Source organism: Bos mutus, chromosome 10 (assembly GCF_027580195.1).
Source record: "Bos mutus isolate GX-2022 chromosome 10, NWIPB_WYAK_1.1, whole genome shotgun sequence".
In the NCBI taxonomy this organism is placed as follows: Eukaryota; Metazoa; Chordata; class Mammalia; order Artiodactyla; family Bovidae; genus Bos; species Bos mutus.
Window position 1 is genome coordinate 80,115,039 of NC_091626.1, and position 72,089 is coordinate 80,187,127.

General features: G+C 38.5%; 3 protein-coding genes across 3 annotated transcripts; 1 reads left to right on the forward strand and 2 right to left on the reverse strand.

The window, feature by feature from the left end:
* Positions 1–16,786: 16,786 nt before the first annotated feature.
* LOC102285588 (olfactory receptor 4F3/4F16/4F29) lies at positions 16,787–17,728 on the forward strand. Its single transcript, XM_005908767.1, has one exon. The coding sequence runs from the start codon at positions 16,787–16,789 to the stop codon at positions 17,726–17,728; it is 942 nt and encodes a 313-aa protein (XP_005908829.1).
* Positions 17,729–33,949: 16,221 nt separating this feature from the next.
* On the reverse strand, positions 33,950–34,906 carry LOC102285308 (olfactory receptor 4F3/4F16/4F29). Its single transcript, XM_005908766.2, has one exon. The coding sequence runs from the start codon at positions 34,904–34,906 to the stop codon at positions 33,950–33,952; it is 957 nt and encodes a 318-aa protein (XP_005908828.2).
* Positions 34,907–53,787: 18,881 nt separating this feature from the next.
* On the reverse strand, positions 53,788–58,103 carry LOC102282691 (olfactory receptor 4F3/4F16/4F29). Its single transcript, XM_005908757.3, has 2 exons — positions 58,039–58,103; positions 53,788–54,757 (listed from the first exon to the last, which is right to left on the reverse strand). Exons 1-2 carry the CDS (start codon positions 58,101–58,103, stop codon positions 53,788–53,790), a joined length of 1,035 nt encoding a protein of 344 aa, XP_005908819.2.
* Positions 58,104–72,089: the final 13,986 nt, after the last annotated feature.

The window sequence follows — 72,089 nt, forward strand, 5'->3', positions numbered from 1 at the left end:
CACCCTTATGGCAGAAAGTGAAGAGGAACTAAAAAGCCTCTTGATGAAAGTGAAAGTGGAGAGTGAAAAAGTTGGCTTAAAGCTCAACATTCAGAAAACGAAGATCATGGCATCCGATCCCATCACTTCATGGGAAATAGATGGGGAAACAGTGGAAACCTTGTCAGACTTTATTTTTCTGGGCTCCAAAATCACTACAGATGGTGACTGCAGCCATGAAATTAAAAGACGCTTACTCCTTGGAAGGAAAGTTATGACCAACCTAGATAGCATACTCAAAAGCAGAGACATTACTTTGCCAACAAAGGTCTGTCTAGTCAAGGCTATGGTTTTTCTTGTGGTCATGTATGGATGTCAGAGTTGGACTGTGAAGAAGGCTGAGTGCCAAAGAATTGATGCTTTTGAACTGTGGTGTTGGAGAAGACTCTTGAGAGTCCCTTGGACTGCAAGGAGATCCAACCACTCCATTCTGAAGGAGGTCAGCCCTGGGTTTTCTTTGGAGGGAATGATGCTGAAGCTGAAACTCCAGTACTTTGGCCACCTCCTGGGAAGAGTTGACTCATTGGAAAAGACTCTGATGCTGGGAGGGATTGGGGGCGGGAGGAGAAGGGGATGACAGAGGATGAGATGGCTGGATGGCATCACTGACTCGGTGGATGTGAGTCTGGGTGAACTCCGGGAGTTGGTGATGGACAGGGAGGACTGGCATGCTGCGATTCATGGAGTCACAAAGAGTCGGACTCAACTGAGTGACTGAACTGAAATGAACTGAACTGAAGCAAGTAATAGAATGTGGACTTGCTTACCAAGGGGTTAAAGAAAGGACATTATTCTTAAAATATTACTCTTTAAAAAAATCACTGAAGTATAGTTAATTTACAGTGTTTCTGGTGTACGGCAAAGTGGTTCAGTTCTATCTACATATCATCTATCTATCTATTCTTTTTCAGATTCTTTTCCACTATAGGCTATTATAGGATATCGAATATAGTTACAGTTCTACTCTGCAGGTTCTTGTTGGTTATCTATTTTATTTTTAGTAGTGTGTATCTGTTAGTCCAAAATATTGCTAAGGAAGGAATGCTCACAAATCCATTCAATGAGGCCAAGGTCACCCTGACACCAAAACCAGACAAAAATAACACACACACACACAAAAGAAAATTAAAGCCAATGTCACTGTTGAGTGTAGATGTCTAATTTATCCCCCAACCCCCAGTTACATACTTCTTTCTCAAGACTGTCTTGGCTATTCAGGGTCATTTTTGTTTCTATACAAATTTAAAATGTTTTTTTTCCAGTTCTGTGAAAAATGCCATTTGTAACTTGATAAGATTACATTGACTCTGTAGATTGCCTTGGGTAGTATGGTCATTTTAACACTGCCAATTCCAGTGTAAGAGCACTGTATATATTTCCATCTGTTTGTGTCATCTTTGATTTCTTTCATCAGTTTCTTTCTTTTTTTTTTTAAATTTTATTTTATTTTTAAACTTTACATAATTGTATTAGTTTTGCCAAATATCAAAATGAATCCGCCACAGGTATACATGTGTTCCCCATCCTGAACCCTCCTCCCTCCTCCCTCCCCATACCATCCCTCTGGGTCGTCCCAGTGCACTAGCCCCAAGCATCCAGTATCGTGCATTGAACCTGGACTGGCAACTCGTATCTTACATGATATTTTACATGTTTCAATGTCATTCTCCCAAATCTTCCCACCCTCTCCCTCTCCCACAGAGTCCATAAGACTGTTCTATACATCAGTGTCTCTTTTGCTGTCTCGTACACTGGGTTATTGTTACCATCTTTCTAAATTCCATATATATGCGTTAGTAAACTGTATTTATGTTTTTCCTTCTGGCTTACTTCACTCTGTATAATAGGCTCCAGTTTCATCCACCTCATTAGAACTGATTCAAATGTATTCTTTTTAATGGCTGAGTAATACTCCATTGTGTATATGCACCACTGCTTTCTTATCCATTCATCTGCTGATGGACATCTAGGTTGCTTCCACGTCCTGGCTATTATAAACAGTGCTGCGATGAACATTGGGGTACACGTGTCTCTTTCCCTTCTGGTTTCCTTAGTGTGAATGCCCAGCAGTGGGATTGCTGGATCATAAGGCAGTTCTATTTCCAGTTTTTTAAGGAATCTCCACACTGTTCTCCATAGTGGCTGTACTAGTTTGCATTCCCACCAACAGTGTAAGAGGGTTCCCTTTTCTCCACACCCTCTCCAGCATTTATTATTTGTAGACTTTTGGATCGCAGCCATTCTGACTGGTGTGAAATGGTACCTCATAGTGGTTTCGATTTGCATTTCTTGTTTTTGTTTTTGTTTTTAACTTCAGAGTCCTCGTCTCCTCAGTGAAGCCTGCATGCCTAATCAGTCTCTTCAGTCTTGTCCAACTCTTTGCAACCGCATGGACCCTAGCCCACCAGACTCCTCTGTCCATGGGATTCTCCAGGCAAGAATCCTGGGGTGGGTTGCCATGTCCTCCTCCAAGGGATCTTTCCAACCCAGGGGTCGAACCCATGACTCCTGTGTCTCTGGCATTGACAGGCAGATTCTCTACCGCTGAGCCATGGGGGAAGCCCCTAGTGAAGGTTGCTGCTGCTGTTGCTAAGTCGCTTCAATCACGTCCGACTCGGTGCGACCCCATAGACGGCAGTCCACCAGGCTCCCCAGTCCCTGAGATTCTCCAGGCAAGAACACTGGAGTGGGTTGCCGTTTCCTTCTCCCTTTCATCAGTTTATAGTTTCTGGAGAACAGGTCTTTTGTCTTCTTGGGTAGGTTTATCCTAGGTATTTTATTCCCTTTGATGTGATAGTAAGTGGAATTGTTTCCTTAATTTTGTTTTCTGGTAGTTCAGTTTTAGTGCATAGAAATGTAACAGATTTCTGTATATTAATTTTGTATCTTGAAACTTTATCAAATTCATTGATGAGCTCCTGTAGTTTTCTGGTGATATCTTTGGGATTTTCTATGTATGGTATCATGTCATCTGCAAACAATGACTATTTTACTTCTTCTTTTCTGATTTTTATTCCTTTTATCTCTTTTTCTTCGATTGCTGTGGCTAGGACTTCCAAAACTATGTTGCATAACAGTGGCAAGAGTGGGCATCCTTGACTTGCTCCTGTTCTTAGGAAGAATGCTTTCAGTTTTCCACTGTTGACTATGATGTTAACTGTGGATTTGTCAATATACGGCCTTTATTGTATTGAGGCACACTTTCTGGAGAGGTTTTTTTTTTTTTTTTTTTTTTTAATCTTAGATGTTGACTTTGATCAAAATTTTTTCCTGAATCTATTGAGATGATTGTATGGTTTTTATTCATTAATTTGTTAATATGGTATATCACACTGATTTTCAAATATTGAACCATCCTTCCATCCCTCGGATAAATTTCACCTGGTTATGGCATGTGATACTTATAATGTACTATTGGATTGGGTTTGCTAGTATTTTGTTGAGGACTTTTTGCATCTACACTCAACAGTGACATTGGCTTTAATTTTCTTTTTTTTGTGTGTGTGTTATTTTTGTCTGGTTTTGGTGTCAAGGTGACCTTGGCCTCATTGAATGGATTTGTGAGCATTCCTTCCTTAGCAATATTTTGAAGTAGTTTGGAAAGAGTAAGTGTTAACTCTTTGCTAAATGTTTGGTAGAATTCACCTGTGAACCCTTTTGGTCCTGAACTTTTTTGTTCGGATTTTTAAAAATACTGATTCAGTTTCCTATTTTCTCTTCCTGATCCAGCCTTGAGAGATTGTACCACTCTAAGAATTTGTCTATTTCTTCTAGGTTGTCCATTTTATTGGCAAATAGTAATCTCTTATGATCCTTCATATTTTGGTGGTGTTAGTTATAACTTCTTGTTCATTTCTGATTTTACTGATTTTGGCCCTTTCCTTTTTTTTTTCTTGATAAATCTGGCTAAAAGTTTATCACTTGTTTATCATTTCAAAGAATGAACTTTTAGTTTCATTGATCTTTCTAGTAGTTTTTTTTTAGTTTCTATTTATTTCTGATCTTTATGATTTCTATCTTTCTACTAACTTGGATTTTGTTTGTTACTCTAATATTAAACTTATTTTTTGAGGTAGGCTTGTATGGCCATGAAATTTCCTTTGAGAACTAGTTTTGCTCATCAACATTTGATGATAGCCACTCTGACAGGTGTTGTTAGGTGATATCTCATTGTAGTTTTAACTTTCATTTCTCTGACAATTAAAGATGTTGAGCATCTTTTCATGTGCTCTTTGGCCATCTGTATGTCTTCTTTGCAAAAATGTCTGTTCAGGTTTTATACCCATTTTTAAGTCAGATTGTTTGTTTTTATTGATGTCTTGAATGAGATATATATATATATATATATATATATATATATATATATATATATAGTATTAACCTCTTATTGGTCATATCATTTGCAAATATTTTCTCCCCTACAGTAGGTTGTCTTCTTGTTTTATTGATGGTTTCCTTTTTTTTTTTTTAAAGCTTTTAAGATTAATTAGGTCCCATTTTTTTATTTTTGCTTTAATTTCCTTTTCCTTAGGGGTCAGATTCAAGACAGTATTGCTATGACTTATGGCAAATAGTGTTGCACACTTTTTTCCAGCACTTTAAATATATCCCTCCACTCCTGGTCGTGTAAAGCTTCTGCTGAGCTTATATTCTTATGGGGCTTCCTTTTATGTGATTAGTTGTTCCTCTCTTGCTCCCTTTAAAATTCTCTTTATTTTTAATTTTGTCATTTTAATTATAATATGTCATGATGTGGTTCTCTTTGGGTTTGTCTTGTTTGGGACCCTCTCTGCTTCCCGCATCTTGATGTCTATTTCTTTTCCCAGAGTAGGAAAGTTTTTATTCATTATCTTTTCAGAGAAATTCTCTGTCTCCTCTCTCTTCTCCTTCTCAGATCCCTATACTATGAATATTACTCACTTGATGTTGTCCCAGAGTTCCTTTAAACTCTTATTAAAAAATTGTTCTGATTGGGTGCCTTTCACTCTTCCATCTCACAGATTGCTTATCTGTTCTGTACTATCTGGTGTCCTGTTGATTCCCTCTCATTACGTTTTGTTTCAGTTACTGAATTCCTCAGTTGTGATTAGTTTTCTTATGAAAACTAATGATGAAATTCTAATGATGACATCCTAATGATGACATCTAACTACTGATGAGAATGATGACATTCTCACTGAGTTCTTCCTTGGTTTTTTTGAGATTGATAAACATGCTTATAACTATTTTTAAAAAACTCTTTTTTTTCAGATGAGTTACTTACCTCCATTTCATTAGGGGTTTTTATATTCTTTCATTTCATTCTTTTGTTTGGAACATATCCCCCTGGTCTTCTCATTTGGTTTCACCAATGATTCTTGCTTCTGTGATAGGTGAAATAGCTACCTCTCCCTGGTGGCTAAGATAGTAAAGAATTTGCCTGCAGTGCAGGAGACACGGGTTTGATTCCTGGGTTGGGAAGATCCCCTGGAGAAGGAAAGGCAACCCACTCTGGTATTCTTGCCTGGAGAATCCCATGGACAGAGAGACCTGGTGGGCTATGGTATATGGGGTTGCAAAAAGTCAGACACAACTGAGTGACTAACACTAACACTAAGCCTGGTCTTTAGAGTGACCTTTTGTAGGAGGATACTTTGAGTTGACAGTGTGTGTCTTGGGGCTTTGGCCATTAGGCTGGAGTGTGAGCCTTATACTGGGAATAGTCTTATGGACTCTGTGGGAGAGGGAGAGGGTGGGAAGATTTGGGAGAATGGCATTGAAACATGTAAAATATCATGTATGAAACGAGATGCCAGTCCAGGTTCAATGCATGATACTGGATGCTTGGGGCTGGTGCACTGGGACGACCCGGAGGGATGGTATGGGGAGGGAGGAGGGAGGAGGGTTCAGGAGGGGGAGCACATGTATACCTGTGATGGATTCATTTTGATGTTTGGCAAAACTAATACAATTACGTAAAGTTTAAAAATAAAATAAAATTAAAAAAAAATAAGAATTTATTCAGAAAAAAAAAAAAGTGTGGCCATAGAAACATAGTTGAAGTCTCTACATAGACACAACAACACGAGTTTCCCCTTACTACGGGTGATCTGGCTACCATCATGACTGACTGTGCAAGTTTGTAATGCAGAAGTAAAGCCTGAGCACAATGGATGGTGCCACACCTCACCATGTTCTCAGTATACTCGCCATCCACCTGTTCTGGAAGGATTAAGGACTTGTCTACATAGGGATATAAATTTGCTCTAGGTACTGATTTTTCTTCCCCAACCATAGTGCTTCTGCTAGTACTACCATTATGGGCTAACAGAGCATTTTTGGCCTTATCTATTCCTATGCAACTTTGGCTCTGGAGACGTTTTTATAAAAAGTGAAGTGTCACAACAGGCTTATGCCCCTAGAATTCATTAGACTTACTCGCACTCAATAACCAAGAAACATCTCATGGATATAGTGGAGGAATGGCATGATGGATGGTCAGATTTTTTTGTCAACTGGGAGGTGAACAACTTGAAAGTTTACAAGGCTGCCTATTTGATGCAGAAAATAACTTAAACCAGTGGCTGCTATATTGTCCTCTGCCTGATAGGTAGTGTATATGAATCCCAGGGGTAAAAAGTCACTTTAACAATAGGACCGAACTATTTATTATGGGAATTTATGTTTTTTATTGGAGAAGGAAATGGCAACCCACTCTAGTATTCTTGCCTGGGAAATCCCATGGACAGAGGAGCCTGGTAGACTAAGTCCATGGGGTCGCAAAGAGTCAGACACAACTGAGCAACCGAAGATGAAGATGCTTTTTATTATTGTGAACTTTGGTTTGGTAGGTTCAGAGGTCCTAGTGCCCCAGGGAAGAATATTCCAAAGGGAACATAGCTAAGACTGGCCTCTGACAACTTTGAGCTCTTCATATCGCTGAATCAGCAAATGGAAAAGGGCTTGCCTCTGACAGTTGTGGGAACTAGGGAAACACTAAAAATGAAAGCTCATAAGCTATTTATTGTAACATTTGAAGATTACAAATCAAAGAAACACAATCTTGAGTGCAGTGTGTTCTATCCTTCAGCATTGATAAACGTAAATATGTTGTTTCCTCTTTGTCTCTAGTGTCTTTTTTTGGCTGCACTGCATGGCTTGTGGGATCTTAGTTCCCTGACCAGGGACTGAACCTGTGGCCACAGCAATGAAAATGCCGACACGACTGAGTGACTGAACTGAATGCCAATTCCCTGGACCACCAGGGAATTTCCTCTAGTGTCTTATTATGAGTCTTTAGGACCTTTGTTCTGGTCCAACCAAATAGGTCCCTTAGGGGTAAGGTCCCTTGATCCATGAACTCCTTCTAAATTCTGATCTTTGCAGTATCACTTGGTTATTGTCCCCTAGAGCTGTTAATAGCCTTCGTTTACCACATGTGGCAAGATTGTATGGAATTTTTTGTTAGCACAAGAAAATCTAAGACTCTATGAGGACTCTCTTTTCTTTGTACAGGTAAAATAGAAGACTGAGAATAAATTTAACATTAAGGCAAGTAGCTATAATGTTATACATGATATTGTTTTGGAACTGCTATGGACATGAGCCACATCTTTAGGTTCCTGAGTGGTATCATAAAGCAGGATAGCTAGTGTCTGGGGGTAACAAATTGACCATTCAGTTCAGTTGAGTTGCTCCATCATGTCCGATTCTCTGCGACCCCATGAACTGCAGCATGCCAGGCTTTCCTGTCCATCACCAAGCCCCGGAGCTGGCTCAAACTCTTATCTATCAAGTCGGTGATGCCATCCAACCATCTCATCCTCAGTCATCCCCTTCTCCTTCTGCCTTCAATCTTTCCCAGCTGCTGTGGCTAAGTCGCTTCAGTCATGTCCGACTCTTAGCGACCCCGTGGACTGCAGCCTACCAGGCTCCTCCATCCATGGGATTTTCTAGGCAAGAGTACTGGAGTGGGGTGCCATTGCCTTCTCTGAGTCTTTCTCAGCATCAGGGTCTTTTCCAGTGAATCAGTTCTTTGCATCAGGTGGCCAAAGTATTGGAGCTTCAGCTTTAGCATCAGTCCTAATTGACCATTAGTGAAGCATAATTGTGAAAAGGGTATTGGCATATTGAATAAGGTAAACTGACCTTGAATTATCACACAGTGCTAGAGTACAGTGAAAGACATTAGGAAAAGTGAAATGACTTTATAATGTTGGGGGTCAGGATTCTGTTGTTAGTGATAATTACATGATTGATTCTCAACCTCTGCAATTTGATAAACAGGTAAGGAAAACTGGTGACACATGAAACTAAGAAACCAAGGGTTCTTATTATCTCCATTCATTTTTCAAAAGAGATAAAGTATAAACTGATTCTCTTCTGTGAAAAGAGGAACAAATTCATTTAGTACATGCAAAATTTTCAAGCTGGAAAAGAGTATAACTGATACATGAATATAAGAGAAACCCAAAGCCCCAAAGCTGAATACACTATTTCCAACTATGTCACTTTAAGTTATGGTGTGGAAAATATACAAGTGATGTGAAAACTACCAAGAGAGCAAATTGGTTCTCCTGCTCTCATATGTGCTTTAATATTTTATAATTTTTTAGTGTTGTCTCTAAACTATAGATAGAAAGCAGAAAATTTTAGAGAAAGCTGACTAGAGTGATTTTTTTGGGGGAAGTGAAAGATAGGGGGTAAAGTGATCCTAAGAGGAAATATAAAAGGGATTGAGTTTTTGAGTCTTAGAAATATAAGTGGTGATATAGTTTGCTGGATTTATGTATGGAGAACGTTAATTCAAAAGGATACAAAAATTATTTATATGGCATGTAGTCATAAAAAGTAAAAGAAGTCTTAAATTAGGGAAGGTAGATTTTTATTTGGATGTGGAGAATTTATGGCAGTTTGAAAGATAAATTTCTGGACATTTTAGCTGATGGAAGTTACAATGTCTCAATATTTTTAGATTGAGAAGGAAGTTTATAGAGATGACAGTTTAGATTTTCAAAACCAAGATGTGTCTATAGGCCTCATTCAGATGAATAATTCTATTGCTTGGAACCCCAGATACCAATATTTTTCTCATCTATAAAGTTAAATGTCTGGGAATCTGTTTCTGGAAGATTGATCAGTTCTATATGGGCCAAGACAATGAATTAATTACCATAAAAGGCAAAGAGCTAGACCTCTTCTTTCATATCATGAACACTTAATTAACAAATGATTATAATTAAGTGTTGAGCAAAAATAGCCTAACAGCTTATTCTTTTGCATGAAACCAACTTGTAAGAGAATGTGGTTTCAGAATCAATCAGGAGATTGATTGTAGGTATTTGATGACTTCTAGGTGAATAGACATCATATCCTGGTGTCTCCATCTAGAATCCCTGAGCTCAAGGCTGGGTTGGGAAGATTCCCCTGGAGAAGGGAAAGGCCACCCACTCCAGCATTCTGGCCTGGAGAATTCCAGGGGAATCTTCCCAACCCAGCGGTCAAACCCAGGTCTCCCACATTGCAGGCAGATTCTTTACCAACTGAGCCATGAGGGAAGCCCGTACACCTAATATAGATTATGGAGAAAGTCTTCCAAGAGACTGAGTGGTTAAAAGACACCTGAAGACGTAGTATTATTTATAAGTTGTTTGTGATTATAAAATTTCTAAAGAGTGGATCCAGAAAGTAATGAAAATCACATCCCATAAATTACCTCTCACTTAATTTAAAGTAGGCCTTGTTTTTCTTCTCTTTTTCATTATACACATACTTTCCTTAGCTCCTCTTCCTTATTAGTTTTCATTTTGACACAATTTACTTGTTTTCCCTTAATTATTTTTCATTTTTATAATATCTATTTAATGGGCTTTTTTTTTTTTTTTGGTCTCTTTAGAACTTTCTCAGTCTTTTATTTTTTTTAATCCATCTTCTTAGTTATATTATCATCCATATTTTCTTGTTTTTCAATCACTCAGTTAGATCCTTTTATATCTTTGTTGAATTGTTAAATTATAAATATATAATTTGCTGAATCTATTACTATATGAATTGCAATCTGATTTTCCCATGTTGAAGGTTACCTTTGTTATATTTAGATCATAATTTCTACCTCACTGAAACCTTTAGCCTGTATTTCATGGAGGCAATGTTTTTAGTGTCTTCCAACTTCCTTTCTATTCTAAGCATGTGTTAACAGTTAAGATTACAAAAAAGGATAAGCACAATTTCTCCCCTAATCCACGTATGTTTATAAGTATTAATATAATGTATTAATAACATGGTAAGTGATACTTTGGGGCATGGATAAAGTGCTATGAATAGGAACAAAAAAGGCATGAATCTGCTTAGACTGTGAAGAGGAGATGGAAATAGGATAGTATGTGTCCTTGTCAGATAAACAAGTGATGTTGGATCATGAGGTTCAAGAAAGGATGTAAGAAAAGTGAGATATGAAATAGGGTTGAAAAGTACCAGATTCAAGCAGGGTTTGCTTGATCTGTTAGGAGTTTGGGGTTCATCTGGAAGCAAAAAAGGACTCATTAAACCATTAACACTATGATTCAGTCTGTTTTGAAAGTTGCTGGATTTCTGTTGGAATTGCAAAAACAGTTGAAGGAGAGGATCCTGATGAGGTTTCACAGTACTAGTGAGAACTGATGAAAGGTAGGGGCAGAGGGAAGAGAAAGGCACAGATTTATGTCAGATGCATTCAATTAAGAAGGAAATTGTGACATATTTCACTCATTTAATAAGTGCTAAAAACTGTATGTTTGGCATTATTCAATGCAGAATTAACAAGGGACATTTGTTATTTCACTATCAGACTTTTTTGATAGTGAATTATTACAAATAAAATTGAATTCACTCATCCTGTAAAATTCCTATTTTTCCATCCCCAGAAAAAACATTATTCTGAAGTTGTTGATAGGCTTTTTGTTCAAGCTTTTACGCTTCTAATATAAATATATATACATACATAAAAATATTTCTTGTATATATTTAATATTTTAATAATTACTGAGTGTTTTTGAAGTCACAAAATTATATAATTTTGAATGTATTATTTTATAATTTGATGTTTTTAATACTTTTGAGATAAAAAATGATAACAATTATAAATCTGATTAATTCAGTTTCCTTTCCAAATAACTCATTTCTTGTATTAATTTATAATAATTTACTTATATGTGACTTCATTGTGGACCTCATTATTTCCATTACCAGGGGCATTAAAGAGAAGGACTTAACTGGATATGATGACAAATATTCTCTCACAGTAGTTTTGTTGTTGTTGTTGTTGTTAGTCACTCAGTTGTGTTCGACTCTTTGTGACCCCATGGACGGTAGCCTGGCAGGTTCCTCTGTCCATGGGATTCTCCAGGCAAGAATACTGGAGTGGGTTGCCATTTCCTTCTCCAGGCTCTCACAGTATAACATCTCTTAAACACTAGTTTTTACATTCCACAGATGGGAAAAGTTTTCAGAGATAAAATGTATATTATCCAAGATCATCAAGTTATTAGGTAACAATACAAATATATATTTTTTCAGATACTGAAGCCTATACTTATTTTATTATCCCATGCAGCTTCTTAAAAAATAATAGAAAATAATTGCTATGATGTATTCTAAGAACTAAAATAGAGACAAATTCAAAGAATGATGCAACTATGCACAGTGGCTATCTTTAATATTGTGTCAGATGGAGTCTAAAGTCCACGTATAACATGATATTGATGAGCAACCTTAATACACTTTGACCTGAATTGGGAGCTCAAGGTTTTTACTGAAGACCTGTTATGTCCTCTATCACTCTTTAGGGCACTGTGGAGTTTATAAAGAAGTATGATGGGTAGAATTGTCTTATAATCCAGTTAGAGATTGCAGTGAAACACTTGAAATCAGAAAATGACTCAGGTTGAAGGAATCAAGAATGATTTCATGAAGAAGGTAGAACTTGAATACAGGAAAGGGATCCTCAGGAAATCATGAATAAAGGAAAAAATGAGCAGAAAATCGGGGAGGAGACAGGTTTTAGTAGATTTGGGTTTTAGTACAAGCTCTAACACTAAGTAGACTTGGTCAAGTCATTTAACATATTTGGGTATTTATTTCCTGCTCTATAATAACAAGTGATTTTTCTAAATAGAGATTGAATTTAACAATAGATCCCAAAGTTGACCTCATTGATTTCAATCTCTTTGACTAGATTGAAGATTTCTTTTTAGTCTTGTTCCTACCTTTATTTCCCACCAGGCAAAATTTTCACTTTCCTGAATTCCCCAGACCCTTGATCTTTCCTTCTTTACTCACACGATCAATGTCTAACACAAGCAAATGAATTTGATCTTTTAAAAAACTTGGCGGTAGGGCTACCAACATCCTGGACAGTGGAAAATATATGTATAATTTTTATTTCCCCCTGAACTTAAGTACTAATAGCCTATTATTCACAGGAAGGCTTACCAAAAATATAAACAATGGATGAACACATACTATATTCTTACAATAAAGTAAGCTCTAAGAAAGAAAATATTTTTAAGAAAATCATAAGGAAAAGAAAGTATGTCTACAGTGCTATAACTTTGTGTCATCTGTTTATAAGATAAATCATCTGTCAGCGACTACATCTGCATGTCTTCAGATCAGATCAGATCAGTCGCTCAGTCGTGTCCGACTCTTTGAGACCCCATGAATCTCAGCACGCCAGGCCTCCCTGTCCATCACCAACTCCTGAAGTTCACTCAGACTCACATCCATAGAGTCAGTTATGCCATCCAGCCATCTCATCCTCTGTCGTCCCCTTCTCCTCTTGCCCTCAATCCCTCCCAGCATCAGAGTCTTTTCCAATGAGTCAGCTCTTCGCATGAGGTGCCCAAAGTACTGGAGTTTCAGCTTTAGCATCATTCCCTCCAAAGAAATCCCAGGGCTGATCTCCTTCAGAATGGACTGGTTGGATCTCCTTGCAGTTCAAGGGACTCTCAAGAGTCTTCTCCAACACCACAGTTCAAAAGCATCAATTCTTCGGCGCTCAGCCTTCTTCACAGTCCAACTCTCACATCCATACATGACCACAGGAAAAACCATAGCCTCGACTAGATGAACCTTTGTTGGCAAAGTAATGTCTCTGCTTTTGAATATGCTATCTAGGTTGGTCATAATTTTCCTTCCAAGGAGCAAGCGTCTTTTAATTTCATGGCTGCAGTCACCATCTGCAGTGATTTTGGAGCCCAGAAAAATAAAGTCTGACACTGTTTCCACTGTTTCCCCATCTATTTCCCATAAAGTGATGGGACGGGATGCCATGATCTTCGTTTTCTGAATGTTGAGCTTTAAGCCAACTTTTTCACTCTCCACTTTCACCTTCATCAAAAGGCTTTTTAGTTCCTCTTCACTTTCTGCCATAAGGGTGGTGTCATCTGCATATCTGAGGTTATTGATATTTCTCCTGGCAATCTTGATTCCAGCTTGTGTTTCTTCCAGTTCAGCGTTTCTCATGATGTACTCTGCATATAAGTTAAATAAGCAGGGTGACAATATACAGCCTTGACGTACTCCTTTTCCTATTTGGAACCAGTCTGTTGTTCCATGTCCAGTTCTAACTGTTGCTTCCTGACCTGCATACAGATTTCTCAAGTGACAGATCAGGTGGTTTGGTATTCCCATCTCTTGAAGAATTTTCCACAGTTTATTGTGATCCACACTGTCAAAGGCTTTGGCATAGTCAATAAAGCAGAAATAGATGTTTTCCTGGAGCTCTCTTGCTTTTTCCATGATCCAGCGGATGTTGGCGATTTGATCTCTGGTTCCTCTGCCTTTTCTAAAACCAGCTTGAACCTCAGGAAGTTCATGGTTCACATATTGCTGAAGCCTGGCTTAGAGAATTTTAAGCATTACTTTACTAGTGTGTGAGATGAGTGCAATTGTGCAGTGGTTTAAGCATTCTTTGGCATTGCTTTCCTTTGGATTGGAATGAAATCTGACCTTTTCCAGTCCTGTGGCCATTGCTGGGTTTTCCAAATTTGCTGGCATATTGAGTGCAGCACTTTCACAGCATCATCTTTCAGGATTTGGAATAGCTCTACTGGAATCCCATCACCTCCACTAGCTTTGTTTGTAGTGATGCTTTCTAAGGTGCACTTGACTTCACATCCAGGATATCTGGCTCTAGGTGAGTGATCACACCATCGTGATTATCTGGGTCGTGAAGATATTTTTTTGTACAGTTCTTCTGTGTATTCTTGCCATCTCTTCTTAACATCTTCTGCTTCTGTTAGGTCCATACCATTTCTGTCCTTTATGGAGTCCATCTTTGCATGAAATGTTCCTTTGGTATCTCTGATTTTCTTGAAGAGATCCCTAGTCTTTCCCATTCTGTTGTTTTCCTCTATTTCTTTGCATTGATCGCTGAAGAAGGCTTTCTTATCTCTTCTTGCTATTCTTTGGAACTCTGCATTCAGATGTTTATATCTTTCCTTTTCTCCTTTGCTTTTCGCTTCTCTTCACAGCTATTTGTAAGGCCTTCCCAGACAGCCATTTTGCTTTTTTGCATTTCTTTTCCATGGGGATGGTCTTAATCCCTGTCTCCTGTACAATGTCACGAACCTCATTCCATAGTACGTCAGGCACTCTATGTATCAGATCTAGGCCCTTAAGTCTATTTCTCATTTCCACTGTATAATCATAAGGGATTTGATTTAGGTCATACCTGAATGGTCTAGTGGTTTTTCCTACTTTCTTCAATTTAATTCTGAATTTGGCATACCATATATTGTAAATTTTATATATATTACTAATTCTAGACATCAAAAATGAAAAGATAATGGGAAAAGAAATTCATATTTAATTACAGTCATAACAATTTATGTACTGTTAACAAAGAAGCAGCAATATAATTGCTTTATGGTAGCTTTGGGTAGTTGATGCAATTTCTTCATGGCAGCCCTGCCTATATAATAGTGAATAAATCATTATAAAATTTTCATGGCATATATTATTGCAGTCATATTCATAACAGTGTTGGAAACATTGCTGTATTTTTAAAAAGCCGACTTACCAGTGACTATAGGCAGTTTGCAGTTTCTCCAGTTGAGACAGATAGAGAGGGATACTGTATGGTAAAGTAATTTTTTGGAAGCACTTATAAAAGAGTAATAAAACTAACAAATGATTAATTTTATATTAAATATTACTCACATAATATCTATATAAAGATAAGTTATCCACTTCAAGACAAGCCATTCTATTAATACATGTTCTACATGTAAATTTTTGCATCTTCCTATATCTATGCAAAAATCACATCTATGGAGACTTTAACTGTTCAAAAACAGGTTGTATGAATGTCAACTGTATATATTATTTACCCTTTCAACAAAAATTTTTTGTGATTTTAATTTTTAATACATTGGGTTGAGGGAGAAGTTTTGGCACTTAACTTTATGGGGCTTGCAATCCAGATGGAATGGAGAAATTGAGTAAATAACAAATTAGGAAAGGAGAAATTGTATAGATAATAAATTCCATTTGTGACCCAAAAGACTGTAATGCACCAGGCTCCTCTGTCCATGGGATTTGCCAGGCAAGAACAGTGGAGTGGGTGCCATTTTCATCTCCAGGGAATCTTACCAACCCAGGGATCAAACCTGCTTCTCCTGCTTGGCAGGTGGATTCTTTACCATCGTGGCTTCAAAAAGCCTGTGGCTCAGTGGTAAGGAATCCACATGCAATGCAGAAGCTGCAGAAGATGGGAGTTCAATCCCTGGTTTGGAAAGATCCCGTGGAGGAGAGCATGACTACCCACTCCAGTATTCTTGCCTGTAGAATGCCATGGACAGAGGAGCCCAGCAGCTACAGTCCATAGAGTCACAAAGCGTTGGACATGACTGAAGTGACTTCACACCAGGGAAGACCTTTCATCATGTTATGAATTTCATAATTTTAAGCTTTTCAAATCATGCATAAGTACTTTAAAGCAGTGTTTCTCAAATTACTTGTGCCGAAGGATAGGTTTATTTTGATAAACTATAAAAACAGAAACTTTAGTGCCACTGTGATGTCAAGCTGCTAGAGAAGTTTCTAAATATTCAGTCACAGACTCTCAACCAAATATGGCACAAACTGATAACGGACACTTCACAGACTTGCACCTCTCTGTGTGGGCCACTTTTTCATTGCTTAAAGGAGTTCCGATATGAATGGTCATAATCTCTGCCTTCAAGAAGTTTACAGTCCCCTTGGTGAGTTAGAACTGTACTTATTCAATATAATACACAGGGTAGTAAAATAAATGGCTAGTAATAATAAAACGAGAATTTGTAGATGTGGTAAGCATCTGAGTAATATTGAAGATGAAATATTCCCACAGGAAGGGCCAGAGGAAGGTAACTTCCTGAAAGATTGCAATAGTGATTAGTTCTATATGACTGAGGTAGGCCATATTAATTTAAAATCCAAAGTCAAAAGGTTTGGGGTTGAATTCCTGTTACTCTTGTTGACCATCATGTATTTCAGGAGTAATATCAAAACACTCACTAGGAAAGGAAAAAGAAGGTATTAAATGGAAAGCCAACTTGGTGGTGGAGAATAGCTCCACATGACAGCAACTAATTTTTCTGTGTGATCATGCTGCAAAGGCTGTGAGGTAATTTTCATGCAAAAGTAGAAATAGGTTTGCATGACTTTGGTTTATCTTCTAGTTTATTAACATAATCATTGTAATTTACATTTTTCTGTTGTCCTTCAGGTAGCAAAACCTACAAAGCCAATGTATGGAGCAAATCAGTCTATGGTGTCAGAGTTTGTGTTCCTGGGACTCACCAGTTCCTGGGAGATTCAACTTCTCCTCTTTGTGTTCTTCTCTAGTTTTTACATAGCAAGCACAATGGGAAACTTGCTCATTCTGCTCACTGTTATCTCTGACCCTCACTTACACTCCTCCATGTACTTTCTGTTGGCCAACCTCTCCTTCATTGACCTGGGATTTTCTACCATCTTTTCTCCCAAGATGATTTATGACCTTTTCAGAAAGCATAAAGTCATCTCTTTTAGTGGCTGCATCACTCAGATCTTCTTCATCCACATCATTGGTGGTGTGGAGGTGGTGCTGCTCATAGCCATGGCCTTTGACAGATATGTTGCCATATGTAAGCCTCTCCACTATCTGACCATCATGAGTCCAAGGATGTGTGTTTTCTTTATAGTGGCTGCCTGGATTATTGGCCTTATCCACTCCATGGTTCAACTAGCTTGTGTGGTAAACTTACCCTTCTGTGGCCCAAATGTGTTGGACAGCTTTTACTGTGACCTTCCTCAGTTGATCAAACTTGCCTGCATAGACACATACCAACTAGAGTTCATGGTCACAGCCAACAGTGGATTCATCTCTGTTGGCTCCTTCTTCATTCTGATCATTTCCTACATTATCATCATTCTCACTGTTCAGAAACAGTCTTCAGTGAGTTCATCCAAGGCTCTGTCCACACTTTCAGCTCACATTACTGTAGTAGTCTTGTTCTTTGGTCCTTTGATGTTTTTTTATATATGGCCATTTTCCTCCACACACCTGGGGAAGTTTCTGGCTATATTTGATGCAGTTCTCACTCCTTTCCTGAATCCTGTTATTTACACATTCAGGAATCATGAAATGAGGGTTGCAATGAGGAGAGTATGCAAACTACTAGTGAATTACAGGAGATCTCTAAAGTGATGAGGGATTTCTTCACTGTATTGTGAAGAGCTCTTGTTGATTACTCATGTTCAGTGTTGATGGTCACACTCAGAAAGAATCTTCTGTTTGTCCTTGATTTGATTACACAAAGATATTGAGTCCATTTTGTCTTTCACTTAGGAAGCAGAGACATTCGCCTTTGAAAAAAGACTTAGATATAGAGTATTTAAAATCAAAGTATACAGAAACCTTGAACCTAAATTCTTAAGGAATAATGTATGTAAGAAGTAATTTTTAGAAATACCTTGGAGGGAAGATTTCTTTAAGGCCTTCAGAACAGGGAGAAATATCTCCTAATCTACCCTAATTTGGGATAACTTCTATTTACCTGGAATATATTTGCAAACACCCTATTTCCAAGTATGGCTATATTCATAGTTATTGGGGTTTAAAATTTCGACATGTCTATTTGGTGGACCCAAATCAAGCCACAACAGTAGTATAAGTAGTATAGATATCTGAAAACAGAAACAATTGTAGGATAACTACCTGTTAATGAGTGCAAATATATTCATTTTGAAAATACATAATAGAACAAACATTCAGTTCAGTTCAGTTCAGTCGCTCAGTCATTTCGGACTCTTTGCAACCCCATGAATTGCAGCACGCCAGACCTCCCTGTCCATCACCAACTCCCGGAGTTCGCTCAGACTTGCGTCCATCAAGTCAGTGATGCCATCCAGCCATCTCATCCTCCGTTGTCCCCTTCTCCTCCTGCCCCCAATCCCTCCCAGCATCAGAGTCTTTTCCAATGAGTCAACTCTTCGCATGAGGTGGTCAAAGTATTGGAGTTTCAGCTTTAGTATCAGTCCTTCCAAAGAAACCCCAGGGCTGATCTCCTTCAGAATGGACTGGTTGGATCTCCTTGCAGTCCAAGGGACTCTCAAGAGTCTTCTCCAACACCACAGTTCAAAAGCATCAATTCTCTGGCGCTCAGCTTTCTACACAGTCCAACTCTCACATCCATACATGACCACTGGAAAAACCATAGCCTTGACTAGATGGGCCTTTGTTGGCAAAGTAATGTCTCTGCTTTTCAATATGCTATCTAGGTTGGTCATAACTTTTCTTCCAAGGAGCAAGCGTCTTTTAATTTCATGGCTGCAGTCACCATCTGCAGTGATTTTGGAGCCCCCAAAACTAAAGTCTGACACTGTTTCCACTGTTTCCCCATCTATTTTCCATGAAGTGATGGGACCAGATGCCCTAATCTTTGTTTTCTGAATGTTGAGCTTTAAGCCAACTTTTTGAGTCTCCACTTTCAGTTTCATCAAGAGGCTTTTTAGTTCCTCTTCACTTTCTGCCATAAGGGTGGTGTCATCTGCATATCTGAGGTTATTGATATTTCTCCCAGCAATCTTGATTCCAGCTTGTGCTTCTTCCAGCCCAGCGTTTCTCATGATGTACTCTGCATATAAGTTAAATAAGCAGGGTGACAATATACAGCCTTGACGTACTCCTTTTCCTATTTGGAACAAACACTAACTTTTCATAAGTAATTAGCTATACCTTTAATGGAGTATGTAAAGTCAGCATAAGGTGCAAAAAATTACTTTTGTAAGCTAAAGAATCTCTAAGTAGGAAAATTACACATAAAAATAACATTTCATTCTTTTAGTCAGGAGCAGAACAAATACATCAATATAAATTTGTCATGTCATTCTAACAGGGAAATCCAAATTCTAGGAAGGAAAGTTATGACCAACCTAGATAGCATATTCAAAAGCAGAGACATTACTTTGCCAACAAAGGTCCGTCTAGTCAAGGCTATGGTTTTTCCAGTGGTCATGTGTGGATGTGAGAGTTGGACTGTGAAGAAAGCTGAGTGCCGAAGAATTGATGCTTTTGAACTATGGTGTTGGAGGAGACTCTTGAGAGTCCCTTGGACTGCAAGGAGATCCAACTGGTCCATTCTAAAGGGAGGTAGGAGGGGGGGTTCAGAATTGGGAACACGTGGAGAATTCATGTTGACGTATGGCAAAACCAATACAATATTGTAAAGTAATCAGCCTCTAATTAAAATAAATACATTTAAAAAAAAAAATAAAGGAGATCAGTCCTGGGTGTTCTTTGGAAGGACTGATACTAAAGCTGAAACTCCAATACTTTGGCCACCTGATGTGAAGAGTTGACTCATTGGAAAAGACTCTGATGCTGGGAGGGATTGGGGGCAGGAGGAGAAGGGGACAACGGAGGATGAGATGGCTGGATGGCATCACTGACTCGATGGACATGAGTTTGAGTGAACTCCGGGAGTTGATGATGGACAGGGAGGCCTGGCGTGCTGTGATTCATGGGGTTGCAAAGAGTCGGACATGACTGAGCGACTGAACTGAACTGAACCGAGTCTTTATTCAATACAGTATTTGGCGGTAAAACATTCCTAAGTTAAGAAAAATAAACCTATCAAAACTGAACTATGCAAACTTTGCCAAAATATTAATATGTTTCATTTTTTTCTTTTCAGTATCATTATTTAAATATTATATAGTTTAATTTATATTTATATTCATATGTATGGATGTATTACCAAGGCGAACAATTTACTTCTTGAAACTTCATTCCGCATTGTATTTTTTCTTTTAATATTCTCTTTCAGACTTTGGAATAAGCAGACATTTTATTGTAGGATAAATTTGTCCTTTTATTTTCCTTGATGAACAAAATCAGATCCTATTATGTTGCATTGCTACTCATATTTTGAAGGACTATTCTAATACAGTTTCATAACCCATTTTATGACTTTAGCTAAAGTAATTAACATTTATTTTACCGACAGGACTGTTAAAAAAAAAAGAATGACAATACTTTAAGTGGCAAAAACTGATATTTTTAATTAAAAAGAACTTAAAAAATTAAAGTATAGTTGTTTTACAATGTTATGTTAGTTTCAGGTATACAGCAAAGTGACTTCAGTGTGTGTGTGTGTGTGTGTGTGTGTGTGTATGTATGTATGTATATGCATTCTTTTTCAGGTTCTTTTCCATTACAAGTTATTACAAGATATTGAATACAGTTCCCTGTGCTATACAGTAAGTAGGTCCTTGTTGTTTATCTATTTTATATATATACGAGTGTGTATGTGCGTATGTGCGTGCTCAGTCATGTCTGACTCTTCGTGACCCCATTGACTGCAGCCTGCCAGGCACCACATGTATATGTTAATCTCAAACTCCTAATTTCTCCCTCCCCAACTCTTTCCCCTTTGATAGCCACATTTGCTTTCTATGTCTGTGAGAAAGAAATAAGTTTTGTAAATAATTTCATTTATATCATGTTTTAAGATTTCATAAGTGATAGCATATGATATTTGTCTTTCTCTAACTTACTTCACTTAGTGGGAGAGGGAGAGGGTGGGAAGATTTGGGAGAATGGCATTGAAACATGTGAAACGTCATGTATGAAACGAGATGCCAGTCCAGGTTCAATGCATGATGCTGGATGCTTGGGGCTGGTACACTGGGACGACCCAGAGGGATGGTGTGGGGAGGGAGGAGGGAGGAGGGTTCAGGATGGGGAACACATGTATACTAATTAAATAATTTTCTATTAAAGAAAAAAAAAAAAAAGAAAAAAAAATTAAAAAAAAAAAAAAAAAAAAGAAAATCTCCAGGTCCATCCATGTTGCTGCAAATGGAATTATTTCATTCATTTTAATGGCTGGATAATACTTCATTGTATAAATATATATATAAATATATATATATATATATATATATAACACCATATCTTCTTTACCCATTCATCCATTGATGGGCATTTAGGATGTTTCCATGTCTTGGCTATTGTACACAGTATTTCTGTGAACATTGAGGTAAGTGTAACTTTTAAAACTAAAATTTTCATCTTTTTTTAGCTATATGCCCAGGAGTGGGACTGTTGGATCATATGGTAATTCTATTTTTAGTTTGGCAAAAACTAATTTTATTCAGAAACTACTGCAATATGGAAAAAGAGATCTCAGTATGGAAATGTGGTCAATTCCCAGGCTTCCTTGGTGGCTCAGTGGTGAAAAATCTACCTGCCAATGAAGGAAACATCCCTGGTCTGGGAATATCCCACATGCTGCAAAGCAACTAAACCCATGCACCACAGCTATTGAATCTGTGCTCTAGAGCCCAAGAGCTGCCACTGCTAAGCCCTTGCGCCACAACTACTGAAGCCCGAATGCCATAGAACCCATGATCTGCAACAAGAGAAGCCACTGCAGTGAGAAGCCCATGTGCCGCAGCTAGACAGTAGCTCCCACTTGCTGAACCTGAAACAACCTGTGCAGCACAGAAGCCCCAGCACAGCCAAGCATAAATGAATGAAATTATATACACAGAAATGAGGTCAATTTCCAATACAATTAAAACAAGTGGGAATTTACTGCCAAAGAGCAGCAGTTGGGGGAAGGGAGCATGACAGTGAATGGAAATACCTAAAGATATGAAGAATTCCTGCTAAACTGACTTTACAGGTGCTTACTAAGGGCAGGAAAGGATGATCAGATATCAAGAATAGAGGTTTAGAAATTTTATTAGGTATCAAGGCTGGGGAATTTCTTCTATAATAATTTAGCAGGATTCTTGCTACAACTGGGCTATGCAAGCCCATCAGGGGGGTGCCCCAGATTGAGGTCTAGTGGAGACGAGGGCTCAGAGGAGTCTGAATAAAGTTTGGTCAAGAACAGTGTCTTTGCCAACTTAAAGGTGGAAAATTGAGAATCTTCTGTCATATATAATTATTTATTAACTAACAAAGCCCAGGAACACTGTAAATATATAACCCCCAAGGGCCACAAACATTCTATTTACTTACACCTTTTTTAAAGGTAGCAAACATTATTTTTAAGTAGCAAAAGTGAACACATTTGCTAACATGAACCAAAGAAATGAATGCTCTAGAAAGGTATGTCACACACACACACATACACACCCTCACCATGACCAATGCGGATGGGGAACACATGTATGCCTGTGGCGGATTCATTTTGATATTTGGCAAAACTAATACAATTATGTAAAGTTTAAAAATAAAATAAAATTAAAAAAAAAAAAACAAAACAAAACAAAAATTACCCAGAAAAGATCCACTAATTACTTTATTAAAAGTAAACCAAAATTTTAAACAAGTAACAATCATAGAGGTTATATTCCAGTGGACTCATTATAAAACTGTCAGAATTATAATTCTAATTGATTAATAAATTATTTTACATTTTCCAGAATTTTAAATCCTTGTGTTATATACCATTTTGATAAGATCAGGGAGAGGATGCATACCTATTTTATAAAAAACATTATCAAACCTACCTTGTGTTGTATAAGAATTTATTTTGATTATTTGAATTTGAATTCTCATATAAAAATGCTCTGAGTCATAATTTCTTTGAGAATTTTTTTTTGAAAAAGATGGCATATATAAAACAGTAAAAATTCAGTTTTCCTTGTTAGGGGGAAATTTGGGGAATATTAGATTCAAGATAGTACTTAATCTCCATAAACCAATACTAACAGAATTCCTTTAAGAGGCTTTATTTTATTTACTAACAAATCCTTGAAGTAGGAAAATACTTCATACTTATACAGTGAAGGATAAAAACTCCTCAATTCTTTAAGCAACAGTTCAGTTGCTCAGTCGTGTCCGACTCTTTGTGACCCCATGAATCGCAGCATGCCAGGCCTCCCTGTCCCTCACCAACTCCCGTAGTTCACCCAGACTCACGTCCATCGAGTCAGTGATGCCATCCAGCCATCTCATCCTCCGTCGTACCCTTCTCCTCCTGCCCCCAATCCCTCCCAGCATCAGAGTCTTTTCCAATGAGTCAACTCTTTGCATGAGGTGCCCAAAGTACTGGAGTTTCAGCTTTAACTACATTCCTTCCAAAGAAATCCCAGGGCTGATCTCCTTCAGAATGGACTGGTTGGATCTCCTTGCAGTCCAAGGGACTCACAAGAGTCTTCTCCAACACCACAGTTCAAAAGCATCAATTCTTCGGCGCTCAACCTTCTTCACAGTCCAACTCTCACATCCATACATGACCACAGGAAAAACCAAAGCCTTGGCTAGACGGACCTTTGTTGGCAAAGTAATGTCTCTGCTTTTGAATATGCTACTAGGTTGGTCATAACTTTCCTTCCAAGGAGTAAGCATCTTTTAATTTCATGGCTGCAGTCACCATCTGCAGTGATTTTGGAGCCCCCAAAAATAAAGTCTGACACTGTTTCCACTGTTTCCCCATCTATTTTCCATGAAGTGATGGGACCGGATGCCATGATCTTTGTTTTCTGAATGTTGAGCTTTAAGCCAACTTTTTCACTCTCCACTTTCACTTTCAAGAGGCTTTTTAGTTCCTCTTCACTTTCTGCCATAAGGGTGGTGTCATCTGCATATCTGAGATTATTTCTCCTGGCAATCTTGATTCCAGCTTGTGTTTCTTCCAGTCCAGCGTTTCTCATGATGTACTCTGCATATAAGTTAAATAAACAGGGTGACAATATACAGCCTTGACGTACTCCTTTTCCTATTTGGAACCATCTGTTGTTCCATGTCCAGTTCTAACTGTTGATTCCTGACCTGCATACAATTTCTCAAGAGGCAGATCAGGTGGTCTGGTATTCCTGTCTCTTTCAGAATTTTCCACAGTTTATTGTGATCCACACAGTCAAAGGCTTTGGCATAGTCAATAAAGCAGAAATAGATGCTTTTCTGGAACTCTCTTGCTTTTTCCATGATCCAGTGGATGTTGGCAATTTGATCTCTGGTTCCTCTGCCTTTTCTAAAACCAGCTTGAACCTCAAGAAGTTCATGGTTCACATATTGCTGAAGCCTGGCTTGGAGAATTTTGAGCATTACTTTACTAGTGTGTGAGATGAGTGCAATTGTGTGGTAGTTTGAGCATTCTTTGGCATTGCCTTTCTTTCACACATAAAACTACTAGGCTCAGTTCTGGAATTTCAGCTACAGATCAAGACTTAGATATACAAAGAAATTAAAAGTATAGATGGATACACAAAATCTCATATTGAATCTCTAATCAAATTTCTATTCTACTTCCAATGGAAATAAGACAAATAGATAAAAAAGGAAACAGACAAATAGGTTGAAAAATAAAGGTCAACTAACAAACCAAATTCTCTATTAGCTCTCATCTGATAGCAAATACATCCTCATTATCCTAAGAGAACTACCAAATGTTTTAGGTGTTACTGAGGTATTCCTGGGGTTTTAAGGGATATAAGCCCTAGAATGATGACATCCAGTGCCCCTCTAATCTGGTAGTTAGAGTCCTTACTGGTTGTGAGTCCATTATTAACACAGCAGAAAGGAAAGCATCAATAAGCTATGTCCATTTGGTAATGTAATTCACCCTTTGTCCTAATTGGGAAGTATCTCATATGACTAAATAACTGAATATATTCCTTCTGTTGATCAATTGAATTGTTATAGTCATGGGAATTCCATGTAGTCATGAGAATTCCATGTGGTCATGATACTATTTAATAGTATATGTGAAAAATGAAACTGTACAGACAGTATTTCCTAGAAATGCCACATCTCATTTTGTAGACTCTGGAAGCACTTGTACATTTGTGTACCACATGTAAAAATATTTGTTAGTACCTTGTGAAGCAGATTTTGGACAAACTCAAATATCCATTAATAAGACAATGTTAAACTGTTTTGATGGTAATTTTTAAATTACTTTCTCATATATAATTTTCACTGTGTCCACTATGCTCTGTAAAACTGAACTTTGTGGATGGGTCAACCAAAGGCTCTTGCCCTCTGGTTTCTGCTTACGTAAAGCTATTGGACGGAGAAGGCAATGGCACCCCACTCCAGTACTCTTGCCTGGAGAATCCCATGGACGGAGGAGCCTGGTGGGCTGCAGTCCATGGGGTCGCTAAGAGTCGGACACGGCTGAGCGACTTCACTTTCACTTTTCACTTTCATGCATTGGAGAAGGAAATGGCAACCCACTCCAGTGTTCTTGCCTGGAGAATCCCAGGGACGGGGAAGCCTGGTGGGCTGCCGTCTATGGGGTTGCACAGAGTCGGACACGACTGAAGCGACTTAGCAGCAGCAGCAGCAAAGCTATTGGAAGCTATTGCAGGAAGGTGGAGGAGAAGAAAGTGATATGATAATAAGCCCCTTTTCTTCCTTCCTTCTGAGTTTTGTTTTGGCAATTACTGCATTTCTCCACCAAAGCTCTATCATTGGTGGCCTTCTCCTGTTGCTCTGGCTCTTTCTCTGAGTTATGGTCCTATACCTCCCATTGTCCCTCAGCTTCAGGTGCAGTAATGCCTCTCTGTTGTTGCTAGTCCTGGTAATCCTGGCTAGTCATCTAAATGGACTAGATAGCCATTTGGTGAATTTCAGTCAGCTCCTGCCCCTAGCCATTCCAAGACTTAATCAGTTGCACATGTGCAAAGCAGCCATGGTACCAGGGATGGAAGCTATGCAAGTGCTGAATACCATAGACTTCCCCTTAACAAAGCTGATCTGTGTACGCTCATAACAGAATCCCAACTTGCCAATGGAGGAAACCAATTAACATCATTTCCTGGGGAAAATAGCTAGATACTTGGTGATACATTGATTACACTGGACCTCTTTTATCATGGAAGAGGCAATGATTTATCCTAGGAAGAATAGATACATATTTCACAATGAATTTGCATTAGTAGTCTGCTATCATGGCTTCATACTGTGTCAATTCAGCTAAACCAGAACTGTGTTTCCAGAATTTCCTTCCATGTATGTTCCCACATTAGGGTTCACCACAAGGAAAGTTTGTTTGGGATTTGGAAGAAGGAAGTGAAATAGTAGCCATTTTTGTTCTGAAGGCCATGACAGGTAAAGTACTGTTACAGATCATGCATGGTGCTGGCTCACCTTGCTGGCGTGGGACAACAACTTGGGCCTGCAGCTCCTCTAGTTCTTACTGGATTTCCACCTCAGTTCTTCTAAGTCCTGGCCAGGAGCATGTTTATGATGAAGATCATCAGCTTACTCAGCAGGTCACCTGCATCATCAAAATTGGAAGCAATGAGAGACCGAGATGGTTCTAGTTTATCTTGATCTTCATTTCCTGTCCCCTTCCCTTCCAGAGGTTCTTCAGGCTTCAGGATCAGCATGAGGTTAAACGGCCATAAACTTATACTGCTTAATGGTCTCCACCATTGCATGAAGTCTAATGCCTTTAAGAACTCCCTATTCTAGTCACTCATGTGATTCTACTCTGATCAAACTCTGAATGGTACACCTTCAACATGTTTATCAGCCTAGTCTTTTAAAGATTTACAGAATGCCTTATCCTTTCCATGATATCTGCCTAACATCGAATCTTACTAGGGGAATATAGAAAATCAAGTATAATAAGGAGCCCATATACATATGGAACTCATTCCATTTATATGTACTATCAGTTAAAAGCAACTAACTTGATTTGTGGAATGGCCTGCAGAGGTAGAGTTACCATGATAGTTGGAGCACCACTCTGATAATGACATGCTGTACTCTAGGATGGTCTATAAGCCTGTGATAAGCTACAGAAGCAATTTATTATTTTCCTCCTTCTGTTTAACATTTAAAGAAGAGTTAGTACCTATCCTCCTGAAACTATCCAAAAAACTGCAGCATAAGGAACATTTCCAAACTAATTCTGTGAAGCCACAAACACCATGATACCAAAACCAGATGAAGATAATACAAAAAAAGAAAATTACAGGTCAATATCACTGATGAATATAGACACAAAAATCCTGAGCAAAATGGTAGCAAACCGAATCCAATAACACATTAGAAGATCATACACCATGGTCAAGAGGGATTTATTTTAGGGATGCAACCATTCTTCAATATCTGCAAATCAATCAGTGTGATACACTACATTAACAAATTGAAGAATAAAAACTATATGATCAAGCGATACAGGAAAAGCCTTTGATAAAATTCAACACTCATTTAAGATAAAAACTCTCCAGAAAGTGGGTAGGAGAGAACTCACCTCAATATAATAAAGGCCATGGGCTTCTCTGGTAGCTCAGGTGGTAAAGAATCCGCCTGCAATGCAGGAGACCCCAGTTCGATTCCTGGGTTGGGAAGATCCCCCGGAGAAGGGATAGGCTACCCACTCCAGTATTCTTGCCTGGAGAATCCCCATGGGCAGAGGAACCTGGTGGGCTACAGTCCATGGGGTTGCAAAGAGTCAGACATGACTGAGTGACTAAGCACAGCATAGCACAGCACAGCACGTTACAAATCTACAGCTAACATCCTACTCAACAGTGAAAAGCTGAAAACATTTCCTCTAAGATCAAGAACAGCACAAGAATTTCCACTCTTACCACTTTTATTCAACATAGTTTTGGTAATCCTAGCCACAGCAATTAGGGAAGAAAAAGGAAAACAAGGAATCAAAATTGGAAAAGAAGTACAATTGTCACTGCTTGCAAATGACAAGATATTATATGTAGAAAATCCAAAAGATGCTACCAGAGAAGTACTACAGATCATCAATGAATTTGGTAAAGTTGCAGGATACAAAATTAATATACAGAAATCTGTTGTATTTCTATACACTATTAATGGAAGATCAGAAAGAGAAATTAAGGAAACAATCCTATTTACTATCACACTGAAAAGAAAAATATTACATAGAAATAAACCTACCTAAGGAGGAAAAGGGAGAAGGCAATGGCACCCCACTCCAGTACTGTTGCCTGGAAAATCCCTTGGATGGAGGAGCCTGGTAGGCTGCAGTCCATGGGGTTGCTAAGAGTCAGACACGACTGAGCAACTTCACTTTCACTTTCCACTTTCCACTTTCATGCATTGGAGAAGGAAATGGCAACCCACTCCAGTGTTCTTGCCTGGAGAATCCCATGGATGGAGAAGCCTGGTAGGCTGCAGTCCATGGGGTTGCACAGAGTCGGACACGACTGAAGCGACTGAGCAGCAGCAGCAAGGAGGCAAAAGATCTGTACTCTGAAAACTGTAAGATACTGATGAAAGAAATCAGAGATTACGTAAACAGATGGAGAGATATACTATGTTCTAGCATTGGAAGAGTCAATGTTGTCAAAATGACAATACTACCCAAGGCAATCTACAGAACTAATGAAATTTCTATCAAAGTACCAATAGCATTTTTCATAGAATTAGAACAAAAAATTTTATATGGAAATAATTTTTTTGTGTTTCCTTGTATGGAAACACAAAAGACCCCAAATAACCAAGCAATCCTGAGAAAGCAAAGCAGAGCTGGAAGAATCAGACTCCTTCATTTCTGACTATACTAGAAAGCTACAGTAATCAAAACAGTGTGGTAGTGCCACAAAATCAGAAATAAAGATCAATGGAATAGGATAGAGAGTCCAGAAATAAACCTACACACCAATGGTTAATTAATCTACAACAAAAGATGCAAGACTATACAATGGAGGAAAAACAATCTCTTCAATAGGTGGTGCTGGGGAAACTGGACAGCTACATGGAAGAGGATGAAATCAGAACATTCTCTAACATCATTCACAAACATAAATTAAAAGTGGATTAAAGACCTAAATGTAAGATCAGATGCTATAAAACTCCTAAAGGAAAACAGAGCACTTTGACATAAATTGAAGAAATATCCTTTTGAATTTGTCTCCTAGAGTAATGGAAATAAAAGCAAAAATAACAAATGGGACCTAGTAAAACTTAAAAGCTTCTGCATAGCAAAGGGGACGATAAAAACAACAACAACAAAAACCAAACAACCTATAGAATGAGTGAACATATTTGTAAACAATGAAAATGATAAGGAATTAATCTTCAAAATATAGAAACAATGTATAGAACTCAATATCAACAATTCAAAAAAAAAAAAAAAAAAAAAAAAAAAAAGAGCCAATCTCAAAAGACATTTCTCCAAAGAAGATATACAGATGACCAAAAGGCATATGAAAAGATATTCACAAAGCTAATTATTAGAGAAGTGCAAATCAAAACTACAATGAGGTATTACCTCACACTGATCAGAATGGCCAACATCAAAAAATCTACAAACAATAAATGCTGAAGAGAGTGTGGAGAAAAAGAACCCTCCTATAGTGTTGATGGGACTGTAAATGGGAACAGCCACTATGGAGAACAGTAAGGAGATTCTTTGAGAAACTAAAAATAGAGTTACCATATGATCCTCCAGTCCCACTTCTAGACATATATCTGGAGAAAAACATAATTCAAAAGGATACATGCACCCTAAAGTTTATATCATCAGTATTTACAGTAGATAAGACATGAAAGCAACCTAAGTGTCCATCAACAGATGAATGGATAAAGATGTGGTGGGTATATATCACACACCTGGGAGAATCAGTTCAGTTCAGTTCAGTCACTAAGTTGTCTCCAGCTCTTGGTTACCCCATGGACTGCAGCATACCAGGCTTCTCTGTCCATCACCAACTCCTGGAGCTTGCTCAAACTCATGTGCATTGAATCGGTGATGCCATCCAGCCATCTCATCTTCTGTCATCTCCTTCTCCTCCTGCCTTCAATCTTTCCCAGCATCATGGTCTTTTCCAATGAGTTAGTTCTTTGCATCAGGTGGCAAAGAGTATTGGAGCTTCAGCTTCAGCATCAGTCCTTCCAATGAACATTCAGAGCTAATTTCATTTAGCATTGACTGATTTGATCTCTTTTAAGTTCAAGGGACTCTCAAGAGTCTTCTCCAACACCACAGTTCAAAAGCATCAATTCTTAAGCACTCAGCTTTCTTTATGGTCCAACTCTCACATCTATACATGATTACTGGAAAAACCATACCTTTGACTAGATGGACCTTTGTTGGCAAAGTAGTGCCTCTGCTTTTTAATATGCTGTCTAGGCTTGTCATAGTGTGTCTTTCAAAGAGCAAGTGTCCTGGGAGAATAGAATAGTATAAAACACTCAGACTTTTCACTAAAGAAACAGAATTTTATGAAGAATTTAATTTAGAATTTATATTTTCTCAAATTTGGCATATACAGGGCTGAATAAGTCTTTGTTCTGGGGAATGGGCTATACTGTTATCCTGTGCATTGTAGGATGTTTAGCAGCATTTGTGGCCTCTACTCATTCAGTTCAGTTCAGTTCAGTCACTCAGTCATGTCCGATTCTTTGTGACCCCATGAACCGCAGCATGCCAGGCCTCCCTGTCCATCACCAACTCCCGGAGTTTACCCAAACTCATGTCCATTGAGTCAGTGATGCCATCCAGCCATCTCATCCTCTGTCATCCCCTTCTCCTCTCGCTTTCAATCTTTCCCAATGTCAGGGTCTTTTCAAAACAGTCAGCTCTTTGCATCAGGTGGCCAAAGTATTGGAGTTTCAGCTTCAGCATCAGTCCTTCCTTTGCTTACATCATTTCATTTACTGAAAGCTCAGTGCGCTTTCTCTTATATTTTAGTTTAGAGCATATTTTCTTCTAGTTTTTTGAAAGTGTTCATGAAATGTCATGGTTCTTTATGTAATTTTAATTCTATCTTTCATGGAGTCCTTTTAATACTATTTCAAATGCTTTCTCTCTCCTCACTCAGTCCTATGAAGCTTTGAATATGTATAGGAATTCTTTACCTATTGGCCTTGGTGGAAGTGGGAAGAATGTTTGCAATTTCCTTTTGCCTAGGTTTCAGATAATTATCAGATTTCAGTTACAGAAAAATTGTTCAAGTATAGCAGTGACAGTTACTAGCTCTTTACTTTCAGAGGTAAATATTCTTCAGTGTTTAATTCACCCTGGTTCTATACCTATAAATAGAGGCTAACTCCTTAGAGATGCAGAGTAAACTTAAGAGGTACAATTGACACTTGGCTATAATATTTCAATGTTTACTTCTGGGGTCTTCAGTTAAATATACACAATTTTACCATAGCTCTAGATGTCTCATGGAACAAATGCATAAAACACAGAAAGAGAATGACTTCCTTGTACCATTTGCCATTTATCGTAGTGAAAATGAAAGTTGCTCAGTCGTGTCCGACTCTTTGCAACCTCATGTTCTTCTATACAGTCCATGGAATTCTCCAGGCCAGAATACTGGAGTGGGTAGCCTTTCCCTTCTCCAGGGGATCTTCCCAACCCAGGGATCAAACCCAGGTCTCCTGCATTCTTTACCAGCTGAGCCACCAGGGAAGCCCTTTATTGTAGTATATGTGGCTAATATGTTTTTAATGATATATATCATATACCAAAAATTTGAGCTGGGCCTTGACAATAAATTAACCCTGTGTCACTGTCTGTGCTATTGAGCTATTGTTAAGGGATCACTTCACTTTATTTCCCTCAGACTCCTTTTTAAAGCTTCAAATGCCTCTTTATTCTAGAGTCCTTTTTAAAGTTAGTGACTAAGTGTGTATTTACCCTATTAGTACCTTTCATAATTTTGTAGATTTAGGGTTTTGTTTATTTTTATATGAAAATTCTGCAATGAGGTGCACTATTTCACAGTTTCCAAATGGTCAAGGATATCTATAGTGCTGGACATTTCATTACATATCATGTCAGTCTATCGAGACTGTACCATGTCTCACTACCTCTACCTTTATCACTCTGATCTAAGTCAGTATCATCTCTTGCTAGAATTATTGCAATGACTTCTAATAATTTTCTTGACTGTATCCTTGAAACTCTGAAGGATAAAGCAGCCAGAGTGATCCATTTTCAGCTTACACTGAAAATGTAAGCCTGTTGTCCCCTAGTTCAAAATCCAGTTGCTTATCTCATTTTGTATAATAACCAAAGTCTTTATGAGAGATATATATATATGTGTATATATATATATATATATATAATTTCAAGTAATGAGTCAGAAGCAAAATAATAATGTGTTAAAATTCTGACAAAGTTTGCACAGCTCAGCTTTGATGGGCTTATTAAAAAAAAACTTAGAAATGCTGTACTACCAAATATTACGTTAAACCAAGACTAGAGTTTTACATTCACTATCATAATAACATAACAAATTTATCTTAGAGTATTCATTCCACTTTGAACTAGAAGTGGTAAATATTACTATCCATCTATTGTTTAATTTTCTTAGCATAGATTCTGTTGTTCAAAAAATTGACTGTAAACAGAAGTTGAAGAAAAGATGAAAGAGAAGAAAAAACTATTTTTCAAAAAATAAATACAATTATGTAAAATTTTAAGTTCTTTTAAGTTCCTTATGGACATGGGGTGTGGTATGTATTACAGCATATACAGTGTTCCTTACTGTGGGTCACAGTTGAAAATATGAAAGAAACTTCTGTAAGTGACTCCTACCTTTGCCATTTAGTTATTCTCCCTTCACTCACATTCCAGGGCTCAGCTCCCAGGACCAAAACAATCAGTCTTTCAAAACATGAAACTTATAATAATTACAAGAGGGAAATTTTAAAGGGGCAACATTAAGGAAAGTTCAAAGGGAAAAGAGAAGCAAATTCTGGAAAGTGGGGAAAGGAGGAGGAATAATGGGATGGGAAGGAAAAGAAAGAGGAGAGGGAAAGGGGGAATAGGTTTTCCTCCTCCAGAGACCATAAGTGGCTGAAGAAAATTAAAGAGGAAGACATAGGAAGAAAAGAGGTATGAAAATGTAATGGGATTTGAGCAGCATAATACTAATCACAGAAAAACTCCTCGTGTTTCTCAGCTCTTTGTATTTCAAGAACGGTTCCTTTGGTTTCTACTGAGAGATACGTGACCTCATACATGTTTGTTCTCAAAGATACTGGGTGTTTGCTCTTGAAGATTCTGCCATCTTTGCACAGCCCTGCAGAGAGCCAAAGGAAGGGGAGAATGTGAGCAAGCTGCAGCATGCAATAGGAAGGCTCAGTTCAGTCCTCACTTAGCACCCTATTGGGTGCTGATAAGAATTCCTGACCATGAGGCATGCTTTGTTAAAAGGAGCCAGACAGGTTCTCCCTGTTCTTAAGGCCTTAAAAAAGTGTTCCATGTTTTGTATTTCTAATAGTTACTTCACATAAACATTATTTCTTAGGATTTGAGGCTTAGATTACTATAATATTTGAATATAAATGCTTCATATATAATTCCTTTTCTCTTTTCAAAAGTGAATTTCGCTACCTCCTAAGTGAAAGACAAAGTGGACTTGCTATCAGTGTGCATAATAAAATCAAAGTAGCATAAAGAAAAGTTTTTCTCTGAGTTTGATCATCAGCACTGAACATCAATAATTAACAAGGGCATTACAATACAGGCATCACTAAAGAGATCTTTCTATAACTCACTAACTGTCTGCATACTCTCCTCATTGCCACTTTCATTTCTTGATTCCTGAATGTATAAATGACTGGATTCAGGAAAGGAGTGAGAACTGCATAAAAGATGGCCAAAAACTTATCCAGGTGTGTGGAAGGAAATGGCCATGTATAGATAAAAATTAAAGGACCAAAGAACAGAGCTACTGCAGTGATGTGAGCTGAAAGTGTGGACAGAGACTTAGATGAACTACCTGAAGAGTGTTTCTGAACAGTGAGAATGATGACAATGTAGGAAATGATCAGAATGAAGATGGAGCCAATAGAGATGAACCCACTGTTGGCCATGACCATGAACTCTAGTTGGTATGTGTCTATGCAGGCAAGTTTGATCAACCGAGGAAGGTCACAGTAAAAGCTGTCCAACACATTTGGGCCACAGAAGGGTAAGTTTACTACAAAAGGCAGCTGAACCATGGAGTGGAGAAAGCCTATTATCCAGGCAGCCACTAAAAAGGAGATGCACATTCTAGGGTTCATGATGGTCAGATAGTGGAGAGGCTTACATATTGCAACATATCTATCAAAGGCCATGGCTATGAGCAGCATCATCTCCACACCACCAACGATGTGGATGAAGAAGATTTGAGCGATGCAGCCTCTAAAGGAGATGACTCTATGCTTTCTGAAAAGGTCATAAATCATCTTGGGAGAAGTGACAGAAGAAACTCCCAGGTCAATGAAGGAGAGGTTGGCCAACAGAAAGTACATGGGAGAGTGTAAGTGAGGGTCACAAGTCACAGTGAGAATAATGAGAGAGTTTCCCATCATGCTTGCCACATAAAATGCGGATGAGAACACAAACAGAAGTAGCTGGATCTTCCAGGAGTTGGTAAGTCCCAGGAGCACAAACTCTGACACCACAGACTGATTTGCTCCATCCATTAGCTTTGTTAGCATTACTACCTGAAGGAGGACAATAGAAAAAATGTAAATCATGATAATTATGTTAATAATAAATTAGAAGAAAAGGGATTACAGTTATGAAAGCCTATTTCTACATTAGCATTAGAACTGACCTAATATGCTCGTGACCTTAAAATGTCTTTACCCAGGAAAACTGATGGTTATCATATGGGGCTATTCTTAGCACCTTATTTTTTCTGCATTTAATACCCTCTGCTTCCTCCCAGGATTGATGCCCTGTATTACTCATGAGATACAAGATGTTCAGCATTAGTATAAGGAATTCAACCTCAACCCTTTGAATTTGGGTTCAAAACCAACATGATCCAATCCTAGTTACAATGAACTAATCACTACTGCCATCTCTTTTAAGTCTACAAACTTTCGCCTGGCCCCACCCATGGGAACACATTCACCTTCAATATTATTTAAAGGTTTACCATATTTACCCAGTTTTGGCTTACTATTACTAGCATTTATTTTTATTGTCCCTGTATTATAGTGAACTGATAACAACTCTAACTTACCAAGTAGACTCTAAGCTTCTTGAAGGCAGGGATTTTGGCTTATTCATATTTGTACTCCCTAAAAAGTGGTCCAGAGAGGTGTAGGTCCATGAACTGTTACCAATTTGTATCATACCAGGTAGAGAGTTTGTGAGTCAGTATTTAAAAACGTCTCTAGCAATTTGATATACAGTGATGCCAAGTTTTGTACTTCAAAAAAGTAATAGTCCATGAAGAATTAGAAATAAAGGGAAAAATCTTATCCTTTAGCACAGGTAATTTGAGAAACATTGTCTTAGGGTTCTTAGCATACGATCTGAAAATCCTAAAACTATGAAATGCACAATGTAGTGGAAGCCATTTTGTACAAATCTCTATATAAGGACTTATTCCAGTATCACGTGATTATTAATTCTAGAGATACAACTTAGTGAAGGGAATATGGGTTTTGGATTTAGATTTATACTACAGTTCATTCATTGATAGCTTTATCTTGGAAAAGTTGCTTAAATTCTTTGAGCTTCCTTTTATTTACCTGTGTGATTGCAATTAGTAGAATAACTAATGCATCTAGACATAAGGTGATAGTAAGTAAGTAAGTAAGTGTTAGTCGCTCAGTCATGCCTGACTTTGCAACCCCATGGACTGCAGCCCACCAGGCTCCTCTGTCCATGACATTTTTCAGGCAAGGATACTGGAGTGGGTTGCCATTTCCTTCTCCAGGGGATCTTCCTGACCTAGGGATCGAAACCAGGTCTCCCGAATTGCAGACAGATTCTTTACTGACTGAGCTACAAGGGAAGTAAGGTGATAGTAAGTATTCAGTAAATATTATGTTTAGTAAGTATTCAGTAAATATTATGTTTACTTTATTTCACTTGCCCTCATAGCACTCAGTACATGAGACATAGTGAGTGAATAAGAAAACAAAACACTAATGACATACAGGGAGTAGCAGACTTTTATATCAGAAAATATATTTCATAAATAATTAAGAAAAATATTAATATTTAAGTTTTCTTAAAAATTATCTTGTATAAGTTTAATTGATTTGCTCTCAAAGCACACTGTATTCTAGCAGTACTTAACAGATATGTAATTATTTGTTCAATTTCTCCTTCCCATCTAGGCTGCAAGTTCTACAAAGTTAAGAACTGCATCTGCCTTCCTCAATCCCATTCACTGAAAATTTACAATCACAAATAATTGTTTGCTAAAACTCTGAATAACAAGTACAGTTGTCCCTTGAGCAATATGAATTTGAACTTTGTGAGTCCATTTACATGTGGATTTTTTAATAAATATACAAAAATATACCTGTAGAAAATTGTGCAAAACTTATATTGAAGTGGATAGCCTGTTCTTATATAGACATAAGGTGATTAATATTTAATGTAAAATTAACAATGTGCTAGTTTCCTTAATCTTTCATAACTTGGCTTTATAAAATTACTTTACTGTATAGTAATTGGAGACACTACATATCAGCCTGTGATCACAAGTAAGTATGTTTTAAAAACTCGAACAATGTTTCCAATGCTAAGTTATAAATATTATTGTGAAGCTATATACCATAAAGGGCTTCCCTGATAGGTCAATTGGTAAAGAATCTGCCTGCAATGCAGGAGACCCTGGTTTGATTCCTGGGTCAGGAAGATCCGCTGGAGAAGGGACAGGCTACCCACTCCAGTGTTCTAAGAGTATATATTCTAGCCTTGGAGTACAAAATAAAGCAGGGCAAAGGCTAACAGAGTTTTGCCAAGAGAATGCACTGCTCATAGCAAACACCCTCCTCCAAAAACACAAGAGATGACTCTACACATGAACATCACCAGATGGTCAATACCAAAATCAGATTGACATATTCTTTGCAGCGAAGATGGAGAAGCTCTATACAGTCAACAAAATCAAAACCAGGAGCTGATGTGGCTCAGATCATGAACTCCTTATTGCCAAATTCAGATTTAAATTGAAGAAAGTAGGGAAAACCAACAGGCCATTCAGGTATGACCTAAATCAAATCACTTATGATTATACAATGAAAGCGACAAATAAATTAAAGGGACTAGATCTGATAGACAAAGTGTCTGAAGAATTATTGATGGAGGTTCATGACATTGTTCAGGAGGCAGTGATCAAGACCATCCTCAAGAAAAAGAAATGCAAAAAGGCAAAAAGGTTGTTTGAGGAGGCCTTACAAATACCTGAGAAAAGAAGAGAAGCTAAAGGCAAAGGAGAAAAGAAAAGATATACCCATTTGAATGCAGAGTTCCAAAGAATAGGAAGGAGAGATAAGAAAGCCTTTTTCAATGGTCAATGCAAAGAAATAGAGGAAAACAGTAGAATGGGAAAGACTAGATATCTGTTCAAGAAAACTGGAAATACCAAGGGAACATTTCATTCAAAGCTGGGCACAATAAATGAGAGAAATGGTTTGGACCTAATAGAAGCAGAAGATGTTAAGAGATGGCAAGAATACACAGAAGAACTATACAAAAACGATCTTCATGACCGAGATAACCATGATGGTGTGATCACACACTTAGAGCCAGACATCCTGGAGTCTGAAGTCAAGTGGGCCTTAGGAAGCATCACTATGAACAAAGCCAGTGAAGGTGATGGAATTCCAGTTGAGCTATTTAAAATCTGTAAAGATGATTCTGTTAAAATGCTGCACTCTATATGCCAGCAAATTTGGAAAACTCAGCAGTAGCCACAGGACTGGAAAAGGTTAGTTTTCATTCCAATCTCAAAGAAAGGTAATGCCAGAGAATGTTCAAACTACTGCATAATTGCACTCATCACATGCTAGCAAAGTAATGCTCACAATTCTCCAAGCCAGACTTCAACAATACGTGAACTGTGAACTGCCAGATGTTCAAGCTGGATTTAGAAAAGGCAGAGGAACCAGAGATCAAATTGCCAACATTCATTCAGTTCAGTTCAGTTCAATCGCTCAGTCGTGTCCGACTCTTTGTGACCCCATGAATCGCAGCACGCCAGACCTCCCTATCCATCACCATCTCCTGGAGTTCACTCAAACTCACGTCCATTGAGTCGGTGATGCCATCCAGCCATCTCATCCTCTGTCGTACCTTTTCCTCCTGCCCCCAATCCCTCCCAGCATCAGAGTCTTTTCCAATGAGTCAACTCTCGCATGAGCTGGTCAAAGTACTGGAGTTTCAGCTTTAGCATCATTCTTACCAAGAACACCCAGGGCTGATCTCCTTTAGAATGGACTGGTTGGATCTCCTTGCAGTCCAAGGGACTCTCAAGAGTCTTCTACAACACCACAGTTCAAAAGCATCAATTCTTTGGTGCTCAGTTTTCTTTATAGTCCAACTCTCACATCCATATATGACCACTGGAAAAACCATAGCCTTGACTAGACGGACCTTTGTTGGCAAAGTAATGTCTCTGCTTTTCAATATGCTATCTAGGTTGGTCATAACTTTTCTATCAAGAAGTAAGTGTCTTTTAATTTCATGGCTGCAATCACCATCTGCAGTGATTTTGGAAAAAAAAAAAAAAAAAGGTCAGACACTGTTTCCATTTTTTCACCATCTATTTCCCATGAAGTGATGGGACTGGATGCCATGATCTTTGTTTTCTGAATGTTAAGCCAACTTTTTCACTCTCCACTTTCACTTTCATCAAGAGGCTTTTTAGTTCCTCTTCACTTTCTGCCATAAGGGTGGTGTCATCTGCATATCTGAGGCTATTGATATTTCTCCCAGCAATCCTGATTCCAGCTTGTGCTTCTTCCAGCCCAGCATTTCTCAAGAGGTACTCTGCATAGAAGTTAAATAAGCAGGGTGGCAATATACAGCCTTGACATACTCCTTTTCCTATTTGGAACCAGTCGTTGTTCCATGTCCAGTTGTCACTATTGCTTTCTGACCTGCATATAGGTTTCTCAGGAGGAAGGTCAGGTAGTCTAGTATTCCCGTCTTTTCCAGAAAGTTCCACAGTTTATTGTGATCCACACAGTCAAAGGCTTTGGCATAGTCAATAAAGCAGAAATAGATGTTTTCCTGGAACTCTCTTGCCTTTTCCATAATGCAGCAGATGTTGGCAAATTGATCTCTAGTTCCTCTGCCTTTTCTGAAACCAGTTTGAACATCTGGAAGTTCACGGTTCACATATTGCTGAAGCCTGGCTTGGAGAATTTTGAGCATTACTTTACTAGCGTGTGAGATGAGCGCAATTGTGCAGTAGTTTGAGCATTCTTTGGCATTGCCTTTCTTTGGGATTGGAATGAAAACTGACCTTTTCCAGTCCTGTGGCCACTGCTGAGTTTTCCAAATTTGCTGGCATATTGAGTGCAGCACTTTCACAGCATCATCTTTCAGGATTTGAAATAGCTTTATTCGAATTCCATCACCTCCACTATATCTTCTGCTTCTGTTAGGTCCATACCATTTCTGTCCTTTATCGAGCCCATCTTTGCATGAAGTGTTCCCTTGGTATCTCTAATTTTCTTGAAGAGATCTCTAGTCTTTCCCATTCTGTTGTTTTCCTCTATTTCTTTGCACTGATCGCTGAGGAAGGCTTTCTTATCTCTTCTTGCTCTTCTTTGGAACTCTGCATTCAGATGCTTATATCTTTCCTTTTCTCCTTTGCTTTTTGCTCCTCTTCTTTTCACAGCTATTTGTAAGGCCTCCCCAGACAGCCATTTTGCTTTTTTGCATTTCTTTTCCATGAGGATGGTCTTGATTCCTGTCTCCTGTACAATGTCACGAACCTTCATCCATAGTTCACCAGGCACTCTATCAGATCTAGTCCCTTAAATCTCTTTCTCACTTCCACTGTAAAATCATAAGGGATTTGATTTAGGTCATACCTGAATGGTCTAGTGGTTTCCCCTACTTTCTTCAATTTAAGTCTGAATTTGGCAATAAGGAGCTCATGATTTGAGCCACAGTCAGTTCCCGGTCTTGTTTTTGCTGACTGTGTAGAGCTTCTCCATCTTGAGCTGCAAAGAATATAATCAATCTTAGATCAGTGTTGACCATCTAGTGATGTCCATGTGTAGAGTCTTCTCTCATGTTGTTGGAAGAGGGTGTTTGCTATGACCAGTGCGTTCTCTTGGCAAAACTCTATTGGTCTTTGCCCTGCTTCATTCCATATTCCAAGGCCAAATTTGCCTGTTACTCCAGGTGTTTCTTGACTTCCTACTTTTGCATTCCAGTCCCCTATCATGAAAAGGACATCTTTTTTGGGTGTTAGTTCTAAAAGGTCTTGTAGGTCTTCATAGAACCGTTCAACTTCAGCTACTTCAGCATTACTGGTTGGGGCATAGCCTTGGATTACTGTGATACTGAATGGTTTGCCTTGGAAACGAACAGAGATCATTCTGTCGTTTTTGAGTTTGCATCCAAGTACTTGATTTCAGACTCTTGTTGACCATGATGGCTACTCCATTTCTTCTAAGGGATTTCTGCCTGCAGTAGTAGATATAATGGTCATCTGAGTTAAATTCACCCATTCCAGTCCATTTTAATTCTCGGAATCCTAGAATGTCGATGTTCACTTTTGCCATCCTGTTTGACCACTTCCAATTTGCCTTGATTCATGGACCTGACATTCCAGGTTCCTATGCAATATTGCTCTTTATAGCTTCAGACCTTGCTTCTATCACCAGTCAGATCCACAACTGGGTATTGTTTTTGCTTTGGCTCCATCCCTTCATTCTTTCTGTAGTTATTTCTCCACTGATGTCCAGTAGCATATTGGGCACCTACTGACCTGGGGAGTTCCTCTTTCAGTATCCTATCATTTTTCCTTTTCATACTGTTCCTGGGGTTCTCAAGGCAAGAATACTGAAGTGGTTTGCCATTCCCTTCTCCAGTGGACCACATTCTGTCAGACCTCTCCACAATGATCCACCTGTCTTGGGTGGCCCCACGGGCATGGTTTAGTTTCATTGAGTTAGACAAGGCTGTGGTCCTAAGGTGATTAGATTGACTAGTTTTCTGTGATTATGATTTCAGTGTGTCTGCCCTCTGATTCCCTCTTGCAACACCTACTGTCTTACTTGGGTTTCTCTTACCTTGAATGTGAGGTATCTCTTCATGGCTGCTCCAGCAAAGCTCAGCCGCTGCTCCTTACCTTGGATGAGGTGTGTCTCCTCACCGCCGCCCCTCCTGACCTTGACATGGAGTAGCTCCTTTAGGCCCTCCTGCACCTGTGTAGCCACCGCTCCTTGGACGTGGGGTTGCTCCTCTTGCCCGCTGCCCCTGACCTTGGGCATGGGGTCCTCCTGGCTTCTGCCTCTGACCTCAGATGTGTGGTAGCTCCTCTCAGCTGTGCTTGTGCACTGTCGCAGCTGCCCGTGCTTCGTCAACATTCACTGGATCATCAAAAAAGCAACAGGGTTCCTGAAAAACATCTACTTCTGCTTCATTGACTACATCAAAACCTTGGACTGTGTGGATCATGGCAAACTGTAGAAAATTCTTCAAGAGATGGGAATACCAGACCTCCTGATCTGCCTCCTGACAAATCTGTATGCAGGTCAAGAAGCAACCGTTAGAACCGGACATGGAACAACAGACTGGTTTCAGATAGGGAAAGGAGTACGTCAAGGCTATATATTGTCACCCTGATTATTTAACATATGCAGAGTACATCATGCTAAATACCAGGCTAGATAAAGCAAAAGTTGGAATCAAGATTGCTGGGAGAAATATTAATAACCTCAGATACACAGATGACACCACCCTTATGGCAAAAGCAAAGAACTAAAGAGGCTCCTGATGAAAGTGAGAGAATGAAAAAGGTGGCTCAAAACTCAACATTCAAAAAACAAAGATCATGGCATCTGGTCCCATCACTTCATGGCAAAAAGATGGGGAGATATGGAAACAGTGACAGACTTTATGGTTCTTGGGTCCAAAATCACTGAAGATAGTGCTTGAGGCCATGAAATTAAAAGACTCCTGCTCCTTGGAAGAAAAGCTATGACCAAGCTAAACAGCATATTAAAAACAGAGACATTACTTTGCTGAAAAAGGTCTGTCTAGTCAAAGCTATGGTTTTTCCAGTAGTCATGTATGGATGTGAGAGCTGGACCATAAAGAAAGCTGAGCACCAAAGAATTGATGCTTTTGAATTGTGGTATTGGAGAAGATTCTTGAGGGTCCTTTGAACTGAAAGGAGATCAAACCAGTCAATCTTAAAGGAAATCAGTCCTGAATATTGTTGGAAGGGCTGATGCTAAAGCTGAAACTCCAATCCTTTGGCCACCTGATATGAAGAGCTGACTCATTGGAAAAGACCTTAATGCTGGGAAAGATTTGAAGGCAAGAGGAGAAGGTGATGACAGAAGATGAGATGGTTGGATGGCATCACTGACTTGATGGACATGAGTTTGATTGAGCTCTGGGAATTGGTGATGAACAGAGAAGCCTGGCGTGCTGCAGTCCATGGGGTCAAAAAGAGTTGGACAGGACTGAGTGGGCTGAAGTGACTGACTGATATACCATAAAATTTTATAGTGATTCATTCATTATTGAATCAGCAAGGCTACCATAAAGCAATTGTATTGATTTCTCTAGGTTACTTTGAGGCAATTATGTTCCTGCTTCTTCATTATCAGTATATAAATTGTTATGACTAAGGATCAGTCTCTCTTCACTTTATCTTTTCTTTTTTGATGTCTAGTGTTAGCAATATATGTAATATAAACAATATTTTGTATCTTACAAGATATGTAGATATAGGTATAGACAGATGATTTATCTTATAAACAGATGATGTAAAGTTACAGTGCTGTAAATATATTTTCTCTTCATTAACATTTGCACATTACTATACTAAATGGCAACCTACTCCAGTATTCTTGCCTGGAAAATCCCATAGATGGAGGAGCCTGGTAGGCTACAGTCCATGGGGTTGCAAAAAATTGGACATGACTGAGCAACTTCACTTTCACACTTAAAATAGATAACCAACAGGGACCTACTGTATAGCACAGGGAACTCTGCTCAATATTTTGTAACACCCTAATTAGGAGAAGAATTTGAAAAAGAAACAGATACATGTATATCTATTGTTCACTTTGTTGTACACCTGAAACTAACACATTTTTAATCAACTATGCTCTAAAATAAAATAAAAAGTTAAAAATATTTTCTTTCTCTAGCTGACTTGATTGTAAGAATATAGTATGAATGTGTGTGTGCTCAGTTACGTCTTACTCTGCAACCCCATGGATCCCAACCAAGGGATCAAAACCACATCTCCTGGATTGTGGGTATATTCTTTACCCTCTGAGCCTTGAGGGAAGCCCAAAAAAGAAGAAGGGGAGATACCAAAAATATTGGTTCTGTGAAAATTGGCTAAAATTTTCAGTGATGTGAAAAATAGGATGTAAACAGATATCCTTCAATATAGGAGAATCAGACTGCAAATCTTACAGTAATAGTAATAGCAGATTATGTACTTAAGTTCAGTTCAGTTGCTCAGTCGTGTCCAACTCTTTGCGACCCCATGAATCGCCGCACACCAGTCCTCCCTGTCCATCACCAACTTCCAGAGTTCACTCAGACTCATGTCCATCGAGTCAGTGATGCCATCTAGACATCTCATCCTCTGTTGTCCCCTTCTCCTCCTGCCCTAATCCCTCCCAGCATCAGAGTCTTTTCCAATGAGACAACTCTTTGCATGAGGTGGCCAAAGTACTGGAGTTTCAGCTTTAGCATCATTCCCTCCAAAGGAATCCCAGGGCTGATCTCCTTTAGAATGGAGTGGGTGGATCTCCTTGCAGTCCAAGGGACTCTCAAGAGTCTTCTCCAATACCACAGTTCAAAAGCATCAATTCTTCGGCACTCAGTTTTCTTCACAGTCCAACTCTCACATCCATACATGACCACTGGAAAAATCATAGCCTTGACTAGGTGGACCTTTGTTGGCAAAGTAATGTCTCTGCTTTTCAATATGCTGTCTAGGTTGGTCATAATTTTTCTTCCAAGGAGCAAGCGTCTTTGAATTTCCAAGGAGCAAGTGTCTTTGAATTTCATGGCTGCAGTCACCATCTGCAGTGATTTTGGAGCCCCCCAAAATGAAGTCTGACACTGTTTCCACTATTTCCCCATCTATTTCCCATGAAGTGATGGGACCAGATGCCATGACTTATAACAAGTCAACAAAGATAGAATGGGTATAATTGGATGTTTAAAAAAACATTACAATATCCCTGATTATATAAATGGTGAGATGCACTAAAAGACTGAGAAGAGTTCTCAAGAGACAAAAAGATTAGAGACTAGATTATAAAAGTAAAGGATAAGGAAAAGAAACTATGTTAAAATGAGTACTAAAAAGAAAAAAGGATTAAAGAAAGTATGTGTATAATGACAAGAAGAGAAAAGACAAGGCCCACTTTATGAGACAGTTTATGAAATATGACTTTCATGACTTTCTGGGCCCATTCTTCAGAAATTTTATAATCATAAACCACATTTAGTACTGTATTTCTGGTATCTTTTCTGCACTCAGTCTCTTGGAAGATGTTCTCCATAAGCCTTATCAATTATACACATCAAGTTGTAAGGTTTATTTGCCCTTTGGATCTCCAATACCTTCAACTACTTAAGAACTGGAATTTGAGGAAAATGGGTTTACAGGGGAAAGAACTATAACCATGAAGCCTGATAGGATAATGCTAAGAGTGATTTACTTACTGTGAAATAAGTACTGGAAAAAAAAGCTTAGAAGTCAAAATTAAAGTTTCCCTAGATGTACTAAAAGGAAGAAAAGTATACATCAAATATCATAATACAGAAACTCACAGTTCTAAGTGTGAAAGTCTAGATGGAGACACCAGGATATGATGTCTAGTCACCTCTTGTTTAGTTACTAAGTCCTGTCTAACTCTTTTGTGACGACATGGACTGTAGTGTGTCAGGTTCCTCTCTCCATGAGATCTCACAGGTGAGAATACTGGATTGGGTTATTTCCTTCTTCAGGGAATCTTCCTGACCCAAAGATCAAACCTGTGTCTCCTGCATTGCAGGTGGATTCTTTACCATTGAGCCACCAGAGAAATGCCATGATGTCTAGTCACCTAGGAGTCAATATCTAGAAACCACCTCCTGACTGATGATGTTCTAAAACCCCGTTCTCTTACAGATTGGTTTTTCTCAAAGGAGAAAGTTGTTAGATTGTTTTTCTCAAACACGTTAATTGTAACTCTTTATTAAAGTAATTAAGTATTCAGATATAAAAGAAAAGGCCCAATCCTTTGCCTTTTATTGTGATTAATTCCCTTTCTTGATCCATGTAGAATCAATTAATCTTCCAGAAATAGATTCCAAGACATTTAATCTTTATAGATAAGGGAAATATTTGCAGCTATGGTTCCAAATTATAGAATTATTAAGCTGAAAGGGGATTATGACATCTTTTAGTTTTGAAAATCTAGACTATCATTGTAAATTTCCTTCTCAACCTAAAAATATTGAGAGGGTATAACTTCCCTCAGCTGAAATGCCCTGCATTTTGTTTAAAAATTGTCATAAATTTGTCTCCACACCTAAGTAAATATCTGCTTCTCCTAAATTAAGAACAGTTCTTTTACTTGTCATAACAGTGTGCAAGAAAATAATTTTTAATGTCTCTTTCAATTAACTTTTTATGTATATATACTCAGCAAACTAAGCTTTCAGTTTTCAAGACTCAAAAACTCAATCCCTTTTACATTTTCTCTTGGGATCTCTTTTTTCTGTACTTCTATGTCCAAAAAAATCACACATGTCAACTCTTTCTAAACCTTCTGCATTCTACTTACAGTTTAAAGACAAAATTTAAAAAGCAAAATTCGAAAATTATAAAGCATTTAAGAGAGTAGTAGAGCCAACTGATATTTAAGTTTTTATTTTACTTGTCTACTTTCCATATCATATTATAAGATGATATTTACACTGGAAATAATTTATTCAGTTTCACATTTTTGGATGTCTCTTCTATTCAGGTAGTTCCTATTCAGACTTTTTTTCATCTTGAAAATATTACAAGTACCTAATTAATTTTTCCCCTTTTTCAGAGCATTGGTTTATAATTTATGTCTTTTGAAGAACTAATGGAGATTACAAGAACCCTTGTTTTCTTAGTTTCTTATGTCAGCAATTTTTCTTACCTGTTTATCAAACTACAGAGGATGAGAATCATTCATATAATCATCTTGGCAACAGAGTGCTAAACCCCAAACATTAAAAACTCATTTGACTTTTCCTAATATCTTTCATGTTACCCTAATGCAAAAGCTGTGTGACTCTAGTAAAAGGCCAAAGTCAGTTTACTTTCTGCAACATATCAATACCCCTTTTACACTTATACTCCACTGCTTGTCAATTTGTTACTTCAGACACTAGCTACCCAGTTTTAGGGTAACACTCATACATTTGAACATATGACTCACATCCTTAGCAGCTCATATCTGACATTAGAGTTACTTTCCTTATTGTTGTTTACCCTTATTATTTTCTTTTACCTGTACAAAGAAAAGAATATCTTCATAGAGTCTTAGATTTTCTGTGTTCTTTAATATAAAGTGCTACAAAATATTGCTGTTGTAGAAATAAAGCTAATTAATAGTTCCAGAGGACACTGATCAAGTGATTCTGCCTAGAAGAGAGTTGCAGGAGTTCATGGGTCTAGGGACTTTACCCCTGGGGACTTATTTGGTTTGACCAGAACAGAGATTCTAAAAAACTCTTAATAAGACACTAGAGACAGAGAGGAAACAACATATGTTTATTAACATTGAAAAATGGAATGCAAGATCTGTAAACAAGATTTTGTTAATTTGACTTATAACTTTCAAATATTTCTTTCTTCTTTAAAAAAATCTTTTGGTTGCAGTGCACAACATGTGGGATCGTAGTTTCCAGACCAGGGATCAAACCCCTGCCTCTGCATTGGGAGCTTGGAGTCTTAACCACTGGGCCACCGTGGAAGTCCCTCAGATATTTCAATATATGGCTTATGTACTCTTGTTTTCACTCTTGCTCATGTCCCCACAATTGCCATAGGCAATAACTCTTTCATTTACAGATTCAGTGATATGAGGAGCCCAAAATTGTCAGAGGCCAGTCTTAGCTGTATTCCCTTTGGAATATTCTTCCCAGGAGGCATTAGGACCTCTGAGCTTACTAATCCAAAGTTCACAAGAATGGGGAGTATAAATTCCCATAGTAAATGATTCAATCTTATTGCTAAAGTGACTTTCCCCCTCTTAGGTTCACATATGCTGGCTATAGGACAGAGGGCAATATGTAGTGGCCAGTGGTTTAAAATATGTTCTGCACAGAATATATAGCCTCCTAAACTTGCTGGTGTGCACTTCCCAACTGATACAAAAGCTGAGCATTTACAAGGCCATTCCATCACACCATCAGTGAGCTGTTTCTTAGTTATGGAGCATGCATGTGTGTATGCATGCTATAGTAAATTCTTTTGGTCTGTTGTTATACTTCATTTTCTGTAAAAATGTGCCCAGAGCTGCTGATGTTTCTTGGGACATCACAAGAACAGATAAAGGCAAGAAAGGTATTCTGTAAGCCTATAAATGATAGTTTCTGCAGATGCGCCATGGTTGGGAAAGAAAAATCAGTACCCTGAATAAATTTATATGACTATGAAGACAGATCTGTAATCCTGGAAAATCTGGATGGTGAGTCTACTGAGAGCATGGTGAGGTATGGCACCATAAAGGGTTCTGAGGCTTTATATTTTAGATAGGGCACAGAGAATGCCTATGGAAAAGACTATTAGAGATTACTCACTATACAGGAACAAGATGATTTGCCTCTGTGATGTAAAACTTGCCTCCACATTCCCTCCCTAGACTGCATGTCAAGGAATTTATAGTTTGGTCTTTCTTAGGTCTTAAGGAAACAAACCAACCATTAGCTTTGTTTACAAATGAGTAACATCTATAGTAAGTAAGATTAGTAAGTATCATAGGACATCTTTTCTTCCAAGGAAAGTATACCATTACAGATATTCCCTGTCTGAGGGAAGGGAAAGATGGCTGTATAGGAAGACCCTGAACTCATCTCCTTCCACAGGCACATTGAATATATACCTACATAAAGAGCAACTGCTTCTGAAGAAGATCTGAGGATTGATTGACCATCTACTGCACAGAGTTAATCTACATAAAAATGGAATACCCATGATGAGGGTAAAAAAGGAGAGTGAAAAAGGTGGCTTAGAACTCAACATTCAAAATCTAAGACCATGCCATCCAGTCCCATCACATGATGGCAAACAAAAGGGGAAAAAGTGGAAACAGTGGCAGATTTTATTTTCCTGGGCTCCAAAATCACTGTGGACAGTGACTGCAGCCACAAAATTAAAGATGCTTGTTCCTTGGAAGGAAAGCTACGACAAAACTTAGACAGTGTATTAAAAAGCAAAGGTATCACTTTGCCAACAAAGGTCTGTATAGTCAAAGCTATGGTATTTCCAGTAGTCATGTATGGATGGGAGTTTGGACCATAAAGAAGACAGAGCACCAAAGAATCAGTTCAGTTCAGTCACTCAGTCATGTCCGACTCTTTGTGACCCCATGAATCACAGCATGCCAGGCCTCCCTGTCCATCACCAACTCCCGGAGTTCACTCAGACTCACGTCCATCGAGTCAGTGATGCCATCCAGCCATCTCATCCTCTGTCGTCCCCTTCTCCTCCTGCCCCCAATCCCTCCCAGCACCAGAGTCTTTTCCAATGAGTCAACTCTTCGCATGAGGTGTCCAAAGTACTGGAGTTTCAGCTTTCACATCATTCCTTCCAAAGAAATCCCAGGGCTGATCTCCTTCAGAATGGACTGGTTGGATCTCCTTGCAGTCCAAGGGACTCTCAAGAGTCTTCTCTAACACCGCAGTTCAAAAGCATCAATTTTTCAGAGCTCAGCCTTCTTCACAGTCCAACTCTCACATCCATACATGACCACTGGAAAAACCATAGCCTTGACTAGACAGACCTTTGTTGGTGAAGTAATGTCTCTGCTTTTCAATATGCTATCTAGGTTGGTCAGAACTTTCCTTCCAAGGAATAAGTGTCTTTTAATTTCATGGCTGCAGTCACCATCTGCAGTGATTTTGGAGCCCCCCAAAATAAAGTCTGCCACTGTTTCCCCATCTATTTCCCACGAAGTGATGGGACCGGATGCCATGATCTTTATTTTCTGAATGTTGAGCTTTAAGCCAACTTTTTCACTCTCCACTTTCACTTTCATCAAGAGGCTTTTTAGTTCCTCTTCACTTTCTGCCATGAGTGGTGTCATCTGCATATCTGAGATTATTGATATTTCTCCCGACAATCTTGATTCCAGCTTGTGTTTCTATGCTTTCAAATTGTGAAGCTGGATAAGACTCTTGAAAGTCCCTTGGACTGTAAGGAGATCAAACCAATAATCCTAAAGGAAATCAGCCCTGAATAATCATTGGAAACTCCAACACTTTGGCCACCTGAGGCAAAGAGCTGACTTACTGGAAAAGACACTGATGCTGGGAAAGACTGAAAGCAAAGGAGAGTGGTGCAGCAGAGGATGAAATGGTTCGATAGCATCATTGACTCAATGGACATGAATTTGAGCAAAACTCCAGGAAATAGTGAAAAACAGGGAAGCCTGGCATGCTGCAGTCCATGGGGTTGCCAAGAGTCAGACACGACTTAGAGATTGAACAGCAACCCTTCATGGAAACCCCACCAGTCATAGAGACCTTCAAAAGGGAGGAATATGGCTGGTGTGGTCCCCTGAGACATGCTAAACAAATAGTAGTTTCAAATACACCTAGACTATATGAGAAGACAACCTATTTAGTAACCGGAGGTCATCTGTCAAACAAACAGGAAACTGCTGGAGCTCTCAGAGGTCAGAGGTGCTAAGGAGCTCCATTTTTGATGCCCCTCCCACTATGGAGAGTCTGCATGGTCTGTACTTCCTCAGTGCCCAGCCATCCCTCTAAGATTGTCTTAGGTGCTGCACTCCCCAGGCACTGCCTCTAGTCTGGATGCTCATGTTCCAGCCAGCTTGCCAAAGCCCCAAAACACAAGTAGTCTACTCAGGAAGAGGATGCCCCACACTTTTTCAAGAACCACTGGTCAAACCAAATGAAAAGACAGATAAATATGTTCTAAACAAAAGAACAAAATGAAACACCAGACAAACCCTAATGAAATGGAGATAAGTAATTTACCTGATAAAGAGTTCAAAAAAATGACTAAAAGGATGTTCATAATACCTGGGAAAAGAAAGGAGGAACTCAGTGAGAACTTAAAATCTTAGATAATGTAAGAAAGAACCAATCACAAATGAAGAATTCAATAACTAGATGGCATCAACAGAAGACTGGATGATTTGAAGAGAAACAATCTGTGAGCTGTGCTAGTGGAAATCACCCAGTCAGAACAGAGAAAAAGAAGAAAGAATTTTTTGAAATGGAAAAGATTTTAGTAAAATTGTGATGTCACAATTTAAAAGCTCTATGGAGTTGGAATCATGAAAAGTACAATTTCTATGCTGCAGAAAATGATAGCTAAAGCTAAAAAAAACCAACAAATTAGGGAGACATTTGAATACAAATACAAATATTTGTATTATACAAATACAAAAGTTCAAATACAATATTTGAAAGCAAATAATAGAAATATTATAATAAAGGAATTAATATCATTAGCATAGATGTGGCACTGATAAATCAATATGCAAAAGCTAGTATTCCACTGATGAGAACAGGGTGGAATAACATCTCAACACAGGATATTAACTTCTATTTCATAAGAAAAAACATGTGACAACTTTTTGTCTGTCTTGAATCACTTTTGTCCTTCCACTGATGACAGTACCCCACCTCCCCCATTTGAGAAATGTTCCTCCTTAAATTCATATAGTTCTCTGGAGGTTGTCAACCATACACTTTGGTCTTTGCCACTAAGGTGGGCATCCAGACATAGTCCATGAAAGATGTGGCATAGAGCTAAAACAATGCTAACTAGAATTCTTTCATTGTGTTTTAATATAGGTGTTCGGAAAGAAAACCTCTCCCTTTCCTACAGGGTTGCTAGGCTGAAATGACTTAAAATTTGAGTTATTTGCAGCCTCTCTTCACTCCCTACATGATGCATAAAAAAGTCCATGTGCAACAGAAGAAAATAAGACCAATGCACAGAGAAAAAAATAGTCAATAGAGAAGGAGGAGGAGAAAGAAACAGAGCAAGGAGCAAGACAAATGGAGTGAATGAGAGATAAAAACCCAAAAGTGTGCAAGTAAATGACTCCCTGGAGTCTGTGAGGCTGGATCCAGTATTAGACATCCCAGTACCCTGAGTCAATAAGTTCCTTTAAAAAATATTAAAAGAGTTTTTGCATTGTGGTAAAAATCTATGTATATAAACATACATCTCACCAGTTCTAAGTACAGCTCAGTAATAAGTATATTCAAGTTGTTGTACAATAAATCTATAGATCTTTTCCTCTTGAACAACGGAAACTTTTCAATTCTTTGTTTTAGTTACTTTAAGCTTTTTTTGATTGGATTCCTGACACATGTAATTCAAAGAGTTCAGATTAATAATGTGAAAAAGTACAAGTATAAAAAAAAGAAAGTTAAGATAATTTTTTTAAAAAGAGCTTCCCAGGTGGCTCAATGGTAAAAGAATCTGCCAGCCAATGCAGAAGATGCAGGAAACGCAGATTTGATCCTTGGGCTGGGAAGATCCCCTGGAGGAGCAAATGGCAACCAGCTCCAGTGTTCTTGCCTGGGAAATCCCATGGACAAAGGAGACTGGTGGGCTAACGTCCAGGGAGGTCACAAAAGAGTTGGACATGGCTTAGTGACTAAATGACAAAATAAATGGATATACAGGTATTAGTTTTCCAAGGATCCAAAAATGGACTCAACAATGAATAAATGATATAAGGGCAATGGCAATAAAGAGAAAAGGCAAAGAAATTATCAAGTAAGATAAGATATAAAGTAAATAACGACTGCTTGTAAGACCAAAGGAATGTTGATAAACTATATAAGAATCTATAAAAATCAGAGTTATTTGCAGTACATCCTTGAGAATAAGCCTTAGTTCCTCTTTGTTGAAATGGGTATTTAATTTGTTGAATTCAAATCCTTCATTTCTTTATAAGAGAATATAGTCATATACAAAGCATTTTCCAAACTTAAATTTAGTTTGAATTCATTCAAATGCAACAGGAATAGTCATGCCAGGAGAAGGAATAGGAAGAACCTGGCTAGTCACATGTGGAAATAAAGTATTTGTAAGAACATAGGGATTAGATGACCTGGAACATAGTATGGAAAAGAGTCAAAAGGTAAACCTTGTGATGCCCAGCCAACACTATCCAGATAGAACTCCTGACCTAAGGATCTTGTTTTTCCAGTGTGATGGTAGGCATATCCTAGTGTGGGGACATAGTCATTAAATACCAAAATCTGATATGATTAAATGTTTGTATAATCCAGCTAACTCTTCTTGCTCTGATTCCCTGCTCATTAATGTTTATATCACTGTTTAACTTCCTAGAAAATTGCCTACAGTTGTGAGTTACATTTATGTGGAAGTTCAGGCCACTTAACTGATTTTTCTATGACAAATTAATAAATAGGCATCTTGATGTATATATTTCCATGTAGTATTGCTTTATAAGTGTCAGTTGGCAATCCTTTATATAACCCACTCTGACACTGAAGAGAAAATTTTGAAGTTTCGGTTCAGTTCAGTTGCTCAGTAGTGTCTGACTCTTTGGGATTCCATGGACTGCAGCACACCAGACTTCCCTGTCCATCACCAGCTCCCAAGCTTGCTCAAACTCATGTCCATTGAGTCTGTGATGCCATCCAACCATCTCATCCTCTGTCTAGAAGTCTGCTGCTGCTGCTGCTAAGTCGCTTCAGTCATGTCCAACTCTGCGACCCCATAGACAGCAGCCCAGCAGGCTCCATCATCCCTGGGATTCTCCAGGCAAGAACACTGGAGTGGGTTGCCATTTCCTTCTCCAAGGCATGAAAGTGAAAGTGTTGCTCAGTCGTGTCTGACTCTTAGTGACCCCATGGACTGTCTAGAAGTCCAGACCATAGTAAATCCATCAGATAATGTCTCCTGAAAAACAAGCAATTGGCCTTCCCAGAAGATACTTTTTACCACACCATATACTTCCTCCAACCATAGTCAGTGACATGGTTTCTCAGTTAACATTTGTAAAAGAATCATATTATTTTGATCTGGGTCATCTGAATGTGAATACAGTACTTGGAATCTCCCAATATTAATAATAGAAGTATAATATCACTCCAACTCAGTAAAGAGACTTTATAATACTTTGGGCATTTAAGAAATCCTTCTGTAAATAATAAATTGACTGCATACTTTCTTCATTGCCACTTTCATTTCTTTGTTCCTCAATGTATAGATGACTGAATTTAAAAAAGGGGTGAGAACTGCATCAAAAACAACAAGGAATTTGTCTAGGTGTGACGTGGAGTGAGGCCAGATGTAAACAAAGATGCAAGGACCAAAGAACAAAATCACCACCATGACGTGAGTTGACAAAGTGGAGAGGGCCTTAGATGAGCTACCTGAAGAGTGTTTCCGAACAGTGATGAGGATAAAAATGTAGGAGACAATCAATATGAAGAATGATCCTAGGGATATAAATCCACTGTTGGCTGTGACCATGGACTCTAGCCTGAAGGTGTCTGTGCAGGCAAGTTTGATGAACCGAGGAAAGTCACAGTAAAAGCTATCAATTATATTAGGGCCACAGATTGGCAATTTTACAACAAAACCCAGTTGAACCACAGAGTGAATAAAGCCAATTATCCATGCAGCCACAAGAAGCAGAAGACACATTTTTCTGCTCATAATAGTGAAATAGTGGAGAGGCTTACATATGGCAACATATCTGTCAAAGGCCATGGCGATAAGAAGCACCATCTCCACACCACCAATGATATGGATGAAGAAGATTTGTGCGATGCAGCCTCCAAAGGAGATGACTTTATGTTTTCTAAAAATGTCATAAATCATCTTGGGAGAAATTACAGAAGACACTCCCAGGTCAGTGATGGAGAGGTTGGCTAACAGAAAGTACATGGGGGAGTGTAAGTGAGGGTTCCTCATCACAGTGAGAACAATGAGGGAGTTTCCTAGCATGCTGGCCATGTAAAAGACGGAAGAGAACATGAAGAGAAGAAGTTGAATCTCCCAGGAGTTGGTGAGTCCCAGGAACACAAACTCTGACACCATGGAGTGATTCATTCCATGAACTGATATATCAGTTAGAATGTTGAAAAGGAAACTAAAGAAAAAGAAAAGGAAATTAAAATATTAATAATTTTTTATACTATTAAATATAATAATCACTTATTCAAGGATATTCACACTCCAAAGACTATAAATCTCCTCAATTCCTTCTCAGGACCATATAATTACTAAACAGCATTTTTCCTGTGGTCATCTAAAGTAGTTGAGTCACTTCCATGTGCAATGTCCCTTTTACCACAGCCTCGAGGGCTACTCATCTATAAATAAGAGAATAGAACAAACATGCTAACATAGTAGATGTCCATGGCCAGACTTGGAGGGTTAGGGATGGTGGTACAGTGCACTGCAAAGAGAAAAAGAAGAGGTGGAGATGGCCTTTTCCAGAACACACATATTCCATTTTTAAATTGTTCATAAAGCAGTCCTTCAGCCATTCAAGTTGTGTCATTTCTTAACCTCATCTCATCTCTGGCACATAATATGTGTCTTGAATCCTTTTATGTCACTACCTACAACTATATTTGTCATTCACAAAAATCACCTCAGATATGCAGATGACACCACCCTTATGTCAGAAAGTGAAGAGGAACTAAAGAGTTTCTTGATGAAGATGAAAGAGGTGAGTGAAAAAACTGGCTTAAAACTCAACATCCAAAAAATGAAGATCATGGCACCTGGCCCCATCACTTTGTGGCAAATAGATGGGGAAACAATGGAAACAGTGACAGACTTTATTTTTTTGGGCTCCAAAATCACTGCAGATGGGAACTGCAGCCATGAAATCAAAAGACACTTGCTCCTTGAAAGGAAAGTTATGACCAACCTAAACTGCATATTAAAAACAGAGACATTACTTTGTTGACAAAGATCTGTCTAGTCAACTATGGTTTTTCCAGCAGTCATGTATGGATATGAGAGTTGGACTATAAAGAAAGCTGAGTGCCAAAGACTTGACGCTTTTGAACTGTGGTGTTGGGTAAGACTTTTGAGAGGCCCTTGGACTGCAAGGAGATCCAGGCAGTCCATACTAAAGGAAATCATCTACTCAATGGACTTGAGTTTGAGCAAGCTCCGGGAGTTGGTGATGGACAGAGAAGCCTGGTGTGTTGCAGTCCATGGGGTCGCAAAGACTCAAACATGACTGAGTGTCTGGACTGAATTGAAGATCATGGCATCTGGTCCCATCAGTTTAGTTCAGGCTCTTAGTCATGTCCAACTCTTTGTGACCCCATGAACCACACATGTCAGGCCTCCCTGTCTATCACCAACTCCCTGAGTTACCCAAACCCATGTCCACTGAGTTGGTGATGCCATCCAACCATCTCATCCTCTGTCATCTCCTTCTCCTCCTGCCCCCAGTCCCTACCAGCATCAGGGTCTTTTCCAGTGAGTCAGCTCTTCGCATGAGGTGGCCAAAGTATTGGAGTTTCAGCTTCAACATCAGTCCTTCCAATGAACACCCAGGACTGATCTCCTTTAGGGTGGACTGGTTGGATCTCCTTGCAGTCCAAGGGACTCTCAAGAGTATTCTCCAACATCACAGTTTAAAAGCATCAATTCTTCTGTGCTCAGCTTCCTTTACTGTCCAACTCTCACATCCATACATGACTACTGGAAAAACCATAGCTTTGACTATATGGACCTTTGTTGACAAAGTAATATCTCTGCTTTTTAATGTGCTATCTAGGTTGGTCATAACTTTCCTTCCAAGGAGTAAGCGTCTTTTAATTTCATGGCTGCAGTCACCATCTGCAGTGATTTTGGCACCCAGAAAAATAAAGTCTGACACTGTTTCCACTGCTTCCCCATCTATTTGCTGTGAAGTGATGGGACTGGATGCCATGATCTTAGTTTTCTGAATGTTGAGTTTTACGTCAGCTTTTTCACTCTCTTCTTTCAGTTTCATCAAGAGGCTTTTTAGTTCCTCTTCACTTTCTGCCATAAAGGTGGTGACATCTACATGTTTGAGGTTTTTGATATTTTTCCCAGCAATTTTGATTCCAGCTTGTGCTTCATCTAGCCCAGCGGTTTTCATGGTGTACTCTGCATAGAAGTTAAATAAGCAGGGTGACAATATATAGCCTTGACGTACTGCTTTTCCTATTTGGAACCAGTCTGTTGTTCCATGTCCAGTTCTAACTGTTGCTTCCTGACCTGCATACAGATTTCTCAAGATGCAGGTCAGGTGGTCTGGTATTCCCATCTCTTTCAGAATTTTCCACAGTTTCTTGTGATCCACACAGTCAAAGGCTTTGGCATAGTAAATAAAGCAGAAATAGATGTTTTTCTGGAACTCTCTTGCTTTTTCCATGATCCAGCAGATATTGGCAATTTGATCTCTGGTTCCTCTGCCTTTTCTAAAAACGTCTTGAACATTAACCAGTAGTCATACATGGATATGAGAGTTGGACTATAGAGAAAGCTGAGCACTGAGGAATTGATACTTTTGAACTGTGATGTTGGAGAAGACTCTTGACAGGCCCTTGGACTGAAGGGAGATCCAACCAGTCCATCCTAAAGGAAATCAGTCCTGAATATTCATTGGAAGGACTGATGCTGAAGCTGAAACTCCAATACTTTGGCTACCTGATATAAAGAGCTGACTCATTAGAAAAGACCCTGATGCTGGGAAAGATTGAAGGCAGGAGGAGAAGGGGATGACAGAGGATGAGATCATTGGATGGCATCACTGCCTCAATGGACATGAATTTGAGCAAGCTCCGGGAGATGGTGATGGCAGGGCAGCCTGGTGTGCTGCAGTCCATGGGGTTGCAAAGAGTTGGAGATGACTGAGAGACTGAACAACAACCAGAACTAAATAATCACTACTGAAGCTTGAGGGATAATGATTTTATGACTAATTTCACTCCTCATGCACAATGAGGTATGCATGTGTGTGAATATGTAAACAGCCATATTAAAAGGCAAAGTTTTGGAATCCATTTTTTTCTATTGCTGGGTTTCTTTTGCCCCTTTGGTTCCAAGTTAACCATTTGAAAATAAGGAAAGGGGTCCAGTGAGAAACAAGCAACTAGTTATTGACAGATAGTCCAGATTTTCTATTTCATGTATGGCTTCAGAGTTTACCCAGTAGAAAAGAAATAAAGTGAGAAGACATAAGCTACACCCTAGATCTATTCAGTGCAAAACTGTAACTACTAGTTACATGCTGTCATTCAATGAAACTAAAAATCTGTTTTCTTAGATGCACTGGTCACATTTCCAGTGCTCAACCACTATTTTTTATGTAGTGGATAGTGCAATAGACCATTTCTGACAAGTACTCATCCTGAGCCACTCAAGTGAGCCACTCACCTGAGCCACTCAGGTGGCTCAGCGGTAAAGAACCTGCCTGCCAATGCAGGAGACACAGGCTCCATCCCCGGCTTAGGAAGATCCCCTGGAGGAGGAAATGACAACCCACTCCAGTATTCTTGCCTGGGAAATACCATGGACAGAGGAGCCAGGTGGGCTATAGTCCATGGAGTTGCAAAAAGTCAGACGTGACATAATAACTAAGCAACAAACATCCTTTAAAGGTAAATCAACATCCCATTTTCTCCATGAACATTTCCCTAGGTACTCTATATTAATATCTTCCTTCTCTTATTCCCAGAAGTCAGGAAAGTTAAATTTTGACTGAAATAATTAATAATTCCCGATATAAAAATAAATATATGACACCATGGAAGAAGCTTCAGGTGCTTGTTGTTGACCAGGAAGGACACATAAGAGTCCACTGGACATTCAGAGACAGCTTTACAAAGAAGAAAGGATTTGAAGTGAGTTTTGAAACATCAGTAGGAGTTTAATAAGCTGAGAGGAAGGGGCAAAGTATTCTGAGAAAATATAATAAGTATCCCTTATTTAGAGCAAATCCTTGGCTATTTATCATAGTTCTTCAGTGATTTTAATTTTTAATCTGTAGATTCTCTCCCCAAATATATTGTAAGTCTGAGGAGAATAAAGACCATTTTTTTCTGGCTCTCGTGTTTTTAAAAATAACAAATGTAATAAGCAGCAAAGATTTCTTGATTGTTTAGGCAGTAACATTCCTCTGAATCAAGGCCATTTTTTTCAGTTCTGTAATTTTCCACAGTTCCTGCTTTAATAGTCTAACATATTTTCCTACTAAGTCCAGTAGGCATAAAAGAATTTGAAATTAAAAACTAACTATTAAAACTTTCCCAACAACTCTGAAGAGAATGCCTGATATTCTTGCCTTAAATTCCCAGTTGTCTAGTAAGGAAGCCTCAGATCAAGGCATCTAGAGGTCCATGGTTTAACTTCTGAAATTTTAGAAGACAACAAGAAGCATGTAAAAAAGAAAGATAGAGGAGGGAACAAGGGAGATAGATAGAGATCAAAAGAGAAGCAATAGCAACCAAAATAGAAGGGAGCTAGTTTCTATCTTCCAAATTTCATAATACAATTAACAGTCATCTTCCACACTGTTTTGAAATTCAGAGAAGCAAATACAGATGTTTTAAAACCATATTTTAAAAGTTTCTAAAATAGTTAATGATGATATTTTAGAACTGAAAAAGCATACATTATCTGTATGCCATATACATACTAAGTACTGTTACATATTAGATGCTTATGATTACCTTTTGGGCAAATCTTTCCATAATAAAATTATTTTCATTTATAGGCAAGGAATCTCAAGTTCAGAAAAGTTAGAATTTATCTCAGAATATAGAGTTATTTAGTTTGGAACCAAAAATCAAGTTTTCTGATTCCAAACCCATTGCTATTTAAATACATCAGGCCAATATGGATTTTTGTTCATGATCTAAAACAACTATTCTTATTACAAATTTTAAGCATGAATTAAAAAAAATGTGCACCTGAAATTTACACAGTGTTATATGTCACTTTTATCTCTATAAAGTTGGAAAATAAAGAATCCCATTTTACTCAGAAAATACCATTTACATGTAAATACTTAACACATACATAAATTAACTCACCTAAGATTTCAAATCTACTAGTAGGAGAGCCTAGACTTAAATCCACATATTACTGCTAGAACTTAAAGGGAAGGGAGAAAGGTGGCCTGCTGGTTAGAATATGAAAGGAATAAAGTAAACCAAGATTTTGGTGTCAATAAATGATTCACCAAAGTCAGGAGGCAATTTATTCATAAAGAGCTGTAATAACTGACAGACCAGTAAGATTCTAACTAGAAGCAAAATTTGGAAGGTATCTAAAATTTGAAGTCATGATAAAAATGCTTATTTAAAGGATACCATATAAAGAGATAAAAGAAAGTTAATGGAGAAACCATACATAGCCCCCAAAGAACAAATACCCTGAATCTGTCACCATCTTCATTTTATTACTATTACATCTGCCTTTAAAACACCATTTCTGTGCCCAGCAACAAAAATCAAAGGAGAATGAAATATCAGAGAGTTAAACAAGGGCTGTTACTTTCACATGCTACAAAGAAATAAAAAAGAAACACTAAGAAAATAGTATGACTTAGGGCTAAGATATCTTTGGTGACATAAAGGAGAGCAGATGAAATCAAACAGTAAAGTGAGAATCAAGATTGTAGGGAAGTAACAAATGGTGATAAAGTAGAAAAGGCAAAATAAAAAATGATGAATAATTTCAGTCTATAGGAGAAAAGGGTTTTCAGGGGAAATGTGGAAAATCAGACAATATGCTATGTGTACCAAATTTGCAGAAGGCACAAATCTATAAACAATTAAAAGATAAATAAAATTTCCAAGTAACTGAAAATCTTGTTGAAGATGAGAATCACAAACTTGGAGAAAAGCTAGATGGAATATTTTTGTGACACCACTCAGAAAAACTCAGGAATTATTTAATACTTGGAATTTTTGAGTAGCACATTTGTTTTGCATAATATGCAGAAAGGAGGATCAAATGAGACAGAGATCCTTGAAGGTTAGAGGTCACACTGAAATTGTTTAACCAAATTTCATTCTGGGAAACACAGCAAGTGAAACCAAAAATGACCTGATATGTAGAGAAAATAGAAAATAGGACCAGAAATCTTAAAAACAGGACAGCAATTGTAAGCTTATGATAACTACTCCTTCTCCTCTATCTTGATTCTCAAATCTTAATTCCCATTAAAAATTAACTTTACTACAATATGATAGCTATAGTTATCACTGCTGTATGAGTCACAGGAAAGTTGTTAAGATAGTAGAGCCTAAGAGTTCTCATCACAAAGAGAGTTGTTTTTTTTTTTCCCCTTTCCTTTTTATTTTACCTTATGAGATGATGGATATTAAGTAAACCTATTGTGGTAATAATTTCACAATGTATGCAAATTAAACCATCATGTTGTACACCTTAAACTTATACAGAGGTGTATTTCAGTTATTACTCAATAAAACTAAGAAAGATAAAACAATCTCATTTCCTGATGACATTCTTCTTGTGGTAGAGTACAATTCACCAACCCCTCACCCCACCTACCTAATCTATCAAAAGATCTCAGATGGCAGCATGGTCAAGGACTTGGAGAAGTTTCACAAACTAAATTTTCTTCTGTGCATGAGCATTATCCACATCCTTCCACCCACCTCCCTAGGATAAGAAGCTATTATTGATAATATACAAAACACTGCTATTTTGAGAGATGTGACTAATTAGCTTTAGGAGAAGGTGGTGACCAAGTGATGCATTAAGAGTTCTGGGATGCTCTGACTGAGGTCATCAGGACAGGGAATTGTCCCACAGGATTGTGAGGGAGGAGAAAAAGGAATGTATAGTTTTCTTATAAAAAACCCGAACATTTACCATTGTTTTTTTTTTATATACTTATTTCATTATTTCATTACATGACCCAGTGGTATCTCTAATGAAAGGAATGTATATTTTTCTAATGCTTAAATGAGAAAAAGTCCAACAGTTTCTTGAAAAGACAGTACTTAGATAACTTGACAAAGTCAAGATAAGTTGACTTGACAAAGTCAAGTTGACATGACAAAGTCAACTAAGTCTCTCTGTGTGTTCCAAGTTTCAGTGACAATTAGGAGCAGCAAGCATGAGTAAATATGAAAGACTTAGAATAATGGAAAAGGATGGGAATACCTGGAGTGGAAACAGAGCAGAAGAGAGACAGGATGGAAGCAGAGACGGTGACAGAGAGATGTGTGCACATACCCTTTACTTCCTGGAGAAACAATAGGCAGCCAATTACAAGAATTGTTAGAGCTCAGCAAATTTGAAAAATACAAGATAGTACACACACAAAAACTGCTAATACAAGGATATAAAGTTGAAAAATAAAATAAGATGATTTAAGTCAAAATAAGGCTCCCCAGCCTGGCAGCTCAAATGGTAAATGCTTGCAATGCAGGAGACCCAGGTTTGATCCCTGGGTCAGAAATATCCCCTGGCGAAGGAAATGGCAACCCACTCCAGTATTCTTGGCTGGAGAATTCCATGGACAGAGAGCCTGATGAGCTACAGTCCATAGGGTAACAAAGAATTGCATACGACTAAATGACTAACACTTTCACTTTTCACTACTAGAAGGGATATTTAGGGAGTTTGGGATTGACATGCACACACTGCTATACTTAAAATGGATATCCAACAAGGACCTATTATATAGCACAGGGTACTCTACTTAGTCTGTAACAACCTAAATGGGAAAATAACTTGAAAAAGAATACACACATATTTATGTATAATTGAATTACTTTGCCGTACACCTGAAACTATCACAACATTGTAATTCAACTATAAAGAGAAAAAGTGTTAGTCGTTCAGTTGTGTCTGACTCACTGTGACGTTATGTACTGTAGCCCACCAGATTCTGCCATCCATGGAAATTTCCAGGCAAGAATACTGGAGTAGGTAGCCATTCCCTTCTCCAAGGAATCTTCCTGACCCAGGGATCTAGCCCTGGGCTCCTGTATTTCAGGCAGATTCTTTACTGTCTGAGCCACCAGGGAAGCCCTAATCAACTATACTCCAATATAAAATGAAAAGTTAAAAAAAAACAAATAGACTGTGAGGTACATAGTAAGAGCTCAGAGACTTTCAGGGTGATCTAGTGGTTAAAACTTTGCCTTCAAATGCAGTGGGCACAGGCTCAATCCTTGGTTGGGAAGCCAAAATCCCACATGGTGTGTGGTGAGGCTAAAGATAAAAAGCAATATCAACAAAAAACATAGTAAGTACTCAAAACTGGTGATAATGACGGTAAAAATAATTGGCAACATTTCATTCTTTTTATGGCTGAGTAGTACTCCATTTTGTGTATGTGTGTGCACATGTATATATGTATGTGTGTGTGTGTATGTGCATGCTAAGTCACTTCAGTCATGTCCAACTCTTTGTAAACCCATGGACTATAGCCCCCAGGCTCCTCTGTCCATGGGATTCTCCAGGCAAGAATACTGGAGTGGGTTGCCATGCCCTCCTCCAGGGGATCTTCCTGACCCAGGGATCAAACCCATATCTCTTATGTTTCCTGCATTGGCAGGCAGGTTCTTTACCGCTAGTGCTGCCTGGGAAGCCCTGGAAAGCAGGACAATTATATGCAAAGAATCAGATTGGACTACTCTCTCACACTAGGCACAAAAATAAATTTAAATGGCATTATTTTGTGCTTTTTATGACTGAATAATATTCCACTGCATTATATATACCACATCTTCGTTAGTGATTCTCCTATTGATGGACATTTAGGTTGCTTCCATGTCTTGGCTATTATAAATAGTGCTGTAATGAACACTGTGATGCATGTATCTTTTTGAATTGGGCATATATTCAGAGAAAACCACAATTTGAAAAGATACATGTGCCTAAGAGTGGCATATGGTAGCTCTATATTTAGTTTAGGTGAGGGAGATTAAGAGGTACAAACTTCCAATTGGAAGATAAATGTCACAGATATGAAATACACTGTGGGGTGAATATAACCAATAACTATGTAATGTCTTTTTATAGTGACATAGCATAACTAATTGCAGTGAATTAAAGAAAGATCTAACCACTGTTTCTCATATGATCTGATATTGTGTTGTAAGTCAATTTTATTAAAAAAAAACTCATAGAAAAACAGATCAGATTTGTGGTTACCAGAGGTGAGGAGTAAGAGGAGGGGAAAATTGATGAAGGCAGTCAAAAGGTACAAACTTCCCCTTATAGGATCAATAAGTACTATAGATCATAAGTACATGATAAATATAATTAATACTGTTCTGTGTTATATGTGAAAATTATTAAGAGAGCAAATCCTTAGAATACTGATCATAAGGAAAAATTGTTCTTCTACTGCTTCAATTTTGTATTTATATGAGATGATGGATATTCACTAAACTTATTGTGACAATTATTCCACCATATATGTAAGTCAAATCATTGTGCTATACACCTTGAACTTATACTGTGCTTTATGAAAATTATATCTGGAATAAATGAATAAAACTGGAAGAAGAAAAACAAGAAATTTGCTAAATAACTAATGTATGGAACCAGTATGCAAACTTGGGTACGTTCAAGTGCTAGTATATTCTATGGGCCTATTGCATGTTTCATAAAGAAAAAAATTAAATCACTGGCAAAAGAAAAATAAATTTCTAAAGTGATAACCATGTTTCAGCCCAATTGTGGCACAGGTCAGAATCATAGAACTAGTGAAATCAAGAGTTATGAAGGCCATTTACAGGCAGGATTCATTCACTCTTAGGAACTTAAAGACAGATATCATATATCTCTTACATATGGAATCTAGAAACTTATCTACAAAACAGAAATAGAATTACAGATATAGAAAACAAACTCATGGTTACCAATGGGGAAAGAGAGGAAGGACAAATTGGGAGACTGGGACTGACATATATACACAACTATATATAAAATAAATACTATATATGCGGGGGAGGGAGGGGGACGACCCAGAGTACAGGGAGGGAGGAGGGAAGAGGGTTCAGGATGGGGAACACGTGTATACCTGTGGCGGATTCATGTTGATATATGGCAAAACCAATACAATATTGTAAAGTTAAAAAATAAAAAAATAAAATAAAATAGATAATAATAAGGATCTACTGTATAGCACAGAACTCGGTAATGGCTTATATGGGAAAAGAATCTAAAAAAGAGTGGAGGGAGATATATATATAATTGATTCGTTTGCTGTAGAGCAGAAACTAATTCAACATTATAAAACAACAATACTTCAATAAAAATTTAAAAAACAACTTGATTGCAATCAGCTTTCAATTTTGTTGTTCTCTCATTCAGTTCAGTTCAGTTCAGTTGCTCAGTCATGTCCGACTCTTTGCGACCCCATGAATCGCAGCACGCCAGGCCTCCCTGCCCATCACCAACTTCCGGAGTTCACTCAGACTCACGTCCATCGAGTCAGTGATGCCATCCAGCCATCTCATCCTCTGTCGTCCTCTTCTCCTCCTGCCCCCAATCCCTCCCAGCATCAGAGTTTTTTCCAATGAGTCAACTCTTCGCATGAGGTGGCCAAAGTACTGGAGTTTCAGCTTTAGCATCATTCCTTCCAAAGAAATCCCAGGGCTGATCTCCTTCAGAATGGACTGGTTGGATCTCCTTGCAGTCCAAGGGACTCTCAAGAGTCTTCTCCAACACCACAGTTCAAAAGCATAAATTCTTCGGCGCTCGGCTTTCTTCACAGTCCAACTCTCACATCCATACATGACCACTGGAAAAACCATAGCCTTGACTAGATGGACCTTTGTTGGTGAAGTAATGTCTCTACTTTTCAATATGCTATCTAGGTTGGTCATACTTTTCTTGCAAGGAGTAAGTGTCTTTTAATTTCATGGCTGCAGTCACCATCTGTAATGATTTTGGAGCCCAAAAAAATAAAGTCTGACACTGTTTCCACTGTTTCCCCATCTATTTCCCATGAAATGATGGGACCAGATGCCATGATCTTAGTTTTCTGAATGTTGAGTTTTAAGCCAACTTTTTCACTCTCCACTTTCACTTTCATCAAGAGGCTTTTTAGTTCCTCTTCACTTTCTGCCATAAGGGTGGTGTCATCTGCATATCTGAGGTTATTGATATTTCTCCCGGCAATCTTGATTCCAGCTTGTGCTTCTTCCATCCCAGAGTTTCTCATGATGTACTCTGCATATAATTTAAATAAGCAGGGTGACAATATACAGCCTTGACGTACTCCTTTTCCTATTTGGAACCAGTCTGTTGTTCCATGTCCAGTTCTAACTGTTGTTTCCTGACCTGCATATAGGTTTCTCAAGAGGTAGGTCAGGTGGTCTGGTATTCCCATGTCTTTCAGAATTTTCCGCAGTTTATTGTGATCCACACAGTCAAAGGCTTTGGCATAGTCAATAAAGCATTTTGATATTTGGCAAAACTAATACAATTATGTAAAGTTTAAAAATAAAATAAAATAAAAAAAAATAAAGCAGAAATAGTTGTTTTTCTGGAACTCTCTTGCTTTTTCGATGATCCAGCGGTTGTTGGTAATTTGTTCTCTGGTTCCTCTGCCTTTTCTAAAACCAGCTTGAACAACTGGAAGTTCACGGTTCACATATGCTGAAGCCTGGCTTGGAGAATTTTGAGCATTACTTTACTAGCGTGTGAGATGAATGCAATTGTGCGGTAGTTTGAGCATTCTTTAGCATTGCCTTTCTTTGGGATTGGAATGAAAACTGACCTTTTCCAGTCTTGTGGCCACTGCTGAGTTTTCCAAATTTGCTGGCATATTGAGTTCAGCACTTTCACAGCATCATCTTTCAGGATTTGAAATAGTGCAACTGGAATTCCATCACCTCCACTAGCTTTGTTCGTAGTGATGCTTTCTAAGGCCCACTTGACTTCACATTCCAGCATATCTGGCTCTAGGTCAGTGATCACACCATCGTGATTATCTGGGTCATGAAGATCTTTTTTGTACAGTTCTCCTGTGTATTCTTGACACCTCTTCTTAATATCTTCTGCTTCTGTTAGGTCCATACCATTTCTGTCCTTTATTGAGCCCATCATTGCATGAAATTTCCCCTGGTATCTCTAATTTTCTTGAAGAGATCTCTAGTCTTTCCCATTCTGTTGTTTTCCTCTCTTTCTTTGCATTGATCGCTGAGGAAGACTTTCTTATCTTTCCTTGCTATTCTTTGGAACTCTGCATTCAGATGCTTATATCTTTCCTTTTCTCCTTTGCTTTTTGCTTCTCTTCTTTTCACAGCTATTTGTAAGACAGCCATTTCTTTCATTAGCGAGTTAAATAATTTATATGAATCATGTTTTTAACTTCTTGAAAATGATTTGATCATTTGGAGGCTCATCAAGATATCCAAGTGGACACATCTTCTCGAGTCAACATATTTTATTTCCAAAGCAATGCCCTTATAGGGACATTTAAGCCCAGACACATCTCTCCTAGTTTCCAGAGTGGATCTGAAGCAGAGTGAAAGTTTACTTTCACAGACACTGATCTCTGTTTTGTTTTATGCTTTGGTAGTTTTTTTTTTTTGCTGTTGATTTGTTTGTTTCTGGGTCTTGGCAAAGTTTGGTTCAAGTCCTGGTTTATACAGGACTGATAGATTATTCCACACTGGTGGTAACATAGATTGTGAATTTCATTTCATAATCTGGACATTTGGAAATCTCTACTGAGATGGTTGAAAAGCAGAGATATTACTTTGCCAACAAAGGTCCGTCTAGTCAAGGCTATGGTTTTTCCAGTGGTCATGTATGGATGTGAGAGTTGGACTGTGAAGAAGGCTGAGTGCAAAGAATTGATGCTTTTGAACTGTGGTGTTGGAGAAGACTCTTGAGAGTCCCTTGGACTGCACGGAGATCCAACCAGTTCATCCTAAAGGAGATCAGTCCTGGGTGTTCATTGGAAAGACTGATGCTGAAGCTGAAACTCCAATACTTTGGCCACCTCATGTGAAGAGTTGACTCATTGGAAAAGACCCTGATGCTGGGAGGGATTGGGGGCAGGAGGAGAAGGGGACGACAGAGGATGAGATGGCTGGATGGCATCACTGACTCAATGGAGATGAGTTTGAGTGAACTCTGGGAGTTGGTGATGGACAGGGAGACCTGGTGTGCTGTGATTCATGGGGTGGTAAAGAGTAGGACACGACTGAGTGACTGATCTGAACTTAACTGAGATGGTGAGGATCTGTCATGGATTGAACTGTCTTCCCTCAAAATTCATTTGCTGAAGTTCAATCCCCAGTACTTTAGCTGCTGCTGCTGCTAAGTCGTGTCAGTCGTGTCTGACTCTGTGAGACCCTATAGAAGGCAGCCCACCAGGCTCCTCTGGCCCTGGGATTCTCCAGGCAAGAATACTGGAGTGGATTGCCATTACCTTTTCCAACGCATGAAAGTGAAAAGTGAAAGTGAAGTTGTTCAGTTGTGTCTGACTCTTCAGGACCCCATGGACTGTAGCCCAATAGGCTCCTCTGTCCATGGAATTTTCCAGGCAAGAGTACTGGAGTGGGTTGCAATTGCCTTCTCTGCAGTTCTTTAGAATGTGAGGTTATTTGGAAATAAGGTCATTACAGAGGCAATGAGGTACAATGAGTAAATTACAGTAAGCCCTTATGTATAGTAAGGAAATTACAGGGCTTTTTTACTCTCTTCCTTCACTTTCATCAAGAGGCTCTTTAGTTCTTTGCTTTCTGCCATAAGGGTGGTGTCATCTACATATCTGAGGTTATTGATATTTCTCCCAGCAATCTTGATTCTAGCTTGTGCTTCATCCAGCCCAGTGTTTCTCATGATGTACTCTGCATATAAGTTAAATAAGCAGGTTGACAATATACAGCCATGATGTACTCCTTTTCCTATTTGGAACCAGTCTGTTGTTCCATGTCCAGTTCTAACTGTTGCTTCCTGACCCGCATACAGATTTCTCAAGAGGCAGATCAGGTGGTCTGGTATTCCCATCTCTTTCAGAATTTTCCACAGTTTGTTGTGATCCACACAGTCAAAGGCTTTAGTGTAGTCAATGAAGCAGCAGTAGATGTTTTTCTGGAACTATCTTGCTTTTTTGATGATCCAATGGATGTTGTCAATTTGATCTTTGGTTCCTCTGCCTTTTCTAAATTCAGCTTGAACAACTGGAAGTTCATGGTTCACATTCTGTTGAAGCCTGGCTTGAAGAATTTTGAGCATTTCTTCACTAGCATGTGAGATGAATGCAATTGTGTGGTAGCTCAGCATTCTTTGGCATTGCATTTCTTTTGGATTGGAATAAAAACTGACCTTTTCCAGTCCTGTGGCCACTGCTGAGTTTTCCAAATTTGCGCTCATATTGATTGTGGCAGTTTCATTGTGATTATCTGGGTCGTGAATATTTTTTTTTGTATAGCTCTTCTGTGTATTTTTGCCACTTCTTGGTGGGGTTAATGGTGATATCCTCCAAGAGGGCTTATGCCACACCCAGGTTTGCTGCATCCAGAGCTCCTGCCCCAGGGACAGGCCACTGCTGACCTGTACCTCCACGGTAGACAGTTAAAGACAGGTCTGATTCAGTCTTTGTGGGGTCTCCTGGTATGCACATGGTTTGTTTGAACCTTCTGAGCATCTCTGGTGGATATGAAGTTTGATTCTAAATGTAATTTCACCTCTCCTACCAACTTGCTGGGGTTTTTCCTTTGCCCTTGGATGTAAGGTATCTTTTTTGGTGGGATCCAACATTCACTTGTTGATGGTTCTTCATCAGCAAGTTGTAATTTTGGCGTCCTTGCAGTCCTCCTACTCCATCATCTTGATTTTCCTGGGTGAATATTCTCTTGAAGAATACTGGCAACATCCTAATTTGAACCTCTTTGACATCAATTTTTATCCCTTGCCTCTAAACTAAATTCTGAGTATCTGTTCTTCCTGCTGTTGAAGAACAGCTAAACCACCTCATGAGATGCTCAAAGAAGAGAAATAAATCCTTCAGCAGCAGCTGGAATAGGAGCCTGGTGTAAACTGAAGAATTTTCCCCACCATCCAGTTCTACAAAGCCTGAGTTATTAGCCACAACAGTCACTGACCTGCAGTGCAATAGTTTTCTCATGTGCTTCCAGTGAAATTCCTGGTTCCTCGCCCTCCACACCGATCCTTTATAAGCCTTATCTATGCTGCCTGGGCTACAGTTACACAGGCAAACCCTCATGTGAAAGATATTTTGCACTGTGTTACGTTGCTCACTGAGTGGCCACTGCCGCTTTCCTGTAGTCATGTATGATGTGAGAGTTGGACCATAAAGAAAGCTGAGTGCTGAAGAATTGACGCTTTTGACCTGTGGTGCTGGAGAAGACTCTTGAGAGTCCCTTTGACTGCAAGGAGATCAAACCAATCAATCCTAAATAAATCAGTCCTAGATATTCATTGGAAGGACTGATGCTGAAGCTGAGGCTCCAATACTTTGGCCACCTGATGTGAAGTACTGACTCACTGGAAAAGACTTGGATGCTGGGAAAGATTGAAGGCAGGAGGAGAGGGGATGATAGAGGATGAGATGGTTGGATGGCATCACCAACCTGATGGACATGAGTTTGAGCAGGCTCTGGGAGCTGATGATGGACAGGGAAGCCTGGTGTGCTGCAGTTCACGGGGTTGCAAAGAGTCAGACATGACTGAGTGGCTGAACTGAACTGAAATTACTACATTAAATTTGTTAGCATTTAAAAAAATTATCATAAGAAATCACTAGCTCAACAGCATTTTTATACTATCCAGATTCACACAATCAATTCAGACTGATTTGATATTTTTTATAAAGCAGTTATAGGTCTTGTCCCTGACCTTATCAGTATAGACTGTAAAATGAGAATTTAAAATTAAAAAAATAAAAAAACTAAATGATTAACCAACTTCAGCAATACTTCTAAGAGTTCTGTGGTGTATCCAGTTAAACTTGACATTTAATATCCTTAGCAGTTTTAAGACCTTGGTTTAATAATAAATACAGTATTTAATGGATATTCTTTGGGTAATTTTTAAGTAAGATTGAATATTGAAACACTGGTCAGGGTGTGTGTGTGTGTCTTTGCATGTGTGACTTTTATGTAAGTCTTGTTATACTCTATCTTTTTATAAAATTACTGAGCACGTTCATTTTTGCTACTTTAACATTTACCATGTGTAAGAAGGTGTGAATAGAATGTGTGTAGGTTGTTGAGGGTTTTTCTCATGAGCCTGCTGGTTTACTACAATGATTGTATATGATAGATTTTATATATAAAATATATATACACATAATTTTGAATAATCAGTCTGAAACAATGCAATGAATGTGTTTAAATAATTTTGGCAAAGTTTACACAACTCAGGTTTTTAGGCTTGTTTAGGAATGCTTTACTAAAATATTACATTATCCAGTATCATGCATCGAACCTGGACTGGCGACTCGTTTCATACATGATAGTATACATGTTTCAATGCCATTCTCCCAAATCTCCCCACCCTCTCCCTCTCCCACAGAGTCTGTAAGACTGATCTATACATCAGTGTCTCTTTTGCTGTCTCGTACACAGGGTTATTGTTACCATCTTTCTAAATTCCGTATATATGTGTTAGTATACTGTATTGGTGTTTTTCTTTCTGGCTTACTTCACTCTGTATAATAGGTTCCAGTTTCATCCACCTCATTAGAACTGATTCAAATGTATTCTTTTTAATGGCTGAGTAATACTCCATTGTGTATATGTACCACAGCTTTCTTATCCATTCATCTGCTGATGGGCATCTAGGTTGCTTCCATGTCCTGGCTATTATAAACAGTGCTGGGACCCAGAGGGAGGGTATGGGGAGGGAGGAGGGAGGAGGGTTCAGGATGGGGAGCACGGGTATACCTGTAGCAGATTCATTTCGATGTTTGGCAAAACTAATACAATATTGTAAAGTTTAAAAATAAAATAAAAAAATAAATAAAAAATAAAATATTACATTAAAGGAAAACTAGCAGTTGGTTTTCTCTGTTAGAGAAATAAATTTATCTTGAGAAGTTCATTTTTTTTTTTTTTAACTAGAAGCAGTGAATGTTATTATCCATCTTCTGTGTAGTTTTCCTAGCACAGAGTCTAGTTCACAAAGTCTCTTATAAAAAGAGGCTTTTAACTGAAAAGAAGAAAGCAAATTTCCCCCCTAAGTACATATTGCTATATAAAACTTTATTTAAATTTCTTCCAAAGATGGGGTGTGGTATATACTATAACAAATACAATATTCTTTATTGCGCATCCATGCTAAGTCTCTTCAGTCATGTCTGACCCTTTGTGACCCTATGGACTGTAACCTGCCAAGCTCCTTTGTCCACAGGATTTTCCAGGTAAGAATACTAGAGTGGGCTGCCATTTCCTCCTCCACGGGCTCTTCCCCACCCAGGAGGGATCGATCTGGATCTCCTGCATTGCAGGAAG

Bases quoted from the DNA above. Each gene is read 5' to 3' on its own strand.
- LOC102285588 (XM_005908767.1), top strand. From the start codon at position 16,787: ATGTATGGAGCAAATCAGTCTATGGTGTCAGAGTTTGTGTTCCTGGGA.
- LOC102285308 (XM_005908766.2), bottom strand. From the start codon at position 34,906: ATGGATGGAGCAAATCAGTCTGTGGTGTCAGAGTTTGTGCTCCTGGGA.
- LOC102282691 (XM_005908757.3), bottom strand. From the start codon at position 58,103: ATGGAGCCTGTGTCTCCTGCATTGGCAGGCAGGTTCTTTACCGCTGAG. The intron at 54,758-58,038 runs GTGAGTGGCTCA...CTTTTTCTTTAG, and splicing joins GAGCCACCTGAGTGGCTCAG to TTTCCTTTTCAACATTCTAA.